The 72,089-nt window shown below is 37.2% G+C and overlaps 1 protein-coding gene and 1 long non-coding RNA gene across 2 annotated transcripts; one reads left to right on the plus strand and one right to left on the minus strand.

Annotated features, from left to right (window-relative positions):
- Positions 1-7,899: 7,899 nt before the first annotated feature.
- Positions 7,900-9,151, plus strand: LOC128133895 (uncharacterized). Its single transcript, XR_008232200.1, has 2 exons — positions 7,900-8,539; positions 8,966-9,151. It is a non-coding gene; the product is annotated as an uncharacterized LOC128133895 (long non-coding RNA).
- A 19,235-nt stretch (positions 9,152-28,386) lies between these two features.
- LOC111902279 (psbQ-like protein 3, chloroplastic) lies at positions 28,387-29,834 on the minus strand. The gene is made up of 3 exons (XM_023898132.3): positions 29,677-29,834; positions 29,095-29,210; positions 28,387-28,914 (listed from the first exon to the last, which is right to left on the minus strand). Exons 2-3 carry the CDS (start codon positions 29,144-29,146, stop codon positions 28,415-28,417), a joined length of 552 nt encoding a protein of 183 aa, XP_023753900.1. The 5' UTR covers positions 29,147-29,210; positions 29,677-29,834; the 3' UTR covers positions 28,387-28,414.
- Positions 29,835-72,089: the final 42,255 nt, after the last annotated feature.

Here is a 72,089-nt window from a genome sequence, read left to right on the forward strand (position 1 = left end):
CTCTCACGCATCACAAGAACAGTGAGAGAGTGCCTTCGACAGACTTGTATTTCCTATGGGTACTTGTTACTCCAGGGAGGCACCTGAACCTTCCCGTTGCTTTAGCTGCATATTTGGGATGGAGGGCCAGGGGACTTCGGGAGGATAGCCCGATATGTGTAAGGGAATTTTATCATGCGGTTAGCCCGATCATATTAGTTGCTGACGCGTGAGATCACGAGATCGATGGTGTTCCACGATATGAGGCCGATGAGTCTTCAGCTGTTGGAGTCGATGCGTGTATTGGAGCGGGGTGGAGATGGTGTCTTGCGAGTTCGAGCAGATGATGTGGCGGATGAGGAGGGTGTCGCCGAGCCACAGCCGAGACGGGTCCAGCGGCATAGACCTGCTCCTCGGGGAGCGCAGCAGGGACCTGAGCCGGAGATTGATATGCGCTACCTAGCTCAGGGCATTGACCGTCTTAGTGAGTATGTTGCACATGTGGACAGGCAACAGCAGTGGTATGGGGATGCGTTGACCGCATTCTTTGCCCACCAGGGGTTTCAGTTTTCGATTCCATACCCACCACCATTCCAGCCACGACATGATGGGGCCGGTACTTCGGGGACACAACAGCATGATGATGGAGATGATGAGTGATCCTTTTTATTTTTATTTTTGTGTTTTTTGTTATTTTTAGTTCAGTTTAGTATTTTTATTTGGTATGTAATTAAACTTTAATTTAGGATGTTTTACTTTTCTTTTCCATGTTGATGCTCTTTGGTTGTTTAGATTTCTGCAGAATTTTCGCCCTTAGAAAGTTGGCAGTAAGTTCAGCAGCTAGGTCCGACTGTTGCTAGAGAGAGTCGTGTGAGAGTTCGAAGATTATAGTCAAGACCCACAATTTGTCATAAGTGTGGCGTGCATATTGATTTCGTGAGCGATTGTTTAGAAGATTGGCATTTCTACGATATTTTGACTCTTATGATATGGATGAGCTGTACCCACACCATAGAGTTCTATTTCGACGCGAGGAAGACGTATCATCCCGGCTGCCATGACATGGTTGACACTTTCTTATGTTGTGGGGGATTTTTCATCACGAGAAGAGGATGTCATTCTTGACGAGACGACATGGTCGACACTTTTCCACGTCATGGTTACTATACATTGCATTTGTTTGCAATCTGTTGCACCACATTTTTGGAGTCGACAGTCTTGATTTTATTTTCCAGAAAATTCAGAAGCAGCAGTTCCAGTTTTCAGTCTTTCAGCAATATTTGAAGCAACTTGTAGCAGCCCCATTCGATCTCGCCACAACTACCTAGGGGAGTCTATTCCTTTTTCTCCTTTTTTATGTTCTTAATTAGTTTTAGCATACAATGAGGGCATTGTATGAAATAAGTGTGGGGTAGGGGTCGGTAAAAGTAAATTAAAATTAAAAAGAAAAAAAATGAAATAATAGTTAGGAAATTGCTAGATTTAGGAAATTTAAAAATTTTAAAACTTGAAATAATAGTTTAATTTAGAAAAATCTAGTGATAATTTGAATTTTGCTAATATTGTATGAAATGATCCGATGAGAACTCAAATGTTTAGTTGAGCCAATATACGTTATAGTGCATTTGTGGCCTCCCTTATTTTAGTGAAATCATGGAACAAAAACACAACCCCGCTTGGTTTGAGGGATGCAATATGTTTAGCAGCCTAAACCTGAAATGTATCCAGGAAAATTATTATCATTAACCAATAAAGGTTGAGGTTGAGCGCCTTTGCTTAAGCATGTAGGTTTTGAGTGAAAAAAGAAAGGTACATGTAATAAAAAAAAAGAGAGAGAGAGAGAGAATTACAACTAAAGTTTGAAGAATTTTGGAGCAAATAAAGTGAAGATCAAAAGATCAAAATTCTAAGAAATTTCATAAAGTTGAAGATACCAGAAATCAAATCAACAAAGGTGGTGAATTCAAAGAAATCAAAGATCAAATTATCAAAGAAGTGAAGAATTCCAAAAGAGCTCCATAGTGGTATCGAAAAGTTGTAATTCTAGATTATGTATGCTTAGGTTGCTCAATTAAAAATACCTTGAGGTTAGGAGGTTTTCTGCGGATGGATTCGCAAGGTTGCATAAAATGAGCATTGTTCGGAAAAAGTGAGCAAGTGTTTATGAAGATTGTGAGTACTTAAAGTATGGGGGGTACTTTAGGAAAATTTAGACACAAATGCATGTGTTGACGTCTTGGCATAATGGCTGAGTTTTAAATGGATTGTTTAGTGAAATATTGGTAAAATAAAAGTAAATTTGCTTGGGGGCAAGCAAAGGCTAAGTGTGGAGTATTTTGATATGTGTATTTTTATATATATTTTTATGCACTTTATCTTAATATTTTTGCCTTATTTATTCTCTTTTAGAACTAAAAAGCACTCATAATGCGTTGAATTATGTTTTGCAGCTCTTCGTTGTCGATAAAGCACAAAAGAAAATACTGAAGCAGAAACCGGGCTTAGAAGCTAAAAGTAATTAAAAATGCTGGAGGAACAATTACGCCCCGCGTAATACATCTGTACGCTAAGCATAGCGACCAAAATCATATTACGCCTAGCGTAATTCTAGGTTACGCCCCACGTAATGGCTGGCCTCGAATAAGTTCAATCGCATAGAAATCTTCAGTACGCCCAGCGTAATCCGACTTACGCCCAGCGTACGTAAGTCGGCTACAAAGGTTATAAAACTCGATTTTCAACTAACCAGAAGGGGAATTCGACTTCCAACTTAATTTAGTTGATATTAAACTTCTGTTAAGCCGTTTTGAGGGTCTAGAAGGCGGCCGGAAGGCCGTTAAGCTAACGGGAGCGGAGATTGGAAGGGTTGGAGAGCGGATACGTGTCGGTAATCATATGGGTTGCTAACATTACCATGTTTAGCATTCTATTGTGTTACTATTATGTATTTAGTTTCTGATTTGGGTGTAAAAACCTTTTATTTTGTGTTTATGATTGAATGAAGCTTTGATTATTAGACTAATTGCTATATTGAATTGTTTGTTTATGTTTAATTTATCTTGCCAAGCTTGTTAAAATATCCTTACGTATTAATGATGATTATTTGCTGTTAATTGCTAAGTGAATTGAGTTGTGTGAACACCCGCTTGATTGCTTGTCTCTTATGATTTTGATGACCATCGAGATTATAAGTCTAGGAATAACGAATGTGAAACTATGATTAACTTGAGAATAAGTAAGTTAATGTGTGAGCCTTGTTTGCTGACCATCAACAAGAGGTTAAATTGAATTAGTAATTCGATTAACTATATTTACAAGTCTTGCTTGATACGAACTGAACACTAGGAAGCATGTTAGTTTAATCAACTGATCACTGTTTAAATTGACTTGTTTGCTAAAGGATTAGTTATAGTGAACGCGAATCTAATCATTTTAGGAATCGGTGAACATGAATAAATGAATTTGTGTATGCAATTGTCTATGTTTTTAAGGTGTAATTTATCTAAACCAAAGTACCTGAAGAGATTTGCTTCCCTGTTAGTTTATCGAGAGTTGTTAATTTCTTGTTTGAAATTTATTAAACCATTTTCTTTATTATTTTCGTGTGACCTGTAACCTATAATCAAATATATTAAATTAATCCACCGTTCCCTGTTATCGACACCCGACTTACCTAAGCTATACTGTAATCTGACTAGGTAAACTGCCTATAAGTGCATAGATAGTCTAAGTTTGTTAGGTTATAAATATTAAAATTAGTGGGAAATTTTGTGCACATCAATGACTTGAGAAATAGGGGCTCAGCAAACAGAACCTTGCCAAACTTGGTCCGCAGAGTGGCCCGAAATGAGATTCAAGGCAGGACAGCCCTACATCAGATCACAGAAATTGTCGCCGATGCGAGAATGCATACCCTCTGCACCATTCGTCTAGAAGATGCTCGTGAGAGATCTGAGAGAAACCATGAAATCCTACTGCAAGCACTGGCCGAATCACGAGCCAAAGTCATAGAGCTCTTAGTACGCCAGAGGGTGTACGAAAGACACCTTCTTGATGTGGAACACCAACTGGCTGAACTGAGGGTTCACCAGAGGGATGACCGTCGCCAGTAGTAGATGCTTTACTTTATTTTCCTTGTTAAAAATGAATCGTTTTTCTGTCTATGCCCGAAGTAGGATTTTCTATGAAATTATCTTGTACCGTAAGTACTTTTGGTTAGGTCCTTATGCTGTCAAGAACTATCTTCCCTGGATATGATGTAAGACTTTTTTTACAAGGTCGTTCTCCCGAACTTGTACGTCATGAATATCAAAGATATCGACAGTCGGCTAAGTTCTGTGTCATTCTTTATTCAAGTACTCTCATCATACTTTCATTAGAGTCTATCTGAAACATGCTTTAGTCAAGTCATTGGACTATAGTAATTTGACTCCAGAGACATTTCCAAGTCTCTTTCAGTGGTTGGATCATGTTATTCACCAACCAACAATACCTCGGCTTCAACGACAAACGTCTTGAGGCCATTCTACAAACTCACTTCCATTCCGTACTAGGACTGCATTATAGGGATGTAGGTCAAACCTTCATGATCATACCTCCAATCCGTACTAGGACTGCATCATAGGGATGTAGGTCAAACTTTCGAGAACATGCTCTTACTCTTTACTTGAACAAATCGAAGTACATCTAGGGTCAACCAGAATCGCTCACAAAATCCTTATCTTTCGTGCTACAGAATCATGTCGTCATCCGGAAACAATCATCCGAACAAAGAAACCCCTGCCTTTACTATGGACGTCGCTACCTTCCAAACCGCAGTTACAGCTGTCGTGATGACTGCCGTAACCGCTGTCCTTGCGCACCGTAGCGCTATCAGTGCAAGCAATGTTGATGTTGGGGTTGAAGATTATGATCGTAGTATCAATCCAGGAAGTCATCAAACAGAAACAGTCCCAGGCTCACAAAGCCAAAAAGCGGAGAACAAGAAACGGAAGTGCCAAGCCCGAAAAGAACGCAAGAAATCCAAAAAGCTGACCATGCAACAATGACAAGTGGAAACCCCTGCCATCCCCGTACCGAGCAGGCCATATGAGGTAAAACTCCCGAAGTGTGATAAGTGTAGTTTCCATCATCATGGGGCTTGCCATGAGATGCAATGTTGGAATTGCCTAAAAATAGGGCACCATGCTCGTAGCTGTGGAGCACCGGTACGACCCATCAATCAAGCCCCTGACATCTGAGTCAACCAAGCTTATGATGGTGGTGTTAAAACTAGACCCTATGAAAGGAAAATTTTAAAGTGGATGAACAAGGAGAACACTCGTGTCCACGTCACTCTAGCTCGACACATCACCCCCTCCACCAGTGCAAGTACTAGCCATTCATGCCACCCATGCGGTGAGATAGGGCACTTGAAGAAGGATTGCCCTCTAGCAAAGAACTCTGGCGCAGATGGGAAGATTCTCAGGATCAAAGCTGCAGGAGAACCTGCTCCGGAACCACGTTAATGTAACTTAGGCGTGTTGTTGTAACAGACTTATAAACTATCCAGAACTAGTGCAACTAGAGTCTTATCTTTTTCGGGATCCTATCAGTATAAGGATGCTCGCGCTGCGTATACTTGTATTTTGTAGTATACCTTATTTGCAGCAATAGTCTTGTAGTAAATCTAAAATACTGTAACTCTGTTCATGGTTGTACGGTTGTGTTTTGTCTGTAAACGTCTTATGTTCAAATCTAATGTCTTTAAGTTTCCGTAGATTCCGACATTATCATACAACTAGATTCAATTTGATCCACACCATACCAGCTTCATACGTACATTTCTTTCTTCGAAATTGCCTTTCCAGCGAAGCCGTTATTTCAGAACACCGAAGCACTCATGCGTGGAGTACCTCATAGTTCTTTTCTTTTCCAAAGAAATCCCCGAAGTACCACTCGTGCAGTACGTCAAGTTCAATCCAAGGATTCATACGGTTGATCTATCACTGAGGAATGTATACATAAGGGTAATATATAATCAAGGTTCTACAGGTTTAGAATTGATGATTCCAATTTAACTTCTTTTTCCTCGATGGGATGTGAGCTTAAAGAAGAATCAGTTATTTGACTACCTTTTCAGTCTTAATTATATACGACTCGTATACACGAGATTGTGATTGTGAGACCATGTATGAGTTCTAATATGAACTTCAGGATGGAGAACTGCCCAAGCCTATGAGTAATCACATCGTCATGTGAACAAACTTAGAACCCAGTATGACTCCTGTAAACAGATCGCCCAACAGTCTAAACACCTACAGAGATGCAAGAACAGTCCGGACAACTTAGCGAATTGCACAGAAATAGAATTGGAAGACTAGGCTTTTCACCCTGGAGAGCCCCGATCTTATTCTTCCAGAGGTCGACGGATTGCATCGTATGTACCTCAGATATCGAGGACTCCGTCAAGATTTTCCATTAGAAATCGTTGTCTCTGCCTCGCATAGATGAAGCGGTTGAGAAAACGAAAGGAAAGAATTACTTTCAGAATTGGACCTGAGATCCGAATATCACCAGTTTGAGTGTTAGGGAAGGATGTCCGGAAGACTACCTTCTGAACTCGATGCGGACACTTCGAGTCCGTGGTGATACCCCTCGAAGAGGACCAATGCGTCTGAAGCATTCATGAGTTTAATGAATAGAGTTCGTCTTTCTTGCTTGGATCAGTTCGTCATTCTCCATGTAACGACTTACTTATCTACCCTCGTAGTAAGAAGGAACCCACGGAAAGATTACCCTCGAAGATACTTCTCGCAAAGTTCTCTGAACACGAGTTTTGGAATTGCAGAGTCAAAATTTCCTATGACACACTTTTAGTGAAGTGGAAATTCTTGAGTACTCTGTCAATTTATCAAAACCGTTGAGAATTTGTCGACACCAGAGTGTAACGCCCCGGGTTTTCTCGGTACGTTTGGTTATTTTAATTTAATTATCCTTGTAACCTTGGGTTAATTTATTTAACCAATGTCTGATTTCTTATGTTATTGGACTCTTTTGATCATCTTGTAAACTCCTTTTTGAAGTCCATGGGCTATGGGCCTATTTGCAATGTCCATCTAGTTAATAGTACTTAATGTGTAAATTGAATCATTTGGAACACACACAAGGAAAACACTCTAAACCCTCCCTCTCTCTCAAAAATCGTCCCTCTCTCTCTCTTTGGGATCAAGAGCAGCCAAGGGTCTGTTTGGAGCGTAATTCTTGTTCATTTCCAGCCTTGATTCGTATTGGTATGAACCTCCTTATCCTTTCTTACAACTTGATTCATAACCTTATTCTAGTTTTATGATTTCATCTTCACCTCTTCTCCTTCTTATTTTATTTGTAATTGTATGTTATACATCATCTCAAGATCCTATCTTCACCCCATATATGGTGGATGATGGATCTAGGGGATTACATGTGGCAAAAGATCATGGAAACCCTAAAAGGGAGAATGATGATTTTATGTGCTTATGTTTATTTTCATGTTGATTATTATTACATCCTTGAGGCTAAATGAAATCCTAATGATCCCTAACCCTTTTTAGTACCACCATTATCATGGGGACTGAATTGGGATGATGAACACATCTTAAAATGTGTTTCAAAAGGAGAAGGATGGATAAGCCAAAAAGGAATCACGGGTGGCTACGATTCTGTTTTCCATCAGATCTGTAGTCATTTTGTAAAAATCATATCTGGAGCTCTAGAACTCAAACGGACCCCAAACCAGTTCCAAAAGTTCACAAATTGAGTTGGATAACTTTCTTAAGAAGGCCAACCTCACTGATAAGGGCTTTATCTATGTGAAAGAATGGCATCTTTGCTGTTAGGTCTGATCCGGGTCTGTTCTGATATGTCATTCTGTTTTCATCATTTCTAAGGCTTGGAAAAGGATCCAGAGTGATTCCAAGTTTCTATATGTTCCTTATATTATGAATTTAAGATCTGGAGAATATGGGGTGTTATTTCCAATTATAAATTGGTTAGAATGGATCCACACTCCAGGTCAGTGGGCAGTCACCAGCTTTTGCTAGTGCTGTGATTGTCCACAATGTGAATTTTATATCTGGAGTTTGAGAGATGCTTTTCATTCAATTCCAACTCTGAGACTTTCACTTGTATGTCCTTTACTTCTCTTAATTTTCTTTTGGACGAATTCTACTCACAAGTTGGGTAGAATTGGCCAACATCACTTGACTGTATTGTTGGAGACAGAAGTGATACACCATTTTGTAAAATTCATATTTAATTCATCTTTTGGAGTTAGAATGAGTTCTTTATAGTTATGGAATCCTGAGCAATCATAGTTTCCTATAAAATTTAGTTAAAACTATGTTTCTGTTTTAGATTTTGGAGTAAATCAGTTTTGAACAGCAGGTCTGTTTTAGAGACCTTGCTGTGATTACTCTTTTCTCAACTCATAGCTTCATTACTTCTCGTTTCTAACCTTTAGTCCTTCTTAGGCGAGGTTTTGAAGTTTGCTCAAGCTTGGTAGCATTATTTGATTGTTAGCCATCCTTAATACTCACTCAAGGTGAGTTCTCTCACACCGTTGTATTGATGATTGTGTTTGCTAGTTAGCTCGTGTGTGATTATTTGAATTTATTATAAAAGCATGCTATATAAGTATTGTTTAAATTCGTACATGTGCACTGTATGTAACTAATTATGGATATGGGGACACCACCAAAGGATACGGATTTACCGGTGCGGTGGGTAGGTAAGATCACTAACGTAATACTCTTCGTGAGGTGCGGTGATTAGGGCCAAATGATACGGGATCTTCCCGGTGCGGTTCAAACCTACAAGTCCTTCTCGTAATATAGACATTGATTCGTTCTTTGTCTTTATCATTATAATTGGAAAATGGATTAGGGCTAGTAAATATGAATGTTAGTACAATGTCTGTGTTTGAATTCACTAAGCTTCGTGCTTACGTTTTTCCCTTATAACTTTTCAGGTGTTAAGATTAAAGAGGCTAAGGCTTGACATGGAGCATCGGGACATCGCTACTAGTTATTTTGTTGGGACCTTATTATTATTATTACTTCCGCACTTATTTTATATGGTTATTAAGTTGATGGATTATGTTATGACTATTTCAGTTGTTTTAATTTAATTTAAGATGGGTTTTAAAAGTTTAAAATTTTTGCAAAAAAAAAAAAAATTGGGTGTCACAAGTTGGTATCAGAGCCACAGGTTGAGGGAACTAGGCATTCTTGTGGATGTTCTAGACTCAAATTTGAGGCTCTATAATAGTTTATTCTCTTTTTAAAAGATTTTTCAAATTTTCTGAAGACTAGTAGTGAAAGATGTCGCGGTGTGCCAGTCGGCCAGCCAAGTAAGCCTTATTTCTTATGTTAAATGTTTATGTTAAATTGCTGACTATGAATTGGATTCTACTAGTCTTAAAATGCTAGATTACACACTTATTTAATGTTAACATGTGAGAGAGATGTAAAATTAACGGCTAGAGCGAGCTGGAAATTTTGAAACTAGACGCGATTGCGAAATTGGAACTTGTGTGGAAGATAGTAGAAGGGCCCCTACTATTTGAAACATCGGTGCCGGTTTCGGGTCGGGGCAAGGTTGAGAAATTTTCGGCAAGCTGAGTGTTTCTTCTTCCTAGAAATATCTAGGCTGAATTATTTCTAAATATTTTCCTCCTTCTACGGATACAGATGGCTCCGCCTGCTCGCCTTAATCAGCTCCAAATGGAGCAAGTTAGGAATATTGTCGCTGAGGAATTCAATAACGCTTTCAATGAATTAATCCCGGGCGTGACCAATGACATAATCAACCAGGTCAAAGCTCTTCTGGATGAGCGCCTCGCAGCTATTCCCGGGGGAGCGTTATCGGCTCCGCCCGTTCGGGATTCGGCATACTACTTCGAGAAGTTCAACAAGTGTAGCCCTCCTCTTTGGAATGGTGAATCCGACCCAGTTGCTGCTAAGCATTGGGTGTCAGATGTTGAGGGCGCCTTCATGACTGTTGGGTGTCCGGACCAGTACAAAGTTGTGATCGCCATGAATCAGCTGCGAAAAAGGGGAAAGACATGGTGGAACACCATCACCGCTCTATTAAACGAGGAAGAAGTGAGGGCCATGTCTTGGGCCCAATTTGTGGAGAGGTTCGAGGCACAATATGTGCCCAAGGTGGAGCAGCAGCGGATGCAGCAAGAGTTCATGGCCTTACAGCAAACTACCGAGTCTGTTAGCGACTTGAACGCCAAGTTCTTGGAGATGCTATCTTTTTGTCCCTCATTTGCTGGGAATGAGGCCTGGTTGGTCAGCCAATACACTACCATTCTACGTACCGAGATTCGGGAATTCGTTAGCATGCAGGAGTTCCCGACTTTATCCGCGATCATGGATGCAGCGAGGAGGAGAGAAATCGAGTTGCAGACCCAGACCAAGAGGAAGGCCAATGACACCTCCTCCAAGACATCCGGAGATGCCCAGAAAAAGCAAAAGCAGGGTGGTAAGTCAAGGTATGAGTACAGGCCGTCTTCAAGTCAGGGCGAGAAAAATCCGTTGATATGCTACAACTGTAAAAAGCCAGGGCATCATTGGAAGAATTGTAGGGCTCCCCCTGCGAGTGTAGTTCCTCAGATTACTTCTGCTGCTCCCGTCTGCTATCACTACAACGAGACGGCACACAAGAAGCCCGAATGTCCGAAGTTGAAGGCTGGTAAAGGAAGCGGGGGTACAAATCCTGCAATTGCATCGTCTTCTAAGGGACCCACTATGGTGACACGAGGTCGTGCTCACCAGATGACTGCGGATGAGCCGGTGATTACCGCGACAGTGGCAGGTAAATTTCTTTTTTTCTTTTCTCTCCTGCCATTATTTAATAAATGGTAATTAGAATTGTTTACATGATTGTATGTGGTAAATCAGGCACTTATTTGCTAGATTCCGAGCCTGCTGTTGTTATGTTTGATAGCGGTGCTACCCATTCTTTTGTATCTCGCACGTTTATTAATCGTCTTGGGTGTAGTATCGGAAAATTGGCTCGCCCAATGGTTGTCGAAGTTGCCGACAACCGCACTATTTATGTCACCGATGTCTATCGGGGTTGCACTCTCGAGTTTTCTGGAGTTGAATTCCCTATTGATCTTATCCCTATTGCGATGCGAGAGCTCTGCGTTATCGTAGGCATGGATTGGCTTGATGCGTTTGATGCGGAAATCCACTGTCGTAAGAAGCAAGTTCGTGTTCGAAACCCTAGAGGTGGAGAACTTATTATTCAGGGGGACATTCCCCGCCTGGCTATGGCTTCTTGCTCTTCTGCTATAGCACTAGACGACGTTCCTATCGTTTCCGACTTCAGCGACGTCTTTCCGGAGGAACTCCCTGGCTTGCCACCTGTTCGGCAAGTGGAGTTTCGCATTGATTTGGTGCCAGGTGCGACTCCGGTAGCAAAATCTCCTTACCGCTTGGCACCACCTGAAATGAAAGAGCTCCAAGATCAACTTCAAGATCTAAGTGATAAAGGGTTTATACGGCCAAGCTGCTCGCCTTGGGGTGCTCCTATTCTCTTTGTGAAGAAGAAAGATGGATCCCAGCGAATGTGTATTGATTATAGGGAGCTAAACAAGCGCACGATAAAGAATAGGTACCCGTTGCCACGTATTGACGATCTTTTCGATCAGCTTCAGGGAGCATCTTGGTTTTCCAAGATTGATTTACGTTTCGGTTACCATCAGATGCGTGTTCGTGAAGAAGACATTGAGAAAACAGCATTCCGTACTCGATATGGGCACTTTGAATTCGTAGTGATGCCTTTTGGGCTCACCAATGCACCCGCAGCGTTCATGGATCTCATGAACCGGGTGTGTAGCCTGATGCTTGACCGTTCGGTCATAGTGTTCATAGATGATATCTTAGTCTATTCTAAGAGCAAAGAGGAGCATCAGCAACACCTTCGGGAGATTCTGGAAACTCTGGCAAGAGAAAGGTTTTATGCTAAATTTTCAAAATGTGAATTTTGGTTGGAAGAAGTTCAGTTCTTGGGGCATGTGGTAAACAAACAAGGTATCAAGGTCGATCAAGCCAAGGTTGATGCGGTTAAGCAATGGAAGATTCCGAAAACACCTTCTGAAATTCGCAGTTTCTTGGGTTTAGCCGGTTATTACCGGAGGTTCATTGAAAATTTCTCTAAAATCGCCTTACCACTCACCCGATTGACCAAGAAATCAATGAAATTCGTTTGGGGCCCGGAGCAGCAACTGGCGTTTGATGAGTTAAGGAAACGATTGTGTGAAGCTCCGATTTTGGCCTTACCTGATGGGGTTGAGGATATGGTGGTTTACTGTGATGCATCGCTTCAAGGTCTTGGTGCCGTGTTAATGCAACGAGATAGGGTGATAGCATATGCCTCCCGACAGCTGAAACCCCACGAACGAAACTACCCCACTCATGATTTGGAGCTTGGGGCTGTTGTTTTCGCTCTTAAGATTTGGAGACACTATCTCTATGGAGTGAAGTTTATCATATACACTGACCATAAGAGTCTAAAATATTTGTTCGAGCAGCGGGATTTGAATATGAGGCAGATCCGATGGTTAGATGTGGTAAAAGATTATGATTGTGAAATTCACTACCACCCCGGTAAAGCTAATGTGGTAGCTGATGCTCTTAGTCGTAAACGATCTGCCGAACCAATTCGAGCTAAGTGTCTCCGGATCACGATGGTGTCGTCTTTGTTAGATCTAATCCGGGACGCCCAAAAGACGGCAATACTGGAGGAAAACATCAGGCGTGAGAAGATTGGGAAAGAGTTGCCTAAGATGGAACGAGACGGGCGTGGTTTGCTGACTCGCTACGGTAGGATTTGGGTTCCATATACCGGGGGAAATCGGAAAACCCTAATGGATGAGTCTCATAAGTCAAAATTTTCTATCCATCCTGGTGCTACTAAAATGTATCGGGACCTTCATGAGGCTTACTGGTGGCATGGAATGAAGAATGATGTGGCTCGATTTGTGGAAGAATGTATGACCTGTCGAAAGGTCAAGGCGGAACACCAGAAACCGCATGGGAAGTTGCAACCATTGGAGATTCCTGAATGGAAATGGGAGCATCTAACCATGGACTTCATTACAAAACTTCCTAGAACTGCCCGAGGATCAGATACGATATGGGTGATTGTTGATCGTTTGACTAAGAGTGCTCACTTTCTGGCTATAAAGGAGAGCTCATCGGCGGAGAAATTAGCCGAGATCTTTGTTCGGGAGATTGTCTCATTACATGGGGTGCCCGTTTCTATCATCTCCGATCGAGACACCCGATTTACCTCTCGGTTCTGGAGGAAGTTTCAAGAGGAATTAGGCACACGATTACATTTTAGTACCGCCTTCCATCCGCAGACAGACGGGCAGAGTGAGCGGACGATTCAGACCTTGGAGGACATGCTTAGGGCGTGTGCGATTGATTTTGGGGGTAGTTGGGATGACCATCTACATCTAGCTGAGTTTTCTTATAACAACAACTATCACTCGAGCATTAAAATGCCTCCGTATGAAGCCTTGTACGGGAGGAAGTGCAGGACGCCCGTTTGTTGGGGCGAGGTTGGACAGAGGGTACTTGGGAGTACTGATATCGTGCTACAGACTACAGAGAAAATCCAAGTGATTCGGGATCATTTGGTCACAGCGAGCAGTCGTCAGAAAAGTTATGCTGACAAAAGACGCTCCAATCTTGAGTTCCAGGTGGGAGATTATGTGTTGCTTAAAGTCTCCTCCTGGAAAGGTGTGATTCGATTTCGGAAGCGGGGAAAGCTCGGACCCCGATTCATTGGACCCTACAAGGTCATAGCTCGTGTGGGGAAGGTGGCTTACCGTTTAGAGCTTCCTGACGAGCTTAGTCTAATTCATAATACGTTCCATGTGTCTCAGTTACGAAAATGCGTTGTTGATGAGACCGCTGTGATACCACTGGAGGACATACAAATTGACGAGCGTCTCAATTATGTTGAGAAACCAATCGCTATTTTAGAACGAAAGACGAAAGCTCTCTGCAACAAGACTATAAACCTGGTTAAGGTGCAATGGCAACATAGGAAGGGTTCGGAATGGACTTGGGAACCGGAATGCGAGATGCGGGACTCATTATTCGGATCTGTTTCTAGGTGTTGACTTCGAGGACGAAGTCCGTTCTTAGTGGGGGAGAGTTGTAACGCCCCGGGTTTTCTCGGTACGTTTGGTTATTTTAATTTAATTATCCTTGTAACCTTAAGTTAATTTATTTAACCAATGTCTGATTTCTTATGTTATTGGACTCTTTTGATCATCTTGTAAACTCCTTTTTGAAGTCCATTGGCTATGGGCCTATTTGCAATGTCCATCTAGTTAATAGTACTTAATGTGTAAATTGAATCATTTAGAACACACACAAGGAAAACACTCTAAACCCTCCCTCTCTCTCAAAAATCGTCCCTCTCTCTCTCTCTTTGGGATCAAGAGCAGCCAAGGGGCTGTTTGGAGCTTAATTCTTGTTCATTTCCAGCCTTGATTCGTATTGGTATGAACCTCCTTATCCTTTCTTACAACTTGATTCATAACCTTGTTCTAGTTTTATGATTTCATCTTCACCTCTTCTCCTTCTTATTTTATTTGTAATTGTATGTTATATATCATCTCAAGATCCTATCTTCACCCCATATATGGTGGATGATGGATCTAGGGGATTACATGTGGCAAAAGATCATGGAAACCCTAAAAGGGAGAATGATGATTTTATGTGCTTATGTTTATTTTCATGTTGATTATTATTACATCCTTGAGGCTAAATGAAATCCTAATGATCCCTAACCCTTTTTAGTACCACCATTATCATGGGGACTGAATTGGGATGATGAACACATCTTAAAATGTGTTTCAAAAGGAGAAGGATGGATAAGCCAAAAAGGAATCACGGGTGGCTACGATTCTGTTTTCCATCAGATCTGTAGTCATTTTGTAAAAATCATATCTGGAGCTCTAGAACTCAAACGGACCCCAAACCAGTTCCAAAAGTTCACAAATTGAGTTGGATAACTTTCTTAAGAAGGCCAACCTCACTGATAAGGGCTTTATCTATGTGAAAGAATGGCATCTTTGCTGTTAGGTCTGATCCGGGTCTGTTCTGATATGTCATTTTGTTTTCATCATTTCTAAGGCTTGGAAAAGGATCCAGAGTGATTCCAAGTTTCTATATGTTCCTTATATTATGAATTTAAGATCTGGAGAATATGGGGTGTTATTTCCAATTATAAATTGGTTAGAATGGATCCACACTCCAGGTCAGTGGGCAGTCACCAGCTTTTGCTAGTGCTGTGATTGTCCACAATGTGAATTTTATATCTGGAGTTTGAGAGATGCTTTTCATTCAATTCCAACTCTGAGACTTTCACTTGTATGTCCTTTAGTTCTATTAATTTTCTTTTGGACGAATTCTACTCACAAGTTGGGTAGAATTGGCCAACATCACTTTACTGTATTGTTGGAGACAGAAGTGATACACCATTTTGTAAAATTCATATTTAATTCATCTTTTGGAGTTAGAATGAGTTCTTTATAGTTATGGAATCCTGAGCAATCATAGTTTCCTATAAAATTTAGTTAAAACTATGTTTCTGTTTTAGATTTTGGAGTAAATCAGTTTTGAACAGCAGGTCTGTTTTAGAGACCTTGCTGTGATTACTCTTTTCTCAACTCATAGCTTCATTACTTCTCGTTTCTAACCTTTAGTCCTTCTTAGGCGAGGTTTTGAAGTTTGCTCAAGCTTGGTAGCATTATTTGATTGTTAGCCATCCTTAATACTCACTCAAGGTGAGTTCTCTCACACCGTTGTATTGATGATTGTGTTTGCTAGTTAGCTCGTGTGTGATTATTTGAATTTATTATAAAAGCATGCTATATAAGTATTGTTTTAATTCGTACATGTGCACTGTATGTAACTAATTATGGATATGGGGACACCACCAAAGGATACGGATTTACCGGTGCGGTGGGTAGGTAAGATCACCAACGTAATACTCTTCGTGAGGTGCGGTGATTAGGGCCAAATGATACGGGATCTTCCCGGTGCGGTTCAAACCTACAAGTCCTTCTCGTAATATAGACATTGATTCGTTCTTTGTCTTTATCATTATAATTGGAAAATGGATTAGGGCTAGTAAATATGAATGTTAGTACAATGTCTGTGTTTGAATTCACTAAGCTTCGTGCTTACGTTTTTCCCTTATAACTTTTCATGTGTTAAGATTAAAGAGGCTAAGGCTTGACATGGAGCATCGGGACATCGCTACTAGTTATTTTGTTGGGACCTTATTATTATTATTACTTCCGCACTTATTTTATATGGTTATTAAGTTGATGGATTATGTTATGACTATTTCAGTTGTTTTAATTTAATTTAAGATGGGTTTTAAAAGTTTAAAATTTTTGCAAAAAAAAAAAAAAAATTGGGTGTCACACAGAGCCGCTGACAAGAATTCTCCAAATTCTAGGTCTTACAAACCTACTATCTTAAGTTCATCCAGAACTCCTCGCAAATTACAGAAACCCTTTCGACTTTGACCCAACAAGGGGTGGCCCTTGACGGGGAAGATAAGCAAGAGAAAGAACCCTTGGAGATTCCAAGTGAGAGACCAAGTTCATTAGGAAGTCTCACTCTGGGAATGGCTTAATACGCTTCGTAAAGCGTGGAAAGCTAAATCCAAGATAGTCAGGACCTCCGAGATTCTTACCAGAATCGGTCCTGTACCTCACAGACTAAACCTACTCCGCGAACTCAGTAACGTACATTTTACCCTTCGCATCTTGATCTTGAAACTGTACCTTTCCGTTAGGACCATTGTAAGTTCGACCCGACGAGATTGAGATTAACAAGATCCTCGCCTTCGTATTAGAACTGTAGTGACCCTCGACAGAGAGGTAAAGCGGACGAAGCAACGCCATCTCCATTTAGTGAAGGTTCGTTGGGATACCAACCGAGGACCCGATTTCACTTAGGAGTGTGAGAACCAATCGATTAGAAAGTTTCCACCTCATGACTCGATCATTCATGCCTACTTCCTTACCTAAATTCTAATTTCGAGACGAAATTCCCTTTAACAAGGGGATGATGTGACAACATGGAATTTTCATTCGGTCAAACCATAGCAGTCAATAACATCATATTATAAGTCAAGTTCACTTTTACTTGTTTTTGGGAAAATTAATTTCGTTTGATTATTTTAATATTATTCTTTAAACGCACGGGTAAAAGAAAGTGGCGTCTCGGGTTTTGAAATTTAAAAACCGCAAACAACTCGTGTCTTAGAAGTTCGCAGCCAAACTTTTAAGTTTGGGTCGAAAAATCATCCAAAAATCGTAAACTCATGCATAAACATGAGTTTACTCCCCAAGACTAGTCATTCTTGTGTTTACTCCCCAAACACCAAAAGAGTAAACTCCAAAATATCCTCTCAAGTATCATCCAAGTTTTTATTCAAAATCTTCAATCTAGTAAGTGTTTCTAGCCCTTTCAAGTTAGTATATCACTTAATCTAGTGATTGTACATCCTTTAATCCATCCATTTTTGTGTTTTGATTAGTTTTCCAAAAACACCAAGAACACACACAAAGTGTTCTTGGACTTTTAGCTCAATTCAAGCTTCCTTATGTAAGTACTTCTATCCTAGCTACCTATGCATGTTTATACCAAGGAAAAGTCCCAAGAACACCAAGTTAAAGGTGTTCACGGTTTTGGGAGGTCCCAAAACCATAAACACCAAAAATAGGGCCAAAATGGTGTGTTAGGGTGCCTAGATGCTTCACAATGCCTTAGGGACTTGTCTAGATTCATCCTTGATGAGTTTATCACACAAAAAGAACCAAAATCATACATTTTTATGTGTTTACGGTTTGGGGATCTCCCAAAACCGTAAACACCCCAAATGTTGGGTAAAAGTCCCATAAATGTTCCACGGTTGTTCCTTATGTCTAAATCTAACCTAGACTATTGCCATGTTTGAGCTAAGGACTTGAAAACCGCCAAATACCAAAATTATGAGTTTAAGGTAGTAAACTCATGAGTTTAAGGTAGTAAACTCATGGAGAAATGGTACTTAGACCGTAAACTCCATTTAGGAGTGTTTTGATGCCACACAACACTTCCTAAGGCTAAATCATGAAGTAGGAATGCTTGGAATAGCTTAGAAGACTTCAAAACAACAAAGGGTCAAAAGGTTAGGATTTTACGACCGTAAACTCAAGAGTTTATGACCGTCAACTCAATGGGTGTTTGTTCTTAGGGAGTAAACTCATTTTAAGAGTGTTCCTTGAACCCCAATCATACTAGCCTTTCCCTACAACACTTAGATGCACTCCTTAATACTTATAACACTTATACAAAGTGTTTGTCATGCCCTAGAGTGTCTTGACTTGTTTATTAGTTGTTTAAAGACTAATTGTTTATATACATATATCCTTATATGTTATTAGGATCTTTGTGCGTGTCTAAGTCTTCACTTGACACCAAGCACTTATCTGACACTTCCTTCCGATCCACTTGCTACAGGTGACTTCATACCCCTTAATCAATGTTTTAAATGTTTTTAAATACGTTATGGGTGGGATACAAGTAGAATCATGCTACTTATTATATCAATCACATGTGATTAATAAGCAGCATTCAAATGATTGGCTACTCATTAGCTATTTTACCAAACAGTTTCCTTCAAATGTTTTTCATAAACACTTTATATGTTTAAAACTCCTTATTTAAACTATACATTTTACTCTGTATGTTTCATTTCAAACTCATTTACAATTGTGTTTCAAACAAATGTTTCTTTATACTTAAATTGTTTTATCAAACCCACGCTTCTAACCCGTTTTATAGATTGACAAGTCATCCTTTTCTTAGATAATAATTATGTTCAAAGGTTTTACAAAACTTATTTTATCCTTTTATATTATCAATTGCATGCCTCTATATGTATAGTTATATAAGAAATGTTTAAAAGACTTAGGAAGGCTATCCACCCTATTTCCTTTTCGCGCTTGAGATGTGGTCTGGTGGAACATCGGGTATCCATCCAAAGGTTGTTTAAATATTAGTTATATATCATATGTACATATATAGTCATAAAGTTCCTTCCAGTTCATCCAATGCCCTTGGGTAGCAAGGGTATACTTCCATGTTCATACGTACCAGTTATATTACTAGTAAGCTACCATATGGGTAGTTTAGGAAGATACTAGAACTATTACTAGAACGCGATAACATACAATGAGTCAATTCATTCATGAGTCAATAAATGCTAGATAGAGAGAACACATTACAGCTAGTACACATAGTACATTACTATACATGCTAGATAGAGAGAGAACACATATTACAGCTAGCACACGTTGAACATTACAGTACACTACTATACTATTACATGAGTACATTTACATGATAACGTTTACATGAATACATCTACATGAGTACATTTACATAGATACGTTTACGTGAGTACGCTTACATATACAGGACAGACATCACTAGGTGCTATAACATGGAACGGGCTCAGGGTCTAACTATACCGATGAATCACAACACAATTGTGATAGTTATATCAAGTATACATGATCATAGTAATGTGGATTTGTCATGGCGTGCATATATGCATGGGCGTGTAAAGGTCTCAAAATCCCTTTGACAGGGGAGCGTATGGCCTAGGATCTAGCCATCACATTATACCTTATCCCTCAAATAAGGCAATAGGAGTACAGAAGTAGTTATTTATTACAAATACTACAGTACTCAAGAAGAATTACCCTAGACTTAAGGTAATTAGTACGGTTGTAGTTTGACACTACACCATAGTACTATTTCATTTTCCCATTGCATTCACTTCGTGAACATTCACACGACGCACGGTAATGTTGAAACTATAGTTTTGCTTAACGATAGTCAGAATTGGGAAAATACACACCCTTACAAGAGCCACACACACATACACTAGATGCCTTGGTAGAAGGATACGATTAGTAGGAAACATAGGGCTTCCTAGGATCATACAAAACATTTTTATACATACAGTTCATATACATTTTCAATACTTATGTAACACCCCGAGATTCAGGTACATTTCTTCCATCCTTGTTCTTTATTGATTGGGCATGTTTAGTCCTTGAGTGGTGGGATTGTAACAACTGAGTACGCTGGGCGTACCAGAGGGGTACGCTGCGCGTACTCATGCGCTTAATTTGGACGCGGAGTCGCCAAGGTACGCTGGGCGTACCTAGAGTTACATCGGGCATACCCCACCCAGGTGCAAAAACCCTAATCCATCTTGTGCACTATTTAAAGGGTGTTATGGCTCATTTCTCAGCCTCCATGTCAGTGAGTGAAACCCTAAACGAGAGCCCCATCGTCCTTAGTGTGTGAGAGTGTTGATTTGAGCTTTTTGGTGCTTTAGTGACTTGGTGAAGAAGAAGGAAGAGAGTTCTTGGAAGCTAAAGCTTGAGGTGCCATTTTGGATCTAAGATCTACAGAGAAAAGGGCTACACTTGGAGGTATAAAGTTCAAAACTTTCCTCTTCTTTTGGTTATTGTTGTATGTGCCCTTTTTAGGGCTAAAAACCCCTAAAGGTGGAGACTTTATGAGCGTAAAGTGCTCCATGGTCTGAGATTTGTCCCCTTTCAGTGTTATTGGTGATTTAGAGCCATAAAGTTTCCATCTTCGATGTTAGTTTGAAGTCATGCATGTGTATTTAGCCTTCTAAAGTTGAAGGTTGGATCATTGTGAGAGTTGGTGACTTGTTCAGCCATGCAAAGGCTTAAAGTCATCAACTTTATGGATTAAGGGGCTTAGATAGGGTCAGATCTAAAATATGGACATAGGTCTTAACTGTTTAAGGCCTCAAGAGCTTAAGGGATGAAGCAGGGGAGTACGTCAGGCGTAATCCCTAGTACGCTTCGCGTACTGGGTGGCGCTCCCCGATTCTGAGGTGCAGCCGGGTACACTCAGCGTACACATCTGGTATGCGCAGCATAACCCGGAGAGTTGAATTTTGGTTAACTTTTAGGGTATGGTCTATTGAGGGGCCTTTGAGTTATGAGAGGGGTAAAATGGTCTTTTACCCTTCTGAGAGTGTCATAAGAGATCATAGTCTAGAATTTGAGAGTTATATTAAATAGAGTGTTTATTTCATATGATTAGGCAGAGGCTAAGCCAGCGTTTACCGAGTCAGAGATTTACCGAGATACCCGAGGTGAGTCTTCTCACTATACTTTACCTAGAGTGGTAATAGAGTTATGTGACAGAGTACTATAGAGTTATATGCCAGTGTGATTGCATGTTATTTATGTGTTGTGATTTATTCTGATATGTGATACACATGATTCAGAGTTACAGAGTTGGGACTTTCGGGTCCCTAGAGTTGGCCCACAGAGAGTTCGGGCTGGAGGGCCCCCACTGAGACACATTGACCAGAGGGTCAACAGAGTTACAGCCTCGAGTGGCTATTATGTGTTAGTGTGGTATTTTGGGTAACTCACTAAGCTTTTGCTTACAGTGTTCAGTGTTATGTGTTTCAGGTACCAGTGATGACCGCGGGAAGGCATCGGCTTGATTCGTACACACACACATGGGATTTGATGTATTTTGATCTTGGGAGATATTTTGTGAACAAAAACATGATGCTATGACATTTTATGAATGAATGGTTTTGTTAAAAATGTGTTTACAATTGCGAAAAATTGTTTAATTTTTATGGTGTTACAACTTACAGTTTATATACATTTTCAATACTTACAATTCATATACATACAAATACTTACATACAAATTAAGACACTAAAATACTTATGATCTCACCAAATTTAAAGCTGATACTCTCTTTCAAAATAACTTGTATCCTCAGGTCAACCATAGACAGGTACCGATGCAAGGTTCAGAGAAGATGGTGCTCGTTCAAGACTCATCTTTCATTTTGTTTATACTTTAGTGTCTATTATAATTTGACAGAACACTTGTATTAAAATTATATTATTAATGCAATGGATGATGTTGTTGCTTGTTTACTACTTTTCATTGTTGTGATACTGTACATGACGTCCTCCGCCCCAGAACGTTTCCGCCGTTCTTGGTTTTGGGGTGTGACATACACTAACAACTACAGTAATGATGTCAATTCCATGTACAAGGAACCCTAGGCTAGTAGGCATCATATATTCATGCAAGTTTATCATACGATTCCTGAAGATCCCTAGCCTAGCACTAGCATGTTGTTCTAACATATCATAATATCAAATAACTGTATGGTATTTTGGGGTTTACTTACAGGCTCTAACTGATCGTACCCTCTGCATCCTCCATCCTTTATTTTAGAAAACCGTTTAAAAAAATTTCCCAAAAATTCCCTTGATTTGAGGCTGGATTCATACGAGTGTTCCTCCAATTCACTCAAACCAAGGCTCTTATACCAACTTGTAACATCCATCAATTTTACGCCAAATTTAAACTTTTTCAATCATAAATAAAACTCAATGGTATTGTTTACAAAAAAATGTTTTCAAATCATTATTGAATCAGAGTGTCCCAAAAGCCAGATCATAAGGATGAGAAGCGATACAGTCACGCCTTCACCTTGCCATGATCTCCTAAAGTACCTGAAACAACAACTGAAAATTGTAAGCCCGATGGCTTAGTGAACTACCCCCAAAATACCAATACTACACTTATAATACCATATCAGTAATAAACAATCAATCAACATGCATACTGGGCCATCGGCCTGACTGGACCGCCCTACAGGGCCTACAGTCTAACTGAATCTATACCGAGCCTTCGGCATGACTGGACCGCCACGTGGGCCTACAGTCTCCCCGGACCGCTCATAGGGTATGTTGGCCTTCAGCAAAAAGCAGGACCGCCTCAACCCAAACAACGATCAAATAATCATGTGCGCATAACTAGCATATACTGGCATATACGGACATCAAATATATCTATCTTACTGATCATCAATCATAACAATCTCTCAAAACTGGAGCACCAACTTAGCAGGCCACTAACATAACAATCGCTAAGGATCATAAAAGCATAGCATATTGTCTATCCTGATTCCGATCTATCAAATCGTAACCGCATATGTCATATCATAACCATAATAACTAAAGGGCCGGCCTTGGTGCCTTGGACCATTTGATATAGTGACGGTAGCTCACCTTGCAGATGTCGACTCGGTAGATAAACTCCAACTCTCGGATCACTTTCCAAAGACTCCACCACCTATTACCATAATACGAATATACCCATAAGTCCTCAACCTTACAAGGTACTCCATAAACAACCTAGTCAACCTTTGGTCAAAGTCAAAGTCCTCAGTCAAGGTCAACAATCCATGTTGACTCTAACTCGTAGAGTACCCTCGGCTACTCGACGAGTTCCTTGAAGTACTTGCCCACTCGCCGAGTCACCGGGGTGACTCATCGAGTTCCTTCGATTTACGATCGAAATTCTACGGCCACTCGTCGAGTTTCCTTCATGCAACTCGACGGATACGCATGCATACATAACTTGGGGAAATCTCACCTGACTCGCCGAGTTGTTCATGCCACTCGTCGAGTCTATGGCAATCTCCAACGGACTCGCCGAGTTGTTCTTACAACTCGTCGAGTTCATGCCTATCTTCACATGACTCGCCGAGTCGACCATGCAAATCGTCGAGTCCCTTCAGTCCTTTTTGCCATACAGACTCATTTGAGCCATGCAGCGGCTCCAAACTATAGATCCAAGCTTCTAAGGCATGCTTTTAACGTAAAGTTGCAAACTTTACGTCCATGCATAGCTATAAAGGCTCCAAATGTCCAATCCAAGCCCGTAATGGGGTTTCCTACCCAAGGAAGGTTTCATTCACGCCCAAACCAGAAACTTTATAACTCTAGGACTTAAGAGGGGTCCAGATCTAAAGTTACAACTTCAGATCTAGCCCATAGTCCACCTTATCAACTCAAAGATCCATAAAAGCCCCAACTCAACCAAAAGAGATCTAGAAGGGAAAAGAAGTAAAGGTGGCGACTTGATACCTCTGGAAGATGCTAACTGAGGTAGATTCTGATTCTCACACTTTCCTTGCTCCAACTCCCTTGCCTTCCAAGTTCCTGCTCTCCAAAGATCTTCCTCCCAAGATTAATACACACACAATAGAGCACCAGACGAATTAGGGTTTCTTAAGAGCTTCTCAAGAATTGTAAAGAGGCCAAGGGAGGCTTAAGCCTCTTTAAATAGGGTGCAAAACCCCGGGATTTAGGGTTTCATCTGCCAGCTCCTACTCGGCGAGTAGGTTACTAAACACGCAATCCCACCCCACTACTACTCGACGAGTAGGGCAACAAACTCGTCGAGTAGGTATTAAAACCAAAGAAACTCTTATTTAAATTAATACCTGAGAATCGGGGCGTTACAACCACATTGCTTATATAGTTAAAACAAGAAAAAATATATTGATTTTTAAGGAAAAGCCGATCAACCATATGGACCATTTTTATAATTCGGTCTATTGTTTATAGTTATTATTTATAGTTATATTATAGGTATCGTTGTTTTATCTTTGCCTAAATGTGATGTTGATCCCATATGATGGTCGATATCATATAAGGAAAGGCACAACGCGGGGGAAGGGACATAGCTGAAAATTGAATCCTCTCTAATAAATGAAGATTTTTTTTGCCACTTGTCATATTCTCATTCAATTTTTTAAATGTCATTTTGTAGTAATATTGAATTAATTCTTTTTCCACATATCATTTTATGAGTTTTTCTATTTTATTAAAATTCACATAATATTTTAATCTAATAATTAAAATAAATATAGTAATAAATGGATATCAATTTCATTAATAAACTTACTTTTTAATTTCAAAATTCCCAGAATTAAAGCTCATTAATTTCTTTTATTTATTTAAATTATTTGTTTAAATTTAAATGATAAAAAAACATTTCCTTTATAATAATTCATTATTTTTCTTCTTTTCTTATAAATTCAAAGTTTTCAAATATTTTGACATTTATATTTAACTTTTTTTGTTAAATTAACTCATGTAATATATGGGTCTCACAACTATTGTGTTAATATAACAATCAGCTAAGCCAATCACATTCAAAACAAAAGACGAGTAGTCGATGTATTCGATTTCAGGAGAAACACAATCACAAATCAACCGTTAAAAAACCATCACACAAACTGCAAACTACAAAACACAATCGTGATTGTCGATTGACGATTGAATAGCCCATCTACCCATAGATGCCTTCATTCGCGAAATCATAATACCAAATAACAAAACATAATCCAAAATGAGTATGTGGAAAACACGAATATACAATCACACTTGCTTTTATGGTAATTTCGTATTTCTGATTTTGTATATCTAGTTGGTTTTCTGATTTTTTATATCCTTTAATTTCTGATTCTGAAAAATTAAACATTTTGTTCATTTGTCTTTGAATTCTTCCAAATTGGAATGAAAGTTATGAGGAAAAGTTGTTCTTCCACTTATTTCCATTTCCTTTAATTAAAAAACTCAAGCACATCATTTTTTTTTACTTTCTTATTGCTTCTATCCATTTCCATTCTCCCCCATTGTTAAAATGAACTATGGCATAAATGGGAAATAAAATACTTTGTATCTCTTGTCTCGGTTATTGCTAAATTATAAATCAATAGATCATTTCCCATATATAAGTGTTTGATTGTTTATTAGAATTAGAAAATTAGGGGTAATTTGTGCAATCGATTTCTCTCATTTGTTCTATTTGTTGATGGGATTGTTGAATACGAAAAAGATAAATGTGACATAATGAAGGATCATCATCTATGAATTAATTTTCTATGAATTTTAACATTCAAGATTCACAAGATTCCCAAGTTCATATTACAGTCATTATTCTTTTCAAATGCTTGAATATATAAGAAGGGGATTACAATCTTGCCAACTTGACCATCTTAAAGGGCTTTTTCAGTGTCAACTTTCAAGGTTTATTAATTTCAAGGATTACTGTGTTAACTTTCATATAATTACTAATTGTATTGAACGCTCTTTTATATCATGGATTTCTTTATTGATTTAAAATTTAATAATCTTTTTAATTGTTTCATTTAATATTATGATCCTATTTTGAGCAGTATTTGAATTTATATTAAGGTTTTACTTTTATCAAAACTTCATATCTAAATGTCAAACATTCAACTCTTTTTCACCCTTCTATGGACCGGTAGGAGTGGGAACCCCGTACAATACAAGGTGCTTAGGTAGCACGCCAACATATGATGGAGCTGGAAGTCAAATTTATTTGGAAAATGCAATCAGAACCATCCAAACCCTAAAAGACGAGGAAAGGGGAACAAAAAAGCATTGGTTAGTAGACAATAAAAGGTTCGCCCCTTAGTATTTAGTATTAGATACCGAGAGAAGAGAAAATATCAACAGAATCGTGGGTCGACATTTTGGAGGATCCCATAACTAGAAATGTGTAACCGATGATCATTTTTGGCAACGCATTATGGAACGGTTTCACAAAGACGAATATACGAGCAAGTTTTGCGAAATGAACAAAACAATCACAAAAGTCAATGAGACATTCAAAAACTTGCTAAGTCAATGAAAAAGCGGGGAAAGCAATACAAATATCTTCGATGTGGCGCTTGAAATTTTAAAAATCGACAACAATACGAAGCCAATTGAAATTTGTCGATATTTGGAATTTTTTATTTACTTCCTCAAAATGGCAAGAATATTTTGGCAAAGAAGAAGGTGATTTGAAAAGAACTAAAAATTTCGAGATGAGTTACACAACTTCCTCGGATGTTTGTTAGGAGTTTGATTTGAACGAAGAAGATGAATTCAAACATAATGAGAAAGTCCACCCGATGGGTTAAAATAAGGCACAAAAAGATAGGGTCTTTGTCTAATGACTAATGCATCGGGACCCGAAAGATGAGATTTTGTGCGCAAGGTGGTAAATAGTTTTGAAATATATATTTTGAAATTCGAAAATCGTTTGTAATTCCGAAAAGAGAAATTGGCTGCGAAAAAAAAAGAGCGAGAACAAAAACAAAAAGTTCGCGATATGAAATTTTTAACGCGAGACATCGACCATATTTCTAGAGACGAGCTCGCAATGGTTTTGAAAACAAGAGATAAATTCATAAAAAATTAAATTAGACTTGTTTTGTATCTCAAATGCTTCTCCAACCTATCCCTTTCCCGCCAGCTGGTCGCTCACCACTTACCCTCGAATACACTTGCATTGTTCTTTGAATTTATGTCTAATCTACTTCAATTAGGTTCATGACTTTGTTCCAGAAGAAATCGACTACACCTCTACCTCTGCTTCCTCCCTTAGGAATCGATTCTTCAAGTGAAGTTGAAAAGATATTCAACATATTGAAGTTGAAAATTTTGTTGATGGTTATGATGGGGGATAAGCAATTACAAGAGAGAGAGAGAGAGAGAGAGAGAGAGAGAGAGAGAGAGAGAGGCTACCTTTTGAAGCTGAAGCTACAATTGCAAATTTGGTTAAAGACTAGACAAAGTTGAGACTACATAGATTGAAGGAATGGGTGGATACAAATATCCAACATAAGGTAACTTCATTAAATAAATAGTAATGTACTTTACCAAGAATTCCTATTATAGCAACTTACTTTCGTTTTTAACCATAACAGAAATCGATTTTTAATTTCTTTATGATTATGACTAAAACCAAAATTATCACTAGATTGGAAGTACGTTGCTATTATGAGTAAAAGTCAACGCATTGGATTAGATTTCATTTAGAAATACTTTGTCCCTCTTATGTCCATTAAATAACAAAAACACCACCCAATATTTCAAAATAATAAAGGTATGTTGCTAAAATATGTAATTTTTTTCTTTATGATTTTGTCCATGGCATGCTCTTTTATCATTGTGTTTCTTTCTTAACTATATTGCTATTGTAAAATAGATAGTGCAAAAAAAAAAAAAAAGACTTATGGTTTACCACGGAATCATCTATTAGTTATTAAATTATATTTTAACATATTTAATTAAAAAAATGAGAGGTGGTTGTGGTGCTGATACGACATCCTAACTATTAGAAAATAATTGATGTTTTGGTCTCGAAAGAATGCACGGATATTGTTTTAGGTGTTTATTTTTTGCAAATTTTGTTTGTATTAATATGAATTTTTTAAGCAAAAAGTTCCATTTCATTTTTATTTTATAAATTCATGTAGTATACGTGTTCGGCATAAACATAAGGGTATCATTAACTTAACTTATCTTATCTGTCTTGGACATGGAAAACTAATAGAATAATCTGACTCTTAACATAATAATAACAATAATAGGCATATTGGGGTATAACATAATATATACTTAAAATAATACGCTCTAATTGTAATTAAACTTTAGATAAAATATCATCAAGAGTGACAACAATATCCTTATACAATTTCCAGACACGTGGCACATCCTTATCCCTCGCTGCATAATCTAACCCTGTGACATCATTAAAAAGTTTGGAATAAAGATTCCGAAGTTGAGGTCTTTCCATTCCAGGCTTCCCTTGAATTATCGTATAAATGTCTTGTTTCAAATAAGAAGCACTCTTCCTCAATTCCTTTTGCGCCTCTTTCCATGATTCCAATTCCAACAGATCTTTCACTTGTACCAAACTCATTGCATGTTCTCTGATTCCATTCTCTGCTTCCTCCACTGTCTGGTCAGGAACAGTCATTCTAAACATGTCTAGAATCGACGATTCAGCTGCATATGCTTGTTGGGATTGGAATGGAATTGAAGAAGAAAGGAACAGAAATAGTGATGTTGCGTTTCTTCTTGTGATATGGGTGCGTTTACAATGCAATTTTGTTTCTTTCATGCGCTTTTCATTGTATTTTCCTGCACATAAAAATGTGAACAGTTAAAATGGTATTAATTCAATCGTAATAATAAGAAAATTATACATTTCAATTTTATCGTTGGTTGTGTGAAGAGTTATCATATTAAACAATTACTAACAATTAAAACGTTATGATTTTAACAAAGCATCCAAAATTGTGTAACGCGATTTATCTTTACCTGAAAGAGCAAGAACATCAAAAGTTGTCATCTGCCAAAGTAAAGCAACCATTCTTCTACAACATGGACATCTTGTTTAATGTTGAGACGTGAGAGTAAATATATCAATTATTAGTCTGCAAATAAGAATAACATTAGGGCTAATTTCATCATTTTATATCATGCCTGATTTTAATAAGGAAAAAAAATGTAACGCAACCATTTTAATATCATGCTACATTTGATTAGGGACATTATAGCGTTTTCTATATGTAATAAGAGGAAATGGAAATATGAGTCTTTAATAACAAATAACTGAGACTTAGTTACCTTAATAGGGTAGTTTATAAGTAACATAACCATTATATGCTACTCCTGTATGTCCCTAAGCTTAAAGAATATTATAAATGTTGACGATAACCAATTACTTGTTGGAACACAAAATTTTGTTCATATCTCTAGCAACCATGTACATAACTTGCTTCGTACAACTTATAACACATTCTTATTTCAGATATCACCAGAGATAATCAACAAGAAATGAACATATACAATTGTAAATTAACATCGGAATAGTACTATGATAGGGACAGAAAACATTACGGAGCCACAGAGGAATCGGCAGTGAGCCTTGAATACTTTTGCTCTTCATGTTCCTCTCGCTCAAATTATCTTCGATTTTTCCAAATAACATTCAATAATGAATGGCTGAAAATATGAGACACAAGCTTTTAGATATTTGCGATATTTTACGATTTTAGCCCTTCCCTATCCATTATTTTCTCAGATAGCACCAAGGCCAAAAGCATTGAGCAGCTGCTTGACCTTATTATCGTTTTCTTCAATGGTGTGCCGCTTGCCAAGTGTGTTGTAACCGGGTTTTCTAAATTTTTCATTTTTCAAATTTTGCGAGCTTGAAACTTTATCTCCATCACTTGAATTTAATTTAATTAGATTTTACAACACAGTCATTTTTCACATTTTTTTTGCCAAGTCAGACATTGTGCGGGTTTTTTCGGGTTTTATAGCCGAAACTGATTATTCGGGTATTTATGATCCAATACCCGAACTAACCGCTCCATACCAGGATCTATTATCGAGCCAATTTCATAATATCGGTCCGGTAACATCCCTATGTTAAAGTATTGTTAATGTATGTGCTTGATTTTTTTTCATTTTAATATATAGGAGATACCTAATGTAAAATAAGATATGTGCAAAGTTCTTGAAGTTCTCTTAAAAAAAAACTCTTATGGAGAAAGAAAACTCCAACATATATACACATAAATGGTCATTTCATACTGATATAAGATACACTAACAACTAATTTTGATGCTTGTTTAAGATATATAATTACAATCGCATTAGGATGTATTACAATTTACAAGTAACCTCAATGTCATATCATACCGGTATAAAATACACTAACAACTAATTTTAATGTTTGTTTAAGATATATAATTACAATCGCTTTAGGATGTATTACGAATAACCTCTTACGTGGCATTGAGTTGGCATCATGTGGAGCTAAGATACACTAACAACTAATTTTGATGCTTGTTTAAGATATATAATTACAATCGCTTTAGGATGTATTACAAGTAAATGGTCATATCATACTGATATAAGATACACTAACAACTAATTTTGATGTTTATTTAAGATATATAATTACAATCGCTTTAGGATGTATTACAAGTAACCTCAATGTCATATCATACCAGTATAAAATATACTAACAACTAATTTTAATGTTTGTTTAAGATATATAATTACAATCGCTTTAGGATGTATTGTGACTAACCTCTTATGTGGCATTGAGGTGGCATCATGTGGAGCTAAAATTGCATCCAAATTATTGCATCCTTATTTATGTCATTTTTTATTTTTTTTATATTCCTTAAATTATATAAACTAAAAATAATAACGTGGCATCATAACATCCTATTTCGGTTTTGTTTGGGTTATGAGGAAACACATGCTTTCGTAAGAATCCACAATGAAGAAACATGATTCACATGTAAGAGTGTAAGAAAAACTTAACATTTACACTCTTCAAACCTTCGATGTCCAAACATATCATATGCAAGAGTATGTATGAAACTATAACATACTAATGTCACTACCAAATTTACAACTTAATCTTATTAGAGCCACAAAGTAGAAAGTGTAGTGGTATGATTATCGTCTAGTAACGAACAAGCATCCTATAAATATCTAGACAAAGCACACAAGGAAAAGAAAGTAGGTTGCATCAGGATTGTATGAGGTGGATCAAGCCTTCATAGGTGTGACCTTGTTATTCCAAGGTAAAGTCATTTTCGACATACACATGGGCCTTAAGGGGTGTGATCCTTATTCAACCTAATTTTGGTCTTGGATGATTCCATTGATTTAATCTGATTCTTTGTTTCTAAAGATTTCTTAGTTTGGTGTTCATATCATCCATATCATAGAGATCTGATCTTCAGTTCTAGTATATTGACACATTGATTACACCCTAATCTATGAATCTAATCTAAGGGAGCAAGTAGAGTTCAAGTTTTTGTGGAGTTCATGTTGGAACAATAACCTATTAGTTAGTATGACCTTCAGACTATTCTTGTAATGTTTTTTTGACATATAGGGTGCAATTATAGTGTGTACCATAATATTTGTCATATGACATATCATGTCCCTTGGATTAATTTATGTAGTATGATGGACATGACATTTATCCATAACTTGGGGACCTATTTTGTGTGGTTCCAAGTACTTTCCATATGGTGTAATTGACAAATAAATACACACATTTGAGAGGGTGTACATTTTAAGAGGGAATGACGTTTCTTCCTTCTGCATTCTCAATCCTCTTTATAAACACCATTATAGTGTGTGTAGTTAAATCCATCAAAATCAATAATTTATACATCATTATATGAAGTGGAAGAATCATAATATTGAGATCATCATCTTCAACATCAATGGAATTTCATATTCTTCAAGTAAGTATTCTTCGAGTAATCTAGGGTTCTTCGTGTATATGTATCTATTAATCTTGGATTATGCGTTAATTACAAGATGTGGTATCAGAGCATGGTTTAATTTAGAATTATCAAGCCCTAAATTTCAATTTTTAAATTTATGATTCATGCCCTAACTGAAACGACGTATTGGAATTTTGAAAAAACCATATACTCCCTGATTTGGGTTTGTTCGTAGAAAAGATTTTAATGACACAACAGGTTATTAGGACAGTGATGTTTGATCTTATCCTAAAAATGTAAAAGTCCTCTTTTCTTTGTGCTCCCATTCATCATATTTTAATTCACTTCAATATTAAGAAGACGAGAATGTTTTGTTTTTTGAATAATGAGACTAATTTCAACCCTAATTTAAACACAGAATGGGCCAAGCCAAAGAAATGACTGTCTGAATTTTTCATTAGTTTGAATCAAATATTTTTTTTCCTAGAAAAGTAGTCAACATTCATTAGACCAAATATTTCTTTTCTAAACTTATATTTTCTATAGTGCGTTTGAATCGAGTTTAAAGAAAAAAATCAAGAACATAAATCGTTAAGAACACAATCATAAATAAGTTATGTTTGGCTCAATGATTCGTTAGAAAATGTATATGAGTACAAGAGAGAGAAAGTGAACGAAGTGCTCAAAAGCTACTCTCTACTTCTATAATATCCCTATTTATAGGGTGATACAGACTCTCAAAGACTATGTAAGGACTAGACATTACACTTCAACATCTAACAGTGCCTTACAAAATACATACATAGCAAAGCGCTAGACTTCGACACCATAAAGACCAAATAGGACTTCGACACCTCACTAGACATTTCGACACTTACAATCTCCCCCTTAGTGAGAAGTGTCGAACTCATGCCATCGACTTCATGGTCTAGTGAAGTACTCTATGAACCTCTATATACCAAATAATCGTCTTTCGAATTTCAGCCTTATCAACCATCTTATTTCGTTTGCAATTGTTGAGACGAACTAAAAGTCTTGTATATTGAGAGTTATTGTACCTCTCTACTTCACAAAATTGAAACAAAAACTTAGTCATTTTACCATTCTCACTTTTTCCTTGAAAAACAACTCCTAAAAGTTTATGCATAATCTCCCCATCAATATAATCTTTGAGATCAATCTTCCCTTTCAGCATTGACTGAGGAACCTTCGAAATCCTATTAACAGCCATTGCTAGCTCGATATTAGTAACTGCCAGGCAATCATAGTAATTATCTATGAATACCTTGATATGAGCAAACCCTATAAGGAAATCATTCTTGTTGTTTACTTGAAGCTTCGAAACATCAACAATGCTTAGAATATTTGTCACATTAATCAGGTCATTCAAGTTCATCAAAGGGAAGTCAGCGATTGAAAAGTCACATACTACATTATTCGCTCTGACAACAAAATAACAAAAATTCTGCGGTAGACCTTTGAACAAATTCTCTCTTGAAATATTCATCACTTTAACAATCTTTACTAAAGACCATACTTCCTCTTCTTTCTTACCCAAAACTGCATGAAATATCATTTTCAGTCTTTTATATGCATCTTTGTCATCGAACTGATCAACCAACTTATATTGTGCAGAAACAAACATCATGTGATTTATCGGAAAATCAAGTTGGTTAAAGTCATAGTTTTCAGTATCATAACTCTTCTTTGGAGCTTTATGAAAATCATGCATTTTCCCCAAAGAAACAACTCGTTCGATAGTTTCATAGCACCAGTGTTTGCTGGGATCACCCTTGTTCAAACCTAGTGGATCATTTTGTCTTAGCCTCAGAATACTGTTTATTTGTCTTTTCCTTTCAATTTCCAGCTCCAAATTCTAGTTCTTCTCTTCTTTAGAAGGATTTATCTCAATGCCTTTCCCTTTATGTCCCTTATCATCTTTCGAAGGAGGTGGTTTCAAACATGACCCTGAGCCTCTAACACTTTCTCCAATAACAATCCCTTTCGTTATCGGTCTTCATGTTGTAGTTGTAGAAGTGGTTGTCAACGAAACTGGAAGTGATGTACAAATTTGAGTCAATATCACCTTCCCTACAAGTTTAAGCTTACCAGCATCTTTCAACGGGGCAACACCTTCGCATCCTTTTTCTCCCCCTTGCACCTTCGCAGGTGGAGCATTAGTTAGTAATAGAAGTACGAACTTAAGGATGGGATCAAGCTCCGCCATGATGTTTGTGTTGGATTAATGTCTAAGTCCATAACTATAATTGGTAAGACTTGACCCGACCCGGCATGGTCCATTTGGGTTGCATGGCATCATGCATTTGGATAAACTGTAATGAGAGAAATAACACTTAAGGTTGTTTAATATATTATAAGTTCTAATATATTAATAAGATTATTTAATAAGTATTGATCAAGAATTAATCTAGGATTAATTAAGTGATCAAAAGAAGACTAATTAAATATATGGGTTGATTGTGTAAATCATTCATTCTTATATATGTGGGCTTGTGATCCAAGATTCCTTATGTTGGACTAAGTCCATAGGATGACCCATGGATACTCCATGGAGATTAAAATCCATGGAGCATAAGGAATGGGTAAAGTTATGAGTTACATGGTGTAACCCTAATAGCCACCATATAAAGGAAATCCCATGGCTCATGAAATTGTGGACAGTATGTGAGAATGAAGGGCTAGCCGATTTTATGAAGTGTGGATATTCTCTCAAGTCTTTCCAAGTGTATTTGGTGTTGTGTGAACCATTTGAGGTGTCACACTTGGGGCACTAGGCACTCAAGCTTCATAAAGACTTTCTACATCAAAGAGGTATGTAATTCTAACTTGATATATTCATATGAATCATGTTATTATGCTAGTTAGGATGAATACCTTGGAAAGTTCATATTTGCATGTATAATAGAGAAAACATAGATCCAATGTATTTAGGGTTGCATGTATACTTAGGAGTGTTAGAATGCTCAAAACCCAACAGTGGTATCAGAGCTTAGGCTTGCTTTCTCTTATACTTGATGCAAATTGCTAAAAAATGCTGAAAAAATCGATTTTCTGGCTTTCTAGGCACTGGACTCGCCGAGTCCATTGATGAAATCGTCGAGTCCATGAGGAAATTCATCCTACTCGTCGAGTAGGTTCATGCACTCGACGAGTAGGAGCCCCAGACAGCATATTTTCAAGTTTTTTTGGCTGGAATTGGACTAGGAACATTACCCTAAGATGTTTTTGGACTTATAAACTTGTTTTTGATGTGTTAATGTTCATGCTAATCCAATTTCAAAGATAATTGTCAATAGATTCATGTTTTGTATTAGTTTAAGGTTTAGACTAATTACATGAAAAGGTTTGATTTGAATTACCTTGTTCTTATGAGTTGCTTAGATTAATAGAAAAGTTAATTGATTATGTGTTTTCAATCCATTTTAATCTAAGAGTTGATTCTAAAATGTGTTTTTGTAACTTGTCCTCAAGTTATATGAAAAGTCACATTTAAGTTTCATAAAACTCATAAAAGTTGGCAATGGTTACAAAAAATGAAGAGTCTTGTCCTCAAAGTTATGGAGGTTCAAGAGTCACTTCATTAAATAATAAAATGTGTAACCTTAATTAATTCCATAAGTTAGAAAATAAAGAAAAGTTACATTCTTTAATAATTTAAAGTCTTCCATAACTTGTCCTCAAGTTATGGAACATGAAGAGTTTTTGAATTAAAACTACTTTAAACACATAAGTTATGGAATTAATTAGTTTTGAATAGTTTCAAAACTTACCCTCAAGTTTTGGAATTTGAAAAGTTTTCACTTATGAATAATTTAATTCCAAGTTAAGCCCTTAGCATTTTAAAAGTTAAAATTCAACCCTTATACTTTATAATATTATAAGTTAATTATATTTATATATATGTATAAGAGTAAAGTCAGTCTTACCGTTAGTAGGCCTCATTCACGAAGTCGGTCTATAAGGGGGTATAAGGTTACTGTCTATAAAATGGCAGCTTAATGGGTGTCCACTCTCACCCACCGCTTCCTTGACCGGTGAAGGGTCGTTAGCCGAACGGGTAGGACAATGACTATAATTCTCCCTTCATTAAAAGTATTAATGATAAATACTAAGTAACTAAACCTTTTGTAAATACCCAATCTTAGTTACTTAGGGAAAAGTGAATAAGGTGCTAATCCATGAAATTACACTTTGCACTTTGTTTAAGCCGTTAGTGGAGCGTGTGTGGCTAACCGGCACACTAACCTGGACTTAACAAGGTAGGCAAAGGGTAACTTAATATTTATCATAGTATCGGTGGAGCGTGTGTGGTTAACCGGCACATCGATTAAGGGTAAATATTAAGGGTACCCAGTATATTTGCATGGTTACTTCACACCTTGTTTTGTGATCCTCGGCATCCCAGTCACAAAACCTGAAGGGCACACTCTAGATTGAAACATGTCATTGAAAATTTCAATGAATCTCAATGATCTAGGAGTTTCAAAAACCAATTAAAACCTAATAATACATTTCGTTTATCTTTGTGGAAATTGGTGAATCGTCATTCACGTACCTTCAAATATTTTATAGCTTGGATTACGGCATCCATCTTCTAAGTTATAAAATAGTTTGTTGGGTCCTAGCCTTAATATTTCATATTGGGTGTCATATTAAGGACTTTAAATCAACTATCTTGAATATCTCCCAAAAAGATGTCTGGTTTAGACATTTATGATCTTCCCAAATCTCTTGAAACAAGCTTTCCTAAATGAATATGATGTCCCATGGAAATCATACTTCTTTCACCTCCTCCAATTATTCTCCCTAACCCACAAGTTCTTGAAGAGTTTAAGGTCACTCAAGCCCTATTGGAAAGTAAAGGTATATGTGTGGTCACATCTTGGAGATGTAGTCACATATTGACAAGCCGGGAGAGTTGGGTGTCAAAGTCTTGAGAAAGTCGGTGGCTCAATCACTTTATAAGTCACATAGTGAGTTCCTTCGGGACTCCTATGAAACAGACTAAGACAAGACCCTTAATGATCTTATCCATTTGCTAAGATCAACTTCCTAAAACTTTATGGACATTGACAATGATGACATTAGATATCCAGTAAAGCTCTCTCTTCCCAATGGAAAGGGATCGACCATAGTCAGCTCGGTTGACCATATGGTAAAGAGAAAGGCTAAGTCTGTGATAGTCCCATGTTCCATTACCAAAGCGTCCATATGTTAAATTGCCAAAGGAAGGGGCATTGGTTGCGAAGCTGCCAATTTACCTAAGGGTGTTAAAGTCAATAAGTTTGACTCTACTTCAGGTAAAGTCCACTATCTAACTCTGCTAAGTTTCTATTATGAGATTCTTATTACATGATGTGACTGGGTCACATGTTGGTGGTTAAGAATCAAAAGGAAAAGTGAATAAACTTAAAAGAAAAGAATATGTTGAATCTGATCGCATAGATGGATTTCTATCGCATAGTTTGAAGATCGGATACTTGAGCTACTTCTTAGGAGTTATGATATATTGCTTAGGAATATATAACAACATAGTTTTCATGTGTTTTTGCACTGTAAGGATAGTTTTTCCGCAAAACTTTTAAAATAAAAGGAAAAATTTTGATTTTATTTATTTTAAAATATCCTTACAATGGCATTTGAGGAAAAAAATTGTTGCTTATATGATTCCATTAATAGCAAGAGTGGAAATATGAAATTGATTCTTTCATTTGTGGTAATGTCTAAATTTACCAAATAAAAGGAAAGATCCTGATCACCCAAGTTTCAATTGGACTGAAACTTGGAATCATGCAAGTTGTATAGCATGATGAATGAGAACTTTCAAGCATTGGGAAATTAAGACTAACTACTTGCTCACATGGATGTGTGAGTCAAGTAAAGGACTAAGGGATCGAGTACACATTCTTGTGCACTGATTAAGTCCACCACAAAAGATTGTTAAGACTATTCGTCATGATTTACTAAAGTTTAGTAAATATGGTTACACTTACAAGTTTAAGTGTAATTCTGATACATTAGAAAAATTCCAATGTATGGCAGAGCGAATAAGAAGAATCAAATTAAGGCAGAATGATAAAAGTTTCTCAAATCTGAAAAGATGGGAGAGTACTTTAGTATCAGTTTTTGTGATCATCTTAATGATTAAGAAACCATATCACAATTAGTTCTCTAAGGAAATCTTAATGCATTCTTAAGACTAAGAAGAGGAATCTTGAATTGTTGGAATGGTTAAATCAAGAAGATGACTCATACTTCGTTCCAATACAAGTTTAGAGTCATACTCCACGATTGTAACTTGAGTGATATGTCTTAAAGAAGGTTTAAAACACTTGTCAAATGTAAGAGAAAGTTTTCTACTCTTGTACATTTGAAATTGGTAAGTTGTGATGTTTTGGATAAAACAAAGACCAACTAAGGCCAATTGTGTGAAGTGTTTGTCTTGATTAGAATCCACACTATCTCTTGAATATCTGACAAGAAAGTCTTATATGTCAAGAGGACAGTGGGAGTCTTAAATGTCTTGAAAGTCTCAAGAACTAATCAAGAATAAAACATGAAGTTCTTCACTAGCACACGACTTGAGGTTCATAACCTATCGTGTTGACATATGCGGTGCCCATTCCAATTAAAGTTGGCTTTGCATATGAGTTCTTAGGGTTCTCAATTGGTTGCATAACAACTTGAAAGCAATGGTAGGCCCTTAATCTGCCAGGTGGCAAGGAATTCAGATTGAGTTCAGTCCATATGAGTTTGGATTTGTCATTATCCTTGTCTTGTGACTATGGTTTTGACAATTCACATGGATAAGAACACATACACCATTAAATCTAGGTGTCATAAGGTTTCTCTCTGATTCATGAAAATGATGGTGAGGAAACACTTTCACTAAGTAGATTTTAGCTAGATAGCAATTGTGATATTTGCATTCTCAAAGTCGTTAGTGGAGCGTGTGTGGTTTACCGGCACACTAACATGGACTTGTGATAAGTGGCAAAGGTCTAAACAATCGAGACTATGATTACGGCATCCCTTTTCATAGTTCTTATAATTGTTTAGACACACCTGTGAGCTATCTAAGATAAGGTGTATGATTATGATAAAGTTTTATCAAAGCAATCTAGTATCAGAAATCTGAACTTTGGTAAGAAAGTCAATAAAATATTGATTTCTAGAAGTCCAGCTAATTTCTGAGTACATGTCAAAGCTAGTGGGAGCATAAGTGTTATGCTAATAATCATCATGTTAGGGGGGGGCATGATAATTATGATAAGTATTGCAAGTTAGCAATGTTAATTATAGAAAACACAAGGTTTCAATTGGGAAAAAGTTGTTTTGCTATCATTAAGGGAGAGGAAATTATACTTCATCTCAAATCTAAAAGCTTAGATTGAGGTTTTAATCATATTTAGTCAAGGATACATACATATATATATATATATATATATATATATATATATATATATATATATATATGAATTTCATGTTGGAATGGCTCAACATAAGGAAATTCTATATATGGGTCCATTATTTGCGTTCTAAAATTCGATTATGATTACGGCATCCCTTTTCATAATCTGAATTATGAGAACTTGGCAAATTGAAATGGAAATATTATAGCAAAAGACAGGTTTAGTCTTTATGTGAGACATCATGAATCGTGTCCCATATGCTTCGGATATAGGATCGATTACATGTTCTATATTCATCTGTTCTAAAATTTTCCAAATGTCTGGGGCATTAAGAAGGGAAAAGGTCTAGAATTGGATATGACTAAAAGGAATAAGCAATTGTTGAGGACAATCTAAGGTTTACCAAAGATTGGTTGCTCAGGGACAGTTGGAAGTATAGTGTTAATTCTGGAAGGACCATATTGACATAATCTGTAAGGAGACAACTCTTGTTCAGAAGTGACAGTTAAAATGGAATCTGGAAATGTTTCAAAGTTAGAAATTATTCAATTTGTGTAAGATTAGGAAACTTAATGCAAGAAGGATGTTTCCAAGGAGTTGATCTCCTTTGGAATGCTCTATAATGGTTATTGTCAAGTCTTTCTGACTTTGTGCATAATCATTACAAGAGGATCAATGCATATAAGTTTAGAATCTAATAGATTTCAGTAAAAGGCATTAATTTGGAATTCTTGCATTTGTAGTAAGGATTTAAGACTGTGAAAAGAGGATCATTGGAGTTATGTTCAATTGATCTATTTCACAAAGTAAAGATCATAGACAAACATAGTATGCATACTTGGTGTATGGCATGACTAGTGCTTAGAAAACATAGTGTACATGCTTGGAGCATGGGACAACTATTGTTTTAAATTCAAGAATGAAGTTGATAGCTGAAACAATATACAATGAATAATGTGTAATCATATGGTGATAAATAAAAGGTGTTTTATTTATGTTCATAGGTTGTGATACCATATTAGATTATATTATTATTGTGTTTCATTTTGCATGTTTTGACTTCCAGAATAACTAGGTCGTTCTTCCTTATTGACTAAGCTATTCAAACTATCCACAGTCTGTCATATGTTGGAAGTAGATATGAATCAAGACTGTCATGGGTTGGCTTGTAGAGGTCTAAGATGTTGGACAAAGGGCTACAACACTCATGATGCTCATAAGTTCTGAGTATTGGATTCAACCCGCGCTCATTGGAATCACTTCATGGATTTTATCACGAGTGATCATGAGACGATAATATCTTATATTCTTCAAACCTAGAGATATGAGTTGTTACTATGAGTTGGTTATACATTGATTGCACGAAAACGCATTGGTAACTCGATGTTATAAAACGTGCTTTTGTGTATGTTTCAACAAGTAGTAGAACAAGCCATATGAGTCGAAGTTTATCCAATCCTTTTACCTTCGGGATAAAAGCGATATTTGTGGGCCCCTCGATGATTTGGTGATGACAAATGTAAGTGATCGGCCGGGCATGGACTGATTTGATTTTTTTAATTAGTCAGTCGTCATAAATCAGAAATCGGGAAACAACAAATGGACAGAGAGAATGATTATAATCCATGTCTCAGTCCATATGATATCTAGAAGGAAGGAATATATGATCCCTTATCTAATGGAAAAGTCATTGACAAGGGTCAGAGTTCATCGACAAGGTTAGAGTTCGACAAAAGCTTTTGATAGGTATGATTGCTAGTTGGTTCTTGAAGCCATACGCAATAATAGTTTTAGACTTATCCAAGTGGGAGACTGTTGGAGTATTATCTAAGTCCATAACTATAATTGGTAAGACTTGACCCGACCCAGCATGGTCCATTTGGGTTGCATTGCATCATGCATTTAGATAGACTGTAATGAGAGAAATAACACTTAGGGTTGTTTAATATATTATAAGTTCTAATATATTAATAAGATTATTTAATTAGTATTGATCAAGAATTAATCTAGGATTAATTAAGTGATCAAAAGAAGACTAACTAAATATATGGGTTGATTGTGTAAATCATTCATTCGTATATATGTGGGCTTCTGATCCAAGATTCCTTATGTTGGACTAAGTCCATGGGGTGACCCATGGATACTCCATGGAGATTAAAATCCATGGAGCATAAGGAATGGGTAAAGTTATGAGTTACATGGTGTAACCCTAATAGCCACCATATAAAAGAAATCCCATGGCTCATGAAATCGTGGGCAATATGTGAGAATGAAGGGCTAGCCGATTTTATGAAGTGTGGATATTCTCTCAAGTCTTTCCAAGTGTATTTGGTGTTGTGTGAACCATTTGAGGTGTCACACTTGGGGCACTAGGCACTCAAGCTTCATGAAGACTTTCTACATTAAAGAGGTATGTAATTCTAACTTGATATATTCATATGAATCATGTTATTATGCTAGTTAGGATGAATACCTTGGAAAGTTCATATTTGCATGTATAATAGAGAAAACACAGATCCAAGGTATTTAGGGTTGCATGTACACTTAGGAGTGTTAGAATGCTCAAAACCCAACAGTTTGATTCGATAGAAGAGATCATCTTGGAAATAGATTCCTAAGAAACTGGAGATTTTTGGGAAAGATGAACCTTCGATATAGATTCTTTTAAACGGCTCAAAAATGCCTCCAAGTTTTCAAAAATTTTGGTATCTTGTTCTATTTTTGCATCAAGTTTGGTTGAATACAAGGTGTTATATTCCACAAGCTTTGTTATGAAATCAGCAATGACATCGACTTTGCCATGAAGAATTTAGTAATTCTTCTCTATCTTCTCCTTTCTTTCATTATTTTAGACTTAAGCTCTGCCACCTTGAGATTAACAGAATCCTCCAACTTCTTAACCTGCTCAACAAAAATTTCATGACGCTCTTTTGCAATATCACGAAGTAATGTAACCTTATATTCAAAATTTCGAGCATGATGCTTTAATCAATTGACATGTTGTTGCTCAATTTGCGCCATTGCAATCTTAAGGCGATTCTCCTGAGATTTGAGCATAAACTCCACTTCAACCCCAGAAACAAAGTTTCGTCCTCCTGTATCAGCTTGGATTTGTAACAAAGAGGTAAGCTTGTTGTTGAGAATCTTAAACTGTTTATTGACATAAGCATATTATCAGGAATATTGTCTTCTTTTGGATCAAACTGTAAATTTGCAAAAGAAACCATAACTTCATCCTCATCGGGTTCTTTTTCTTGAGCTATCATTTATCCTTATGTGGATTGAGAATTAAAAAGGGTTGTGATTGGTTCATGCATGATTGTGGAGAATGTTGGTGAAATTATAGAAGTAGGAAGTGAAGATGGTATTGGGGAAGATAACGGTGGTAACGAAGTTGAGGTATCAAGTAGTGTGGTTTCGATGGTAGAAGAGATAATAAGTGTTGTAGGAACAATAGAGGTTTCAAGAAAAGAAGTAACAAGGGCTTCGATATTCATCATCCCTTCACCCATAGTGAAATTTGCGTTCGTATCAGATACGCTCACAGGGATGCCTGAGGTTCGAACCTCCTCCGTAGTGAACTCAGTTAACGAAACCTCGGATTGGTGTGATTGTTGCCTTCTTAGGGATGGAAATAGACAGAGGATCATTCAAATTAGTGGTTGTTTCCATATTAGATACGTGCACATTACCACGAGGATTTTCAGTCACCTTGAAAATCGACTTTACTGAGGAATCCCTTTGAAGTGAACCAAAACCAGTATCTGTTGGATTAGGTATCTAAGCGCATAACTATAATTGGTATGTACTTGATCCGAGAGTAGCATGGTCCTTTTGGGTTGCCTTCACCAGAACAATCTGATAGGATGGATATTTGAGAAAAAAGTTATTTGTGATTTGTTAATATATTATAAGTATAATATATTAATACGAAATCATACTTAATTAGTATTGATCAAGAATTAATTTGGAATTAATTTAGTGGTCAAAAGAGATTAATTAAATTAACAGGGACTGATTATATAAATCAATGATATATATATTGTTTGGGCTATTGATCCATGATGGGCTAAGTTTATGTAAGTATTCATGAAGAGTTAGCCCACATGAGATATGGATCATAACCTAAGTGTATGGGTTAGGGTTTACCCATGACTCTTGGATTCCTACACTATATATATGACACCCCTTAGCCTAAAACTAGGACACTAGTAATCTTGGAGATACTATAGCCGAATTTTAGCGCCTAGAAGCTCTTTCTCATTATCCTCCAATTATTGGTGGTGTTTGTGACTTATTAGAGACATCACACTTGAGGTGCTAAGTTCTTAAAGGCCAAAATTCAACAAGCTACAACAAGATGTAATCTTCTAACTTACTTTATGATTCATATGCCAAATTGTATGCTAGTTGTAGGCTTCATCCTTTGGAAAATTTTATTGCATGTATAATTAGAGAAAAATTAGATCCAAAGAATTTAGGGTTGTATGTGCACCATAGGATGTTGTAGTACATAAAACCCAACAGTGGTATCAAAGTCATTAGTAGTTTTCTGTTATATTGATGATTGGTTAATTGTTCAAAGCAAGAAAAATCGTTTTTTTCGAATCTGCATGATCACCACGACGTGGTCAAAGTTACCACGACGTGGTGACTATTCAGTGGACGATTTTTTTCAGTTTTTTGGCCTAGTTTTGGATTAGAATCATTACCACAAACTATTTTGGACTGTTAAAAGTCATTTTTTCATATGATAATGATTATCCTATCCAATTAAAAAATAAATTGTCAAATCATGAAATTATAACTGGTTTATATGACAAGCCAATTGTTTGTAATATTTTGATTTGAAGTTATCTTGCTTTAAGAGTTGCATTAAGTCAAATTTATAAAAAATAAAATTATGATTATTTTATTGGTTTTAAAATTTGATCTAAATATTTTTAGGAGTTACAAAACTTGTCATCAAGTTTTGGAACTCAAAAGTTTTTATGGAGTTACAAATATTATCATCAAGTTTGGAAATCAAAGGTTTTCCAAGAGTTACAAAATTTTCCCTCGAGTTTTGATAGTTGAAAAGTCACATTTACGGAATATTGAAAATTTTTCAAAAGGTGCAACTCTTGGGTTCATAACTTAAAAATTAATTAAATAGTTTTTAATTTTGAATTTTTATATTTAGAACCTTATGATTTTCTTTTGAATAGTTCAAGTTAACTCTTATTGATTGTATTAAATTAATTAAAGTGTTTAATTAAAAGATAAGATTAATAAATCCATAATAATAACATGGTTCAAGTTTAATTAAATTAAGAGTATAGTTTAATTAATAGATTAAACCACAAAGTATTTTAAAAGTTTAAAATACACCGTTATTCAATATAAAATTAAAAGTTTAATATATTTTATATGTATAAGTAAAAGGTCTGTCTTACCGTTAGTAGGCCTCATTCACGAAGCTGGTCTATAAGGGGGTATAAGGAAACTGCCTATAAAATGGTGGTTTAATGGGTGTCCACTCTCACCCACCACTTCCTTGACTGGTGGAGGTTCGTTAGCCGAACGGGTAGGATAGGACATTAATTCTCACTAAAAGTATAATGATAATTATAAATTAACTAAATGTTTTATAAAATTCTCAATCTTAGTTACTTTAGGAAAAATGTGAATTTGATGCTATTCCATGAAATTGCACTTTGCACCTTGCCAAGTCGTTAATGGAGCGTGTGTGGTTAACCGGCACACTAACTTGGATTGGTAAGGTGGAAAAGTGTAGCTCGTAGTTTGTCATAGATCAATGGAGTGTGTGTGGTTAACCGGCACATTAATTAGGTGATAAATGAATTCGAGAGTACCAAGCTAATTTGCATGGTTATTCACACCTTGTTTGTGATCCTCGGTATCCCAGTCAAAAAAAACTTGAAGGGCATAATCGAGATTTAAACATGCCATAGAAAAGTTCAATGAATCTCAAAGAATCTACGAATTTCAATTCATTTAAAGCTTAATAATTAATTTCATTTTTCATGGTGGAAATTAGTCAACCATCATTTACCTACCTTCAAATATTTTGCAATTGGATTACGGCATCCTTCTTCCGAATTGTGAAATATTGTGTTGGGTCCTAGCCTTAATATTTCAATTGGGTGTTATATTAAGGATTCTTATCTAATCTAAACTTTGTTCTTTTTCCTTTTAGATGTCTATCCCAAACAATGTTTCAGGCTCCAACCCTTCTAGCTCATTCTCCATCATTAACTTGGTTGGGAGAACTATCTTCGATGGCTCAAATTTTAACGATTGGATTCGAAACATTCATATGGCCCTCGCTACGCCGACAAAGAATATGTCATTGATAAAGAGCTAAACTCAGAGTGTATGACTCTGCTTCATGTAAGTCCACCATCTAACTCTATTAAGTTCCTATTTGGAGATTCTTAATACATGATGTAATGTGATTACATTTTAATGTATTGTCGGATCGAAGAAAAGAAAGGACGATTAAAGGAAGAGTAAGCTGAATCTGAGAGCGAAGAGATGGATTTTGATTGTTTCATTCGATGATCGGATTTTTGAGCTGCCGCTTAGGAGTTATGGTAGATTGCTTAGAAATATGTAGTAACATAGTTTTCATTTGTAATTGCATTGAAAGGAAAAGTTTTTCCGCAATTTTATAAACAAAGAAAAGTTTTTGAAACTTATCTTATTTTATATTGCCTTGCAATGGCATTTGTGAAAATTGATGTTTGTATGTTTCTATTGTAGCAATGTTGAAAATGAATTTGATTCTTTTGTTTGTGGTAGTATCAAAATTAAACAAATAAGGAAAGATTCTCATCACCCAAGTTTCAATTGGACAGAAAATTGGAATCATGCAGCTTGTATTGCATGATGAATGAGAAATTTTGTCTTTGGGAAATTACGACTAATTCCTTGTTCACATGTATATGTGATTCAAGTGAAGGACTAGGGGATTAGGTACACTTGGTTGTGCACTGGTCAGTTCCACCACAAAGAACGACAAAGACTATTCGTCATGATTTACTAAAATTTTAGTAAATAAGGTTATGCTTACAAGTTTAAGTGTAATTCTGAATCATTCAAAAAGTTTCAATGTATAGTAGGACGAATAAGAAGAATCAATTAGGCAGAAAGATAAAAGTTTCTCCAATATGAAAGGAAAGGAGAGTACTTTAGTATCATGTTTTATGATCATCTTAATGATTATGAAAACCATATCATAATTGATCCTCTAAGGACACCTTAGTTAATTTGTATGGCTAAGAAGAGGAATCGGGAATTGTTGAAATGGTTAAATCAAAAAGGTGAATCATACTTTGTTCCAAAATCGAGTTTTAAAGTTAGGAGTGACATATTCCAGGTAGGTTTATAACACGTCATAAAATGTGGAGTAGAAAATTTTTCTTGCTCATGCACATTTGAGATTGGTAGTTGTGATGTCTTGGATAAGACAAAGACCAACTGAGACCAATTATATGAAGTGTCATTCTTGATAAGAAACCGCACTAATGCTTGAATATTTGTTTGTCAAGGAATGGTTCTTGACAAGAAAATCGTATATGTCAAGAGGTCAGTGGGAGTCTTAAAGACCTTGAAAAGTTTCAGGAACTAATCAAGAGTAAGCCTATCGTTTATCACTGGCATACGATTTGAGGTTTGTAACCTATCGTGTTGACATATTCTTGTTTCTATGTCATTCTAGTTAAAGTTGACTATGAATGTGAGTTCTATGAGTTCTCAATTGTTTGCATAAGGCAAAGTGCCTTGATTAGTGAAAGTTCATTGATCAGTAAGGGTGATCTGCTCAACAACTTGGAAGACATGGTAGGCCCTTGTGCTACCAAATGGCAAGAAATTAAGATTGACTAAGTTCAGTCCATATGAGTTTGATTTTGTCATAAACCTTGTCTTATGATAATGGATGGAAATGACATTTTCACATGGATAGGAACACATACACCATTAAATCTAGGTGACATAAGGTTTCTCTCCACTTCATGAAAATGGTAGTGAGGAAACGCTTCCACTATGTAGATTTTAAGAAGATAGCAGTTGTGTTAATTGCGTTCTCAAATTCGATTATGATTACAGCATCCCTATTCATAGATCGATTGTGAGAGATGGCAAATAGTTTGAACATTCGGGACTTATTGTTGTAAGTTTTGAAATAGTTTAGACACACATATGGGCTTTCTAATAAAAGGTTTATGAGCTTAGATAAAGGCTTATCAAAACAAATCGTATCAGAAATCTGAACTTTGGTAAGAAAGTCAATAAATTATTGATTTCTAGAAGTCTAGCTGATTCCTGGGTATATGTCAAAGCTAGTGGGAGCATAAGTGTTTTGCTAGTAAGAATATAATTATCATGATAGTGGGAGCATGATTATTATGTGAAGTGTTGCAATAGAAATACTAGTTATAGGAAACAATGGTTACAAATTTGCAAAGTTGCAAAATTTGAAAAAGTTGTTTCGCTATAATAAGGGAGAGGATACTTATTCTTTATTTTGAATCTAAAAGTTTAGATTGAAGTATTAATCAAACTTAGTCATGGATATATGAATACCAAGTTGAAATATTTCAACATTGGAAATTCTATATATGGAAATATTATAGCAAAAGACTGGTCAAGTATCATGTCTTTATGTAAGACATTATGAATTGTATCCTATATGCATCGGGTATAGGATCGATTGCATATGCTATAAGATTCACATGTTCTAATTTTCCAAATGCCTATGGCATTAAGAGGGAAAAAGGACTAGAACCGGATATGACTAAAGTTATTAGACAACTGTCAAGGGCGATATAAGGTTCGCTAAGGATTGATCGCTTGTAGTTGGAAGTATAGTAATTGATAGACCATATTGACATTATTATGAATAGAAATGATTCTATTTATAATGAGTTGTCATATGGCATATATGGAAATGTTTCCATAATGGGAGATGGATATTAAGAATCTATTCATGCAAGAAGGATGTTCAAAGGAATGTACTTTGAATTTGAGACTTCACTTCCTTAGAACTGTCTTGTTTTCAATCTCTAAAGGAATACTTTGTAATATCGTTGGCAAAGTCTCTGTGACCTTTGTACCTTGACATTACAAAAGGGTCATTGCATGATAGTTGAACGAATTAGGTGTTCTTTCACTAAGGATTTGGAATTATGAAATGAGTATCACATAAATGTTTTCAATTGATCTATTTCACAAAGTAAGGATCATAGGTAAACATAGTGTGCATGCTTGGAGCATGGGATAACTATTGTTTTAATTCAAGTATTAAGTTGATTAATCAAAACATTATACAATGAATAATGTGTAATCAATATTGTGATTAAATAAAAGTTGTCTTATTTATATTCAAAAGTTTTGAGACCATATTTGATTCGATTATTCTTGTGTTTCACTTCGCATGTTTTGACTTCCCAAATAATAAGATTATCCAAACCATCCACAGTCGATCATACTTTGGAAGTAGGTATTAAGGCAAAATTGTCATGAACCTGACTGAAGATTGTCTAGAGTATTTAGACATAGCACAAGTTTGTTGCAGTGTTCGTTAGTACTCCTGTAATAAGATTTGAGCATTGGATTAAACCCACGCTCATCTAAATCACTTCATGGATTTTATCACGAGTGATTAGTGAGACAATAATATCTTATATTCTTGAAACGGAGACATATAGTTGTAGTTTACAAGTCGGTTGCACATTGATAATATGTAAACGCATCAGTAACTTAGTGTTATAAAACATATTATTGTGTGTCATTTGATGAGTAAATAGAGCAAGCATATGATTTGAAGTTTATCCATTCCCTTTACCCTTAGAGGGATAAAAGTGGTATCTGTGGGCCCCTCGATGATTTAGTGATGACAACCCTAAGCGCTAGGCCAAGCCTGGATTGATTTGATTGCTTCAATTAGTTGGTTGTCGTAAATCTGAAATCGGGAAACAGCATATGAACAGAGAGAATGATTATAAACCATGTCTCGGTCCATACAATATCTATAATGGAGGAATATATGATCCCTTATCTATAGGACGTGTCATGGACTAGGTCAGAGTTCGACAGCGACTTTTAAGAGCTACGATTGCTAGTCGGGATTTTGGAGTCGTACTTGCAATAATAGTTATTAGACTTATCCAAGTGGGAGACAGTTGGATTAGGTGTCTAATCCTATAAGTATAATTGGTATGTACTTGACCCGAGAGTAGCATGGTCCTTTTGGGTTGCCTTCACCAGAACAATCTGATAGGATAGATATTTGAGAAAGAGGTTACTTATGATTTGTTAATATATTATAAGTATAATATATTAATAGGAAATCATATTTAATTATTATTGATCAAGAATTAATTTGGAATTAATTTAGTGATCAAAAGAGATTAATTAAATTAACGGGGACTGATTATGTAAATAAGTGATATATATATATATATATATATATATATATATATATATATATATATATATATATATATATATATATATATATATAGGGCTATTGATCCATGATGAGCTAAGTTTATGTAAGTATTCATGAAGAGTTAGCCCACATGAGATATGGATCATAACCTAAGTGTATGGATTAGGGTTTACCCATGCCTCTTGGATTCCTACACTATATATATGACACCCCTTAGCCTAAAATTAGGACACTAGTAATCTTGGAGATACTACAGTCGAATTTTATCACCTAGAAGATCTTTCTCATTATCCTCCAATTGTTGGTGATGTTTGTGACTTATTAGAGGCATCACACTTGAGGTGCTAAGCTCTTAAAGGCCAAAATTCAACAAGCTACAACAAGAGGTAATCTTCTAACTTACTTTATGATTCATATTCCAAATTGTATGCTAGTTGTAGGCTTCATGCTTTGGAAAATTTTATTGCATGTATAACTAGAGAAAACTTAGATCCAAAGCATTTAGGGTTGTATGTGCACCATAGGATGTTGTAGTACATAAAACCCAACAGTATCATTATAACAAATGTATGACCTTTCTCTTTCACTTTCCGTAGCAGTTTCAACAACAGCTTCATCAAGTGGATCTACATTTTGTCTCTTCTTCTTCGTGATCTTTTTAACCATTTCACGAGCTTGTCTATTCTTGGAAGCAGGGGACACAGAAGCAAGAACTTCTTGAATGAGCACACCTCTTCTGGTAATTTGAGGTTTTCTAATCTTCTTTTTCCCCTTTGGTGAAGACACATGCTTAGAAACTTCTTGAACTATTGGCCTTTCAGGAGAATGAGAAGGTTGATGAGCAGGCTTCTTTGTTCTTTTGAGAATACCTGTCTTTGAAGGAACAACCTCCTTAGGAACTTCTTTCTCCACACTTTTTTGAACAAGTTTTGTAACCTCCTTCTCCACATGCTCATTAACAGATTTTGGTTGTTCAGTCTTCTTTGTTTTCTTATAAGCTTTAGCAACCTTCGATGTACCTTCAACCCACTTTGGCAAAAGAACCCCAAAAGTAACATTTGCGTTAAAAGATGCCAAATACAAAACTAGAATCGGATTTGTTGGATCAATTCTTCATAACATGGCTTCAGGAATGCGAGCCACACTCGGAAAAATAACTGGATCATCAGTAACCAGTTTTGGAGTTTGTAACAATGAAAACTCCACCTTTTCATCTGTCGATGGAATCAAAATCCCTTCTTTTTCGTATGCATCCTTCAGAATTAAGCTCCAATATCTCGCACAAGAGACACCATTCGTTACATTGGTGTCACACCCCAAAACCGATAACGGCGGAATACGTTTCGGGGTGGAGGACGTCATGTACAGTATCATCACAATTGCATAATAGTAAAAACAAGAAACATACAACCATTTCATTACATAGTAAGGTTAATTACAAGTGTGTTTTGTAAAGTTTCAATAGACACCAAAAGTAATACAAAAATAAGAGATGGATCTTGTATGCTCCATCTTCTCCAAAATGCTGCACCTGTACCTGTCTATCTTTGACCTGAGGATACAAGTTATTTTGAAAACAAGTATCAGCATAAAGCTGGTGAGTTCATAAGAATTTAGTGTGAATTTTGTATAAAATGTATTAGAACATATAGTGTGAAAAACTGATGCAGCTAGCTGATGCTGCAGAGCCTAGTTGGTCCTCCTTGTCATGTCCATGGCTTCTTCAAATTGGTGGATGCGAACAGTGTTGAGATTCGAGTTGGCATCTACTTCTACAACTTGACCAATGGCTACGTGACCCTGCTCGACATTCCTGGCAATCCTTCGGATCATGATGGGCAGAACCCGATCCGCTGATCCTCCTTCGCTTATGTTGTAGAAGCTTCGGTCTCCATTGTAGGGTAAGGGCTGGCCCTGCTCCTCGCTCCATCGGTGCAAGGATATGACCCACATAGGAGTGGGACCCTGAAATGTCGGACGGGGGTTGGGGTTCGGAGCTTCGGGAGGTTGGTTGTTAACTTCTGGTTCGGAGTTGGAGCTATCCGAGAAGCCTTCAGCATGATGATCATCCAAAGGGATCGGGTGATCATCGTCTGACTCCTCATCGAGCCATCCTCCATTGCCCTGGTTTGGATAGTAGGGATCACCAGGATGGTGGAAGCCATCCATGCTATCTACGCGAGAAAGGGGGAAAGAAAGGTTAATAGACGTACTACTCTAAGATGCTTATAAGATGAATCGTTATTAGTCGATCCAATACTTGCGTAGTGCATACCAATTACATACAACCGAAGCAAGATAGTCCTTCGAATAAGCAACCCTAACTTCAGATCCCCAATCAAACAAGAACAGGAAATGAAGCAAAGGCCACAGATTCTGAGTCTATAGTGCCCTAGTCACATGTAACCGTGGTGTATCCACTTAGCAACTATTGTCCTACCAGTAACGACCCTTTTAGTTATCACCTATGTAGTTAGTGGTATACAGAATACTCCTATAGTATTCTTGTTCTAACGTTATTGTGGTAGTGTTGGTAAGTTTGAGACTTGTTGCAACACCACAACCAAACTTATGAACATGCTAGTTACTCCCAGAAAAATGTAGTTGATCAGGCTACATCCCCCAGATGTGACTATATGTCTCTAAGCCCAATTGTGATGTCCAACAATCTTAATACTTTTGTTCTGTTCTAGTGCGATACTGACTTCTGTGTTTTATAGAGGTGTGCGTATATATACTTAGTTAAATCTTTTAAATATTTAACAGTATATATTCTTGGTCAGAGTGTTTTAGTCCCGAAGTGTTTATAGTTCGTATATCTTTTATAGGTTGATATACATGATTCACTATAAACAATGCTCTGATACCAATCTGTCACACCCCAAAACCGATAACGGCGGAATACGTTTCGGGGTGGAGCACGTCATGTACAGTATCATCACAATTGCATAATAGTAAAAACAAGAAACATACAACCATTTCATTACATAGTAAGTTTAATTACAAGTGTGTTTTGTAAACTTTCAATAGACACCAAAAGTAATACAAAAATAAGAGATGGATCTTGTATGCTCCATCTTCTCCAAAATGTTGCACCTATACCTATCTATCTTTGACCTGATGATACAAGTTATTTTGAAAACGAGTATCAGCATAAAGCTGGTGAAATCATAAGAATTTAGTGTGAATTTTGTATAAAATGTATTAGAACATATAGTGTGAAAAACTGCAATTTACATTTATAAGTAGTAGAAAACTCTAGAAAATCCTATATTTTCCAGAAAACACATCGTAAGTGAAAGACTCTAAGTTGCATGTAAGTTTTATCATTGAAAACTGTTTGTTGTAAAAGTGGGGTACTAAATCTCCGGTATGTAGTGTAGGTAAAAGAAAAGTTATGCCTGTTGACAGTGATAGTGGTGCGAACTTCCACTAGTAATAGATACTTATTTTACTTCGAGATATTAACTGAGACTTTAGTCTTAGTATTTTAGTGTGGATACAGTGTATTCCTTTTTATGTGACCAATAGTGTGAGTAATAGAGGATCCCGTGACCTTCCCGGTCATGCACAGTGTAGTGAAGTAGTGCCATCCCTGGGCCTGCTCGGCTCGGACTGAAGTTAACAGTCGGGATCTAATAGTGTCTGCTCCGTATAGATCTATACATGTAGCGTTGCCTTCCTTCCGGAAAGCTTTGGTCACAATATGTAGCGCGTATAGTATCTTGTAGAGAGTTAGTGTGTTATCTTCCGGGTTAGTGTTTTCTCTTGTAATATAGTGTAGTAGTCTTTTATGTAGTTCATAGTGTATTCTCTTATTCGTGTATCGTTTTTTAATAGTATGAACTATAGTATGTATAGTAGTAGCGGTAACAAGTAGTAGTGACTTTAACTATACCTATTATAGTTAACTTAGTGTGTATGGTGCTTGGCAATTAAGTAATATAGGCAACGAATGAGATGAAAATGCTCGTATCTAACACCGATATACATGATATATAACTAGGAAATCAATGACAGTCGGACGGATAACAAATACCCTAAGCCCACATCAAACAAGAACAGGAAATAAGGCGAGTTATCGGTCCTAAGCCCTTCAAGTCTTACTTATATAAATATATTAGTGTAGATACATTTTATAAGAAAAGTAATTTAATAAAAATATTGACCAAAGAAAGCATTTAGAAAATAGTTTGTTTTTCCAAAGTAGTTTTGAAAGCGTAAAGTTCTTTTATAAAGCATAGTGATAAATCACATGTGATTTGAACTACGAATAGTAAATCACATGTGATTGATTTCAATAAAAAGAATATTTGAATTGTATCCCCCCCTAAAACATATGAAAACATTAGAAAGGTTCATTAAGGGGTATGAACTCACCTGAAATCGAGTAAATTGGGTAAATCGGGTGAAAGTGTCGGTTGCGCGTTTGGTGTCAATTTAGGACTTGTACACCTTTTAAGTCCCTATTAACATGTGATATATATGTTTTACAAGAAATTAGCCACTTATACTTTTATTTAATGACTTTTACATATTCTAAATTGATTCGAGGTCTTATGGATTAGAAGTGGTTCTCGGGGATTGTACAAGGCCAAAAGGGGTACTAAGGGGGGGGGGGGGGGGGTCCAAGAGTTTACTCCCTTGGAGTTTACGGCCCAAAGGCCACTCCTTCGGAGTTTACGGCCATAAGCCTCATGGCTTGGCCGTGAACTCTTGTTCACTCTCCAAAATTGATGCCAAAGGTCTTAAATCAATCCCTTAATTTTTCTAGTGAAGGTCTAGGGCCAATTTGGGGTTTTAAACCCTCATTTGGTGATGTTTGGGGGGAGTTTATGGTCCTAGCTTGTGCTTGGGCCGTAAACTCTAAATTACCTCTTAAAATGTGATGTTTGATGGCCCTAAACTCGAAATGGCATTTCCTAAAATCATATCTCAAGTCTAACATGCATTGGATGAGTTTTTGGGGCAATTTTACATGGAAAAAGGGTGTTTACGGCCTAAGCATGTGCTTGGGCCATAAACCCTCTTTTATGCTTCAAAATCTCATGTTTTGATGACCAAACACTTCTAGGTAAAACCCCTAACTAGTATACAAGCTTAAAGGAAGGAAAATTTGGACTTTTGGCCATGTTTTGGGTGTTTACGGCCTAAGGAGCTTCTTAGGCCGCAAACTCCTTGTTTATGCCTCATTCACACGATTTTTCAGCTATAAACAAATTGATGCAAGTTTAGAACAAGTTAGGGAGGAAAACCTTACGTTTGGAAGCCGGAATTTGCGGTTTTGGAGTCGAAATCGGGTCTAGAGAGAGAAAGTAGTGAGAGAGAGTGTGTTTGGGGTGGTAAAAGGGTGCAAAGTGGTATCCACTTTCCTTATATATGCCTCGGGTATTGCACCCGGTACACGACTACCCGATGCTCAAGTTTAACGGGGTTTAAACTTTTTACCCGGGTTAAGTGGTAAAAATAATAATATATCTTTATTTCGTTAAATAGACTAACATAAACGAGTTATATTTATTTTTACTAACTAATAATCATATGAACTATAAATAAATAAATGAATATTTATTTATTTGATGACTCCAAATTACGGGACTTTTTATAGAACGACATATTTCGTTAGCGAAAACGGAATTATATAACGGAATAACGTTGGGTTGTCACAATTGGTATGAGAGATTCTTGTACCAAACTCTTCCCATAGCTGCGTAACATAATCGACATTTAGATCATGGTAAAGACCTGCGATCATCGCATACACCTCCAACTTCGCCTTATCAAGCCCTGAACTACGACCAGTCAAGCAGCGTAGAAAAATACCGAAAAGGAAATTCCACACACAAGGAAAATCTGAGTTGGATAATTGACTAATCCCAGTGAGAGGTGGTTGATGACCCATCTCATTAAACATATACACAACTTGTTCATTCGTTACTTCATAGAATGGACCTGTGTACAGAAGCTTCATGATTTGAGAAAACTATCGCTTGGTGAGCTTTTGCAGTTTGTTGTTTGTCAGTTGGAATGTCACAACCTTTGTTGTTTTGTTAAGCATCGTCGTTGATCATGTAAGGGATAAACCAAGTCATAGGAACAGAGAATGAAGACGACATGACAGTTAAAAGAAAAAAGTGATAGGGCTTCAATCAACATCTGCAACTGTTTAGGATATTGAGTGATGTATGGCTGTAAACGAAGATTAGAACTTTGAATCATGAGCAGTGGCTAGGAAGTCTCCTCTTCATTGTGGTGTTGGAAGGATCGACATTTCCAATTGGAGCCGCCATGGTTAGGGTTTGCAAGAATTGTGTTAATACAATTATCTTTCAAGAATTTTAGGGAGAATTTGACTAGAGAGCATAAAGTCTTCAATTTCCACCATCAAAATCCTTTTATATTCGACTTCTAATTTGAATTCGAACCGGTAACCAATCAGATTTTGCCACGTGTAGCCTTGTATATGGTGTCAGTTACCGTAAAAGTCACCACGTCATAAAAAATGATCATCATAATTTCCTAAAAACCCATGAAATACTGAACCGTCTCATCCGCCGAACGGTTCGTTGATTCCAATGAGATAAGAATCGTTACTTGTTTCGAATTGTAAAACAAGTACACTAGAAGTTTCGACATCGAGAGAACACTAGGCCTTCGCTATGAGGTTAGGTTCATTCGCTTTTAGGACTGTAAAGCAAAATGATATGCCAAACTTTGCGAAATCTAGGTTTCGAATTGGTATTACCCAAAATCTCAAGGATTCCAGTGCAAATGTGTGCCAAAATAAGTGGGAATCATTTTTTTTAAATGTGCAATTAGTGACATCAAATAACATTTGACGCGAAAGTAGTTGGATCCCGGGAAAAGATCTCTTCATTCGACATCAAGAGAGATGGTGAACTGCTTGTCTGGTTTCCCGTGAAGTAATCGAATACTCCTCAATGAGTATCTAAGGGCCTCTTTTTGCATAGGTTTCGAAGGTAGGCTCGATTTTTCTCAATACCACAACTTAACATAAGTGTGAGTTGATTAAACAAAATTACTTGTATAACCAGTGTAGTCAAGAAAAAGTGTGAGGTTGGATAATATTTCGAAGTGACTAGAATTCAAAAAGATATTCATACGGAAGCATATTCCAAAAAAAATAAGATTTGGATCATGTTGGGCAAAAATGTCTTGGTTAAAGAACATTTTTTCAAGATCACGCATAATGAAAGGAATATGATTCTGAATATCGAAAAGTGGTACTGAAATAAAGGTCCCATTATAATCTTGAACATAATGTTCACCGTCAATTCCTTAGAAGTTGGGATTGTTGCGTTTCACTGTCATCACAGAAAAATGAATCAGGATCATAAACACAGACTGGTGCAATATTATGTGACATCCCCAAAAATCACGGCCAGAAAAGACCGGTTTGTTTATGCTTTGTTTAAAAATCAGAGTTACATTTTAAATGAAAGTGTTGCGGAATTTGTCCCAAAACAAAATATGATAAAGATTTATCAAAAGCATTTCCATAGAAATGTATTTCGTTAAAAGACTTGGGATGTCATGTTCGTACAGATCAAAAGCATAAACAGCACAATATAAGCCTTACTACATTATTTCATATCTACAGGCCTATATCCGTAACCCCTCGTCCAAAACATCACACCTATGCTCATGCGCCACTACCTGTAATACATAAAACTGAGTGGGTCAGGCTTGGGAGCCTGGTGAGCACATAGGGTTTTCAACCCACAATAAATAAGTTTATTAATTTCATCAATCAACAATAACCCGATTACCCGTTCCCGTTATCCTCACTTTACGTCCCTAAACACCTATCATAAGGGACCTAGCCTAAGGATCATCATCGGGACGGACACTACTGCTAAGGGGATTCCTTAGCAATAAATGTCCTAAAGGCAACCATGTGGGGGATGGAGTACACCGGTGAACACATCGTTCACAAACACCTACAGGTTGCGAGCCTGCTAGTGTTCCACTGGACTGTCTAGAAGAGTCCGTGGTCGTCATCCATACTCCGCTAGATGACAGAAACAACAACATCAACATCGAGGCCTCTCATTATTTTATCACACATCACCTATTGCATCTACCCATGTTTTACCCCAACATTTTCGTAGATATAAAATACATATACAGTTTAAATCATTGAAAACATGTATAACAACGTTCATCTCACATAGATAGCAAGTATTCAGATAATATGCACACATAGCACGTAATTTATATAAAATACTTCATATCTATGTGTAAGCTGAAAGTAACTATGCACTCACTTGATTAGGTGGTGACTCAGCACTCGGACAGCGCTTCGATACTCTCAAAACGATATTCCTTCGATAAAACCTAGTATCGGTACCACTAGGGTTTAGTTTAACGATAACCGTGACAAATTAATTAGTCCGAGTATTATTAAGTGTTAATAATACTCATAATAATAGCCCAAGTACTTATTATAAGTTCCTAATAACGTTACTATATTAAAACATAAGCTAAACTATAGTTAGGGTAGGTATAGCTCACTTACAGCGGGTTTTCTCGAAAACCGGGCTTCGCTGGAGCAGCGTTCCCGAGCCGAAAGGCTCTTTTCTTGGAACTCCGGGAGCCTCGGGGCTTCCTTCGGGTGCTAGGGGGTTTACCTAGGCTTTAGGGGGGTTAGGATAGGCTAGAGAGAGAGTGTAGAGAGAGAAAGAAAGTTGGAGAGGTGTGAAGAGAAGTGAATGCCCGGCACCTCTATTTATAGGGGTGCTGACTGGTCTACTCGCCGAGTAGGGGGGACCTACTCGCCGAGTTGGTCCATGTGGTGGCCTTCTGGTGGTGCCACGTGTCCAATTCTGGTGGTGCCACGTCACCCCCTATCGCGTGTCAGCCTTCGAACTTAGAAAAATCATAACTCTCGCATACGAGCTCCGTTTTCGACGTTCTTTATATCCACACGTAGGTAAAATCAAGATCTACAACTTTCATTTAGACTCCGTCGGCTAATTCTCGACCGATCTCAAATTTAACAGTAGGAGGCCTTTAGACTGTTAAATGACCGCGAAGAATTCGTAACTCCTTCATGCGAACTCCGTTTTCGTCCATCTTTTTGCCGTTGAGTTCCTATTAATGAGATCTTCAACTCTCATTTAGGTCGCGTAAGCCAAAAACCACTCGAACTAAAATTCGAGTTTCGGGTTGTACACTGCTATTCCGAAACTTCGAAAAATCATAACTTCTTCATACGAAGTCAGATTTGGGCGTTCTTTTTATCGACGTTCTTAGTTTAACATATTCTACGACTTTCGTTTAGATTGCTAAGGCTAAATCTCACTCTATCGTAAATTCACTATTTACGCTTCCCGGTGCCGTGCCGGTTTTGCTGTAAAACTTCGACGGGCCATAACTTCTTCGTTATAACTCGGATTTCGGCGTTCTTTATATGTACGGAAACCTTGAGACATAGTCTACAACTTTATGTAGAGATATCGGGCTTATCTCACACTTTAATTTTGACGCTTATTTTTATTATTTATTAATTATACATTTATAATTAAATTATAAGCACATAAATACACATAATTCACATAATACTCAAATATTTCATCTTTATTACTTCAAAAGAGTTACAAGAGTTGACCTAGACTATTACATTGACAAAAATGCTTAGCCCTGAAACCCGGGCGTTACAATTCTCTCCCCCTTAGGATGATTCCGTCCCGGAATCATGCATCAGCAAACAGATGTGGATAGCGACTCATCATGTCATCCTCTGTTTCCCAAGTGAGATTCGGCCCATTCGAATGTTTCCATCGGACTAGCACTAAGTCGACCATCTTGCGTCGTAACTTCTTAGTCTTACGGTCAACAATTGCCTCAGGCTCTTCGATCAGCCTTTTATTGTCATCCATCCTTAACTCTGAGATTGGAATTATGTCGGGAACATCTCCCGTGAATTTCCTCAAATAACACACATGGAAAGTGTTATGAATACCATCGAGTTCTTCGGGCAATTCCAGCTTGTAAGCTTGGTTCCCAATCTTCTGAAGAACTTTGAACGGTCCAATAAACCTTGGACTCAACTTTCCTCGTTTCCCAAATCGTATAAGTCCCTTCCATGGTGAGACTTTAAGCAGAACGGAATCCCCAACCTCGAAGGTTATCGGTCGTCTTTTCTTGTCAGCATAGCTCTTCTGACGATCCTGAGCTGCTAACATTCTTTCCCTAATCACCTTCAACTTCTCGGCAGTCTCATGGACTATCTCGGGGCCCATAAACTGCTTCTCTCCGGCTTCAAGCCAACAAGACGGCGTACGACACTTTTGTCCATACAAGGCTTGGTAAGGTGCCATCTTGATGCTCGAGTGAAAACTATTGTTGTAGGAGAATTCTACCAGAGGTAAGTGCTCGTCCCAATTTCCTTGAAATTCGAGGGTACATGCTCTCAGCATATCTTCCAGTGTCTGAATCGTTCTTTCGCTCTGACCATCAGTTTGCGGATGGTAAGCAGTACTCAAACATAACTTTGTACCCAACTCCTCTTGTAGACTCCTCCAAAACCTTGACGTGAAACGACTATCACGATCTGATACAATCGTAAGAGGGACACCGTGAAGTCTTACAATTTCCTTCACGTAAGCATTTGCAAGCTTATCCATAGACCACTTCTCGTTGGCTGCTATGAAGTGTGCACTCTTGGTGAAACGATCCACGACTACCCAAATCATGTCGTGACCGTTCTTCGTCCTGGGCAGTTTAGTCACAAAATCCATGGTGATGTCTTCCCATTTACCCATGGGTACAGGTAAGGGTTCTAAACTCCCATACGGTTTCTGATGTTGTGCCTTAACCCTCGCACATGTTACGCACTCGGCCACATACTTCGCAACATCGAGCTTCATCGTCGGCCACCAGTAGTAGGGTTTTAGGTCCCTATACATTTTAGTGCTACCGGGATGAATCGAGTACATGGTCTTGTGTGCTTCTTCCATCAGAAGATCTCTTATTCCTCCCGTCTTAGGTACCCAAATTCGATCTTGGAATACCTTCAGTCCTCGACTGTTTGTACCGAACACTAACGTTCTTCCCAAACGTTCTTCCTTTCGGTCATTTTTCTCTAAAGCTTCTTCTTGAGCTTTCCTGATGCTTTCGACAATCGTCGAGACGACTTCAATTCTTAACGCTCTTGGCCTTTTCCTTTCAAGATTAACTTTCCGACTGAGAGCATCAGCAACAATATTTGCTTTACCTGGGTGGTAAAGTATCTCACAGTCGTAGTCCTTGAGAAGTTCTAGCCAGCGTCGTTGCCTCATGTTCAACTCCTTCTGATTAAAGAGATACTGGAGACTCTTATGATCAGTGAAGAGCTTGCACTTCGTGCCGTAGAGGTAATGCCTCCATATCTTTAAGGCAAAAACTACCGCTGCCAACTCCAGATCATGAGTGGGGTAGTTCTTTTCGTGTTCTTTCAATTGTCGAGATGCGTATGCTATCACCTTTTCTCTTTGGGTCAGAACACAACCCAACCCGACTCCAGAAGCATCACTATAAACCGCGAAATCTTCGACTCCATCGGGTAGAGAAAGTATCGGCGCTTCACATAACTTCTTCTTTAGTTTCTCGAATGCCTCATCGTGTTTCTCACTCCACGTATATGTAGCTCCTTTATGAGTCAAAGCTGTTAATGGAGCAGCTATCGAAGAAAAGCCTTGGATAAATCGTCGATAATATCCGGCTAATCCTAGAAAGCTTCGAATCTCCGTGGGACTCTTTGGACGTTCCCACTTCATTACAGCCTCGATCTTTGCGGGGTCAACCATTATTCCCTCCTGGTTAACAACATGACCCAAGAATTGGACTTCCCGTATCCAAAAGTCGCATTTGGAGAACTTTGCAAAAAGCTTCTCCTTCTTCAACACTTCTAATACTTCCCGTAGATGCTTGCCATGCTCCTCTTGGCTTTTCGAGTAGATGAGAATGTCGTCGATGAACACTATTACAGATTTATCGAGGAATGGTTTACAAACCCTATTCATCAAATCCATGAATGCTGCAGGAGCATTGGTTAGTCCAAATGACATAACCAAGAACTCGTAGTGTCCATATCTTGTTCTGAATGCAGTCTTTTCAATATCCTGCTCTCTCACCTTCAGCTGATGATATCCTGACCTAAGATCGATCTTTGAGAAGTAGCTCGAACCCTGCAGCTGATCGAATAGGTCATCAATCCTCGGCAATGGATACTTGTTCTTCACCGTTGCCTTATTCAGCTCTCGGTAGTCTATACACATTCTCATACTTCCGTCCTTCTTCTTCACGAATAACACCGGAGCTCCCCAGGGTGATGAACTAGGTCGAATAAAACCGTTGTCCAACAGCTCCTGAAGTTGCGTCATGAGCTCCTTCATCTCCGTCGGTGCTAATCGGTAAGGTGCCTTTGCTATCGGTGTTGTTCCTGGTAACAAGTCTATACGAAACTCCACTTGTCTATCAGGTGGTAATCCGGGAAGATCTTCGGGAAAGACTTCCGGATAATCGCACACAACCGGTATATTCTGCACCTCTTTCTTCTCCTTCTTGGCATCGATTACGAATGCCAAGTATGATGCACATCCCTTTGACAAACATTTCCTGGCTTTCATCAGGGAGATGATTCCAGAATTTACTCTGCGTTTGTCCCCATACACCATAAATGATTCTTTTCCGGGTGGGTTTACCTTTACTATCTTCTTTCGGCATTGAATCTCAGCATCGTTGGCGCTAAGCCAATCCATACCCAAAACGATGTCGAAACCGTTTAACTCTATGGGTAATAGCTCTTCGTTGAATTCGTTTCCGTTTAGGTCGATGACGATGTTCCTAATACGATTACTAACAGGTACGAATTTGCCACTGGCAACTTCTACAATCAGGGCATTATCTAGTTTTTCTACAGGCAATGCTAATTTCCCACCAAATTTATGCGATACAAAGGAGTAGTTGGCTCCGGAATCAAATAGTATATTTGCAGGCAAACCATTTACAAGAAAGGTACCTGAAGCGACGTCTGCTGCCTCCTTTGCAGCCTCGAGCGTCATCTGGAAGGCTCTTGCCTTCGGCTTCGGTGGTATGTTGGGTCTTCCTGTCTCCTTCTTCTTCGGGCAGTCCTTCAAAATGTGCCCCTCTTCATTGCACCCATAACAGGCTTTCTGGTTGAGGGTGCATTCATTGGCGTAGTGTCCAGGCTTTCCGCACTTGTAACAAGTGACCCCTCCGTCACACTTCCCAAAGTGCTTCTTCTTGCACTTGTTACACCATTTCGCTTCTGATCCTCCTCCCCTCGAACCAGACTTCGAGAATCTACTCTTCTTGTTGGACTTCGAGGATCCATTGAACTTCCGTTTCTCACCAACCTCAGCCCTCTCCAGACATCTTTCCTTTTGTTGGGTCTCCACATTCTTAGCTGCTCGAACAGCTGATTTCAGAGTGGTTGCCATCTTGACTGTTGGGCCAAAGTCAGCCGGCAGTCCGTTTGCGAATTTCTCAATTTTGGAAAGTTCGGTTGGCACTAGGTATGGAAACAACTTCATCTTTTCCGTAAATGCAGCAGCATAGTCATCGATGCTCATTCTCCCCTTCTTCAAATTTTGGAACTCATTGTTCAGATCAATCAGGTCTATCTCTGAACAGTACTGCGCCTTCAGTTGTTCCAAGAACTCATCCCATGACATTTTCAGAGCTTCTCCCCGTGGCATTGTATCTGCCAATAGCTTCCACCAGCTCAAGACTCCAGTTTTCAATTGTCTTACAGCGAAAACAGTCTTCTGCTTCTCGCTGCAGTCGCAGCTCTCAAACACCATCTCCATCTCGGAGATCCAGTCCATAATCTCAACAGGCTTTGGGCTTCCTGAGAGACTTGGTGGTTTCGCACCCAAGAAATTTTTGTACATCCGCCCATCCTTGTTGTTCCTCCCTCCTGGGCCATCCTTTTGCTCACCTTGAGTCCCTACTTGACTCACTTGGCGGCTATAGTTCCCTTCCTCAGATGGCTCGGGAACTGGCTCCGTCGGTTCAACATGTATGGTAGGGTCGTCCCTATTCTCGCGGAGCATCCGTCTCATTTCTTCCCTTTGTTCAGCTAGCATAGCCTGAATCAAGGCTTGAACTCCAGCCATGGTGACTGGCTCAGGTGCAACTTCTTCATCAACAGGTATTTGCTGAACCACTGGGGGTTGGTTCCTACCTCCATTTGCGTTCACGTTTCCGCTACGGGTCCTTACCATCTTGATCTATACACCGAATAAGGTGAATTTAGATCTTTATTTAGGATAGACGTTTAAACCGTCCTTATCACTCCGAAACGTTTACATGCTAGTTCTAATATCGTAGTCGTACGTTTAGAATCCTAAACACATAAGGTTTCCAGATCCGGTCGGCAACAGACCATAGATCCGAACAATTAACAGCATATTATGCACAAAGCTTTTAGCACATAAAAGCATTTTAGGCACAATTCCTAAAATAAGCTAGTGCTCACACCTCACAATCATCGCTTAGCATTCTAAGTTTAAGTCTAGAAATCCTAAAAATTCCTAGTTCGCTTAAACTAATGCTCTGATACCAACTGTGACATCCCCAAAAATCACGGCCAGAAAAGACCGGTTTGTTTATGCTTTGTTTAAAAATCAGAGTTACATTTTAAATGAAAGTGTTGCGGAATTTGTCCCAAAACAAAATATGATAAAGATTTATCAAAAGCATTTCCATAGAAATGTATTTCGTTAAAAGACTTGGGATGTCATGTTCGTACAGATCAAAAGCATAAACAGCACAATATAAGCCTTACTACATTATTTCATATCTACAGGCCTATATCCGTAACCCCTCGTCCAAAACATCACACCTATGCTCATGCGCCACTACCTGTAATACATAAAACTGAGTGGGTCAGGCTTGGGAGCCTGGTGAGCACATAGGGTTTTCAACCCACAATAAATAAGTTTATTAATTTCATCAATCAACAATAACCCGATTACCCGTTCCCGTTATCCTCACTTTACGTCCCTAAACACCTATCATAAGGGACCTAGCCTAAGGATCATCATCGGGACGGACACTACTGCTAAGGGGATTCCTTAGCAATAAATGTCCTAAAGGCAACCATGTGGGGGATGGAGTACACCGGTGAACACATCGTTCACAAACACCTACAGGTTGCGAGCCTGCTAGTGTTCCACTGGACTGTCTAGAAGAGTCCGTGGTCGTCATCCATACTCCGCTAGATGACAGAAACAACAACATCAACATCGAGGCCTCTCATTATTTTATCACACATCACCTATTGCATCTACCCATGTTTTACCCCAACATTTTCGTAGATATAAAATACATATACAGTTTAAATCATTGAAAACATGTATAACAACGTTCATCTCACATAGATAGCAAGTATTCAGATAATATGCACACATAGCACGTAATTTATATAAAATACTTCATATCTATGTGTAAGCTGAAAGTAACTATGCACTCACTTGATTAGGTGGTGACTCAGCACTCGGACAGCGCTTCGATACTCTCAAAACGATATTCCTTCGATAAAACCTAGTATCGGTACCACTAGGGTTTAGTTTAACGATAACCGTGACAAATTAATTAGTCCGAGTATTATTAAGTGTTAATAATACTCATAATAATAGCCCAAGTACTTATTATAAGTTCCTAATAACGTTACTATATTAAAACATAAGCTAAACTATAGTTAGGGTAGGTATAGCTCACTTACAGCGGGTTTTCTCGAAAACCGGGCTTCGCTGGAGCAGCGTTCCCGAGCCGAAAGGCTCTTTTCTTGGAACTCCGGGAGCCTCGGGGCTTCCTTCGGGTGCTAGGGGGTTTACCTAGGCTTTAGGGGGGTTAGGATAGGCTAGAGAGAGAGTGTAGAGAGAGAAAGAAAGTTGGAGAGGTGTGAAGAGAAGTGAATGCCCGGCACCTCTATTTATAGGGGTGCTGACTGGTCTACTCGCCGAGTAGGGGGGACCTACTCGCCGAGTTGGTCCATGTGGTGGCCTTCTGGTGGTGCCACGTGTCCAATTCTGGTGGTGCCACGTCACCCCCTATCGCGTGTCAGCCTTCGAACTTAGAAAAATCATAACTCTCGCATACGAGCTCCGTTTTCGACGTTCTTTATATCCACACGTAGGTAAAATCAAGATCTACAACTTTCATTTAGACTCCGTCGGCTAATTCTCGACCGATCTCAAATTTAACAGTAGGAGGCCTTTAGACTGTTAAATGACCGCGAAGAATTCGTAACTCCTTCATGCGAACTCCGTTTTCGTCCATCTTTTTGCCGTTGAGTTCCTATTAATGAGATCTTCAACTCTCATTTAGGTCGCGTAAGCCAAAAACCACTCGAACTAAAATTCGAGTTTCGGGTTGTACACTGCTATTCCGAAACTTCGAAAAATCATAACTTCTTCATACGAAGTCAGATTTGGGCGTTCTTTTTATCGACGTTCTTAGTTTAACATATTCTACGACTTTCGTTTAGATTGCTAAGGCTAAATCTCACTCTATCGTAAATTCACTATTTACGCTTCCCGGTGCCGTGCCGGTTTTGCTGTAAAACTTCGACGGGCCATAACTTCTTCGTTATAACTCGGATTTCGGCGTTCTTTATATGTACGGAAACCTTGAGACATAGTCTACAACTTTATGTAGAGATATCGGGCTTATCTCACACTTTAATTTTGACGCTTATTTTTATTATTTATTAATTATACATTTATAATTAAATTATAAGCACATAAATACACATAATTCACATAATACTCAAATATTTCATCTTTATTACTTCAAAAGAGTTACAAGAGTTGACCTAGACTATTACATTGACAAAAATGCTTAGCCCTGAAACCCGGGCGTTACATATTAGGACTCAAATTTGTGGTTTGGACTTCTAGACTTAATCATTAAGAGCTTAATGAAGAGTTTGGCTTGATGGATGAGTATGTTGGGCGTACAAGTCTGTACGCACAGCGTACAAGCTAAATAGCGTGTACGCTTAGCATATAGCTGAGAACGCCCTGCATACTCAGCAGGATTGGACTTTGATGTTGGGCTTCGGTTTGGGCCATCTTTTGGGCTTAGTTGGCTTGGGCTCTGTTGGGACATCAGTTTTGGCCTAATAACTATTTTGAGAAGGCCTACAATGGGATTGGGCCCAATTTGGATTATTGGGCTATGAATTGGGCCTTAGGTGGCTAATTTTTGTATTTGGTCCTTTTTAGATTATTTGGTTTGGGCTTAAGTCTTAGCCCAAACTAGGTAAGGGGTAAATTGGTCGTTTACCCTAGTATTGGTCTGATGGTTTGGACGGGAATCCAATTATTAATTGAATGTTATTTGATATTGATAGCTCCGGGATCCGTCAGCCAGCAGCCAGGGATTATCTATGAGATTCGGCAGTGCGAGGTGAGTTTTCCTCACCATACTTGCGGGTCGAAGGCACCAATGTTGGCCCATTGGATTGATATTCGATTATGCATGTTATTGTACTTTAGTGATCTTTTAGATCAGTGTCCTGGTATATAGGATGATGGTATACTTTAGTGATCTATTAGATCTATTTGACTGGCTGTAGATTGTTATATGATTATTTGTTATATGTGCACATGTTTGGTCGGTGGCTGAGGCTTCACTGCTTTGTGCGTAAGCCAATAGGTCGGGGCATTCTAATCCAATGGTTGAGGTCCTAGGGTATTCCAACCCAATGGTTGATTGGACTTATAGTATGTTGGCATTCCAACCCGATGGTTGAGGGCATGGGGTATTTCCAACCCAATGGTTGATTCGACCCATAGTATGTTGACATTCCAACCCGATGGTTGAGGGCCAGGGTATTCCAACCCGATGATTAATTAAACACATAATATGTTGGCATTCTAACCCGATGGTTGAGGGCATGAGGTATTCTAACCCGATGGTTGATTGGACTCATAGTATGTTGTTATTGTTGTTGTTATCTGTTGTGTGGCGGTATTTTGGGGGAACTCACTAAGTTGTGTGCTTACAGTTCAGTTTATTGTTTCAAATACTTCAGAGGACCGTGGCAAGGCGAAGGCGTGACCGTACACATCCTTGGTTTTACGGCTGAATGGATCTTGGGAGACTCTGATTTTAAATAATGTTTTGGAAATACTAATTTTGTAAACACTTTTATTAGTAAAGTGTCGTTTTGAAAAGTTTAAATTTCTTGAAATTTTTGGGATGTTACATATGGTTATCATTCTTATACATATTACTATTTTTCTTCTTGTTTGTGTTTCGTTTTTCTGATATTATTTTGATTATCATTTTTATGGAAGATATAATTTTTAAATGTAGATTAGTTTCAATATAAAAGAGTATTAATATCATCATTATGTAAAAAGGGAAGCAAAGATGCTTATAAATCAAAAAATGGCAAAATAAAGTGAAATTTTGAAGTTTTTATCAACTACATGGATTTAATCAAAACAAATACCCAAAATATATTTTTTTGGTTCTTTTGATTATCATTACCTACAACAAAGATTAAGCAGAGAGAGAGGAGAGTCAAAGAGGAAACTTGTTGTGCTCAATTATATTGGCTTCCATGGATAAAAATAGAAGAAAGTAATTGCATCATACATAAATCAAGGTATTTGTGTTCTGTTTTTTTTTTCTTTCTGATTTTGACCCAGTTTTGTAGGTTTTGGACCATTTTTTGTTTCATTATTAATTACATTTGATGATTTAAATTTAAAATTGGCTAAAGTTTAACTGATTCGTTGTTAGGTGGTTTTACCGGAGATAATAGTTTAATCTAAAAAGAATGTTCGACTGTGTTTGTTTAATCACTTATGATTATAAATATGGTTTTATATATGATTAGAATCCACCGATAATAATCATTTGTGATTATAACTATTTGCAGCATACATGATTAGAATACTCGATTGTAACTATTGGCAACATAAATGATTAGAATACCTGTTCTAATCATTTATGATTATAACACCACATGCTTTTTATAATAATCATTCATTTTTATGTTTTTTTTATATTTTTATTGTATTACAGGTTATTGTCATTTTATAGATATTGATCAAAGAAAAAAGAATGATGTATTTTTTAAGGTGGCACTACTACTCGTTATATAAGCTCACGAGCCATTTGATTGAAATAGAAGAATAGGGTTGCCACCGATTCAATAAAATGTTTGACATGTGGATGAATTTTGCAATTTTTCCTTTTGAAGTGGTTTAATTATTATTGAGTATAATTATATATAAATATATGAAACTAGTCTTGACATATTCATTTATGAATATAACTATATAAATATATAACCTCAATATTTGGAAAATTTATTTATGAATATAACAATGTTTAATAATGAATAATTAATGTGTTGAATTTTTTATTTATTAGTATATTCATGTATGATCGGTAGTATAATTTCTATTCATTTAAATGAAAATTTTTATCACTAAATTGTGTTTTATTTATTTAGATTACAACCATATATTTGTATAATTACAAATGAGTTTTATTACTAAATTGTGTTTTATTTATTTAGATTACAACCATATATTTTTATAATTAAAAATGAGTTTTATTCCTATACGATTATAAATATTTAGATGAATGATAGATTAAAAAAAGATTGACTTTTTTTATTTGACAGAAAAATTAATAAAAAATATTTTTTATCATCCATTAATTAAAAAAATATCGGTAATCCCACATTAATTATTATCGGTAATCCCACATTTTAGGTAACTATAATTATTATCGCTAAATTTTAGGAAATTAAGATTTGAAAAAGTTGATTTAATTTAAATTAAATAATTAAATACATAATTACAAATATACCATTATAAAATGATTTGTCCAGAAGTGCTCTCGCGTTCTCAACCTTTTTGGTGTTCTCATTTAATCATTTTCACATATATATATATATATATATATATATATATATATATATATATATATATATATATATATATATATATATATATATATAGGGAAGGGTTATATGGAAAATAAACAATTAGGGCAACACATGTTGGAACCAATGAAAGTGTGACAACACATCACTTTGGAATAACTACATAAATAACTTCCATAATACATTGTTTATGAAAAAAGAAATGGACACGTGTCACTTGATCATTGGTTCCAGCATATGTTGCTCTAATTGTTTATTTTCCATTGAACCTACTTCTATATATATATATATATATATATATATATATATATATATATATATATATATATATATATATATATATATATATATATATATATATATATATATATATATATATATGTGTGTGTGTGTGTGTGTGTGTGTGTGTGTGTGTGATCTTCATCTAGCTTCCTTGGATGCTCATGCTACATTTGATGTAAGTGTGTTTGTGCTTCACTTGAAACTGGAGAGTGAAGAAGGGAGAGAACGAAAGAAGTGTAGATGGGATTCAGTATTAAAGGGTTAATGAATGTTGTGTTGCCATTTTGATGTATCTGATAGAGATATACAACAAGCTAAGTTGGACAAGAAATTAATAGGTAATGTGACCGTAGTAACTAGAAACATAGCTTGTTGTCAGCGGGTTGGTCGGAGCTCTCCGTCGGCGGACATCTTTGTGGTTATTCCTTGATTCTATGTAGAAGATGAAGAAGGACGCTTATGTGATCATACGTCGTCAGACCACCAAAAGCTTGGTGTCGGCTAGAGACGGGAGTTGCATCGGAGGATGAGCATTGTCGGCCTTTGGAGTTGGATGTTGACGTACCTGTCTAGTGTGCGATGCATGGAGGTATCCTTTTGACCTAATGGATCCTATCACTTGTTAGTTTTGGGCTTTAGATTGTTGGGCTAATTGTATGGATTAAATCATTGTCTATGGGATGATGTGTTTTTTTTAACAATTGGACTTCAAGATGGTAGGCTTATTATATATGGATAAAATATATATTGGGTTAAACGTACTATGGAGTAATTAAATCTTAATACATGATTAATAAGATGGAAAATATTTGTGAAAATATATTTTGGTTTAATTAATTATAAGATGAGTTTATGGACTAATTATGTTGTATGGATTAAGGCTATAGTAGTTCGATAACTATTGGGTAATATTAGATAACGACACATAAATATTATTATTTAACGAGTTGGTTAATTATAAGTATTTTGATTTATTTAAAGGCTAGACTATTTTGCTGGTTTAGAGGACATATGCTTAACCTAGTAAGTGAAACACATAATTAAGGGCGATCTAATTGTTATAACAATAATAAAAGTGAATAAGAAGTATATTATAGTGTATTATTAAGTAATGCTTGAAATTTAGGCTAAATAATGATTAGTTATATAATTGTAGGTGTTCAAGGAGCTGTGTAATCTCTCTTAGCCGCTTCAGTGATTTTATGTTGTGTTTTCCAGCTTCAGTGAGTTCTCATGAACTTACTTATTATATGGACTATGTGATTATGTTATGTGAAACCACGAAAAGACTCTTAAGTGAGGGAAGTGGTTATGGATTGGACAACTGGAGAAAAGCCTCACATTAGTCTGGGTGGCCATGTACGGATGGTCGACCACGCGAAGCCTCTTTAAGGAAGGTGGTATATGTAGGGCAACTAGAGAAAAGACTCTCAAGGGAGGGAATCTAGTTGTGACTAATGATCAGAATGATAGAATCCAAATGTGTATAATCATATATAATAGCATGTAAGTAATATGTGACTTATTACTTAAAGTTTATGTGATATTTTATGTATTACATATGATCTGTTTAATAGGTGAGTGTTGTGATTACTCATTAAGCTTACAGTTGCTACTTTATGTTTTTAGTTGCAGTTCCTTCGGGTTCAAAGGGCAAGGAACTGGCATGTTTGGGATATTTGAATATTCTCGGAGGGGCATGACATCTAGTTTATCTACTATATGTTATGATATGGTTTTCGAAACAAGACCCAACTTTCGTATTTTGCTATTATTTACATTGATGTAACGTGAAAAGATAATTCTGAGATTTATTAATAATAATAATGAATTAAACCTTTTAATATGAAGAAGAAACTATAAAAGAAGACGATATGAAAGATGATAAGGAAGAGGACAATAAGATCAATACACAATAGAATGAATAGCAAGTGAGA

This window comes from Lactuca sativa, chromosome 4, assembly GCF_002870075.4.
Source record: "Lactuca sativa cultivar Salinas chromosome 4, Lsat_Salinas_v11, whole genome shotgun sequence".
Classification (NCBI taxonomy): Eukaryota; Viridiplantae; Streptophyta; class Magnoliopsida; order Asterales; family Asteraceae; genus Lactuca; species Lactuca sativa.

What these genes read in the sequence shown, in the direction of transcription:
- LOC111902279 (XM_023898132.3), bottom strand. Translation starts at nt 29,146, where the DNA reads ATGGTTGCTTTACTTTGGCAGATGACAACTTTTGATGTTCTTGCTCTT. An exon ending in TGATGTTCTTGCTCTTTCAG is followed by an intron (nt 28,915 to 29,094) that starts GTAAAGATAAAT and finishes TTTTATGTGCAG; the next exon opens with GAAAATACAATGAAAAGCGC.